We start from the raw sequence: 62,358 nt of genomic DNA, 5'->3' as shown, positions 1-62,358 counted from the left end.
CCCCCGCCGCCGGCGCATGGGGAAGGCACACACTCAGTCACACAAGGACCCTTGGTGTCTCTGGGCAGGCACAGCTTTAGACAGTCAAACTTTCCACTGCCCAGAGAGGGACACTGAGGCCCAGAGAGGGGCGGGAACTGGCCGAAAGGGAAGGGAGGAGACGGGGAGGCGGCCTGTGGTTGCTGGTCCGGTGAGTGGCCCCTGGGATCCTGTCCTGAGCCCGCCCAGAGCCTCCTGAGCAAGGAGGTGGTCCTCCGAAGTCAGGGAGGCAGCCGTTGTGTTTCTGGAAGGGGTGGATGCGGCTCCCAGGTACTCTGGCCATCCCAGCCCCCCTATCCAACTCGTCTTTTTTCCCTCAAAAAGAGGACTGGTCTTCTCTGTGTGAGCTCGAGATGAGACTCAGCTGAGCGCTGACAGGAAGGCGTCACAGACTCTGGCGGTCTTCCCTAGCTTGCCCGCCCTGAAGCTCAGACAAGCTGAGAGGGGGAAGGCTCTGTGGGTGGGCACTTCCTCGGGGCTGAGCCCTGTGCCGGCCACTGACAGCGGCGAACCGGGCCCGGCCTGCCCAATGTCCCGGGAAGAGGCCACCGTCACCCACAGCCCCATGTGACCACTGGGAGCCCAGCTCCGCCTGTGTCCAGAGCCCAGGGCTTTGGCAGCCCGCCTCCCTGTCCCGCGGGGTCCCCTTCCTCCCCTGGTCCGTGCAGCCAGCATGCAGCCGGGCCAGGCCGCGGCCCGCCTCCGGCACGGGCTGACACCACACTGACGAAGGCTCCCACGGGCGAGGGGAGGGTTTCCCCAGAGCCAGAGCGCCAGGTGGGGAGCAGTGCTGAGGTCCGCAAAGGAAACGGAGGGAAGAAAGTCAAGGCAGCAAGGAGCAAAAGAGCAAGCTGCACGGAGAGACCACAGGCTCCACAGGCAGCAGCTGAGGGACGCGGGTCCAAGAAGGGAGAACAGGGGTGAGCCTTGCAGGCCCAGAGCCGCGTGTGCGTGGGGTCTAGAAGGTTCTGCCTGGGGATATGGCTGGGCCCGGATCCCCTTCCAGGCGCAGCAGCACCAGTTCAGCGCCGTCGGCGGAGGACCGGAGACACGGGGCGTCCTGGCCCAGCTGCGGTGCCCGCCTACAAGAAGCTTCCAGGCCAAGGAGAGGGGAGATGCGGGAAAAACAGGGTCTGAGAGGGGAGCTCTTGTTTTCACGGGTGAGGCGGCTTGGGACCTGGAGACGGGAGAGAACACATGACCTTGCAGACAAGGGGAATCGTTGTCTGCTTGTTTGTTTGTCTTTCACCGTTTATTGGCGACCCACTCAAACGTCTCTGGCGGTGGAAGACTCACGGAGCTCCAGCGCCCCGTCCCCGCCGCAGCGGCGCCGCCACCGCACTCTGTGAAAGGAGCGCGTCACAAAAGACGTGGTATGATTCCACGTGAAGCATCCAGAATTGGCAAACCTATAGGGACAGAAGGAGTATGAGAGGTTCCTTAGGGCCGGGGGGTAAGGGTCGGGTGGGGCAGGGATATAAGGTGACAGTTTCCTCTGCCGGCTGAGGAAAGTGCTCTAAAGTTGATAATGGCGATGTTGCACGCTGAACATCCTAAAAACCACTGAATTGTATATTTTATTTTACTTTTCTAAAGATTTTGTTTATTTATTTGTCAGAGAGTGAGAGGGAGTGAGAGCACAAGCAGGGAGAGCTGCAGGCAGAGAGAGAGGGGGAAGCAGGCTCCGTGCTGAGCGGGGAGCCCGATGCGGGGCTCGATCCCAGGACCCTGGGATCATGACCTGAGCCGAAGGCAGCGGCTTTAACCCACTGAGCCACCCAGGAGCCCTGAACAGTACATTTTAAATCAGAGAATTTTATGGTATGTGAATTATATCTTAATAAAGCTCTTTCTAAAAAGGAAGAAAACCCCACCATGTAAGATATGCCCATTGCCCCAAGGAGCCTTTAGCTGCATCTGAGGCCCCACCTAGCCTTGTGCACCTGCCCGTGCTGCCCTCCACTGGCCCTGCAGTGCTCCGGGGGCTGGGACCCCAGGAGCCCACACTCACGTCCTTGGCCTCCAGGAGTCCTGGTGGTGGTTCGAGCTCTCCTGGGAAAAGGCACTCTGGGGGCTCCAGGGCTGAGCTCTGAGCCCTGTGGGGAGGGGGGCACTCTTGTTTCTTGCCTTCCCAGGCCCACACCCAGCACCAGACGTTCAGAAGGGCTTCCTGGAGGAAGTGACTTAAAGTATACAAGAGAAAAAGGAGGGAAGAGGAACGTTGGCAGTGAAAGGACTAGCACACCGTGAGGAGTAGCAGGGAGAGAGTATCACCCCAGTTAGGTGGGGCAGCCTTGTGTCCCCTGCATAGTGCACAGCCCTGGAGGTGTTGGTGTTGGCCAGGCGCGCCCCCGGAGGGAGCTTGGGGGTGACGATGGGGGATGCATCTGGGGCAATATTTCCATAAATACGGCTCTTGTGCCTGGAAGGCTCTCGTGTCTGTGGTTTGCCACTGAGTCACTCGGCCGGCCTGGCCCTCTAATTTGGGGGCCACTCCCAGACCAGCCAGGCAGCACCTCAGTTCCGCAGTCCTTCCCCTTCCTGCTCTCCCCCTGTGAGCCCAGGAACAACGTGAACCCCAGCTGGGAGCAACGCGTCCTTGCGGCCCCTGTGCTCTGGCTTCCCCAGGCTGGGAGGGCATGGAGGGCAAGGCCGGGAAGAAGCGCAGGCATTTCCTGAGGCCCCCAGGCTCTGAGGAGGCCCATGCACAGCTGTCTTAGCCCCGCAAGAACACGTGGTACACGGGGCTGGCCAAGTCACGGGGGTCAGGGGGGCTGTGAGAGGCGGAGCCCAGCCTCGGCCAGCATGAGCTCGTGGGGGACGAGGGCCCTCTCCCAGCATGTCCTGGACCCCCAGGACACCACCAGACAGGCCCCCAAAGCCTGAGTCTGGACACTTTTCTCAAAGGGCTACAGAGGGCTGGCTGAGCCTGCTGGACCCCTGCTCAGAGCATCCGGCCCTCCCCTCACTGTCCCAGCCCACTCCCCAGGAGCCAGCCTAGAGCCCCAGAGTGCAGGGCGGGTGCAGGAAGGTCGCAGGGCGGGGGAGTAGTCAGGAGACCGGAGGGCCAGCAAGAGCAAGGCAAGGGCAAGGCAAGGGCAAGGGTGTTAAGACAATGGGGCGTGTGCTGGAGGGTAAGGAGCTGAGAGGAGCTGGAGGTAGGCTGCTAAGCGGCTGTTGGGGGAGGGGCTCCTGGGGCAGGGCAACCTAAGCCCCTTGCCATCCTGTGTGCCTCTGTGTGAAGGGCCTGGAGTCAGCCGCAGCCTGTCCCCAACAGCTGGCTTGCAGCTGTGTGTGCCCTGCCTTCGAAGTTGGGGAGGGGCGGGAGAGAAGCAAGGCAGGCAGGCTTTGGGTCATGGCCCCCCTTTCAGCAGGAAACCCTGCCTCTGGTGGGGCTCCCAGGAGTGTAGAGTCTGGAAGCCTGGGCCGTGGCCCCCAGGTCAAGGTCCAGCGGCTTGAAAGGGGTCCCTACCAAGGCGACAGCAGTTGAGAGAGCTCCCCCTGAGCTCCAGCCCACCCAGATGCTGGGCCCAATGAACCTCTGGGGCCTGGAAAGAACAGCACAGCCCTGAGCTCCAGGGGCCCTCTGCCAGCCCCCTCCTCTGGCCTTCCTGGCCTCGATGCTGGGCTGTGTCTGCCTCTACACGTCGTCACCCCTCCCGTCTGTTCTTCCTGGTCCCTCACTCCTTCCTCAGATCTCCCATCCGTCTCTCTGTCCCTTCCCTGGGCACTGAGTCGGTCAGTCAGCCCGCCCTTCTCCGGCCCGCGCCGACGCACGTGCTACCAGACCAGAAGCCACAGGGTCAGGCTTCTCCCAGCGCATCCTGGCTTCTGTGCTCAGGGCGGGGCCACAGAACAGGGAGGTGCCCAGCAGGGTCGCAGCTCAGACACGCACGGAAGTCACTTCTTGAGCAAGTGACCCCGCCCAGAACTTAGCCAAGATCTCTGAGAGGGCCCTCTAGGCTCCTGGGCACCGCGGCCCCTGCAGCCAAGCCAGCGTCTCCAAGTTCACGGCCTCACATGTGGGCCTCACTCACAGTCTGCTGGCCTCATCCACTCCCAATCTCCACACCCTCAGTGGCGGGTCAGCGACAGTGGGGGAGCCAGGCCCGTTGTCACCAGGGAGCAGTCCTTCCTACCCAGAGCATCCTTGGAGGCTAGAGTCAAACATTCAGACATTTGGACATTTGGGAGCCCTGAGGTAACATACCTAACTGGGCTCAGGAGACCATCTGGGTTCAGGGGGCTGGGAACCATCCCCGATGAGGCTACCCTTTGGACAGACCCAAGAGGGAGCCGAGCTGCTGCGGAGTGTGCAGAGCCTCCATTCTCTGGAAGCTTCCCAGTGCTGATAGCCAAGGTGTGGCCATGCCACAGCTTTTTTTGACCTTCCCCTGAGGACATAATCACACAGCGGCTCCCTGCCCCAGGCTGCCAGGGCTGTAATTTCAGGGCCCAGAGGGGTCTCCACGGAGGCGGGGCCTGTGTCTAGCTATGTTTAGCGAGGCATGGTCTGGGGTGTGGCTAGATGGGGGAGGCATCTCTGGGCTGTCCGTGAAGCCAGTGAGACTCAGGGAGGCCATGAGGCGCCCTGGCACCCACATGGTCTTCCCCCAGGGGGAGGCCAGCCCCTAGGAGTGTGCCTGCCTCTTCCTGCCGCCTGCTGGGCGAGGAGGCTCTGGTGGGGGCTGTGCGGAAGGACAGGCACAGGGGAGGGGGCTGGCAACCATTGTCTCTTAGGCTGGCCCTGCTTGGCTGCCGTCTTGGCGACTGCTCCAGGGATAGGGGCTGGGGGTGGCAGGGCCTCGGGCACCCCATGTTAGACACAGCCTGGCTCCTTCCTGAGCCCGTTTCTTCTGGATGCGGGGGGCCTCGAACCGAGCTTGCCACCACGTGGGGGTATGAGGCAGGAGGCAGTCCCGGAACCAAATGGGCAGAAAGCTAGGCTGGGAGCCTGGTGAAGGAGCGGGTAGCTAAGCCTAGAAAGGAGTAGGCCGGCTGGAGGAGAATTTGGCAGCTGATGGCCAGGACTCCGGGACTGTGGCTGCGAGGGGTGGGCAGAGATACAAGGTTCTGCTGAGGTCCTGGAAGGAGAGGTCGGTCCAGCTCCAACCGGTACATGTCTTCTTCCTGTCCCCATTCTCTACAGTGGCACTTGTTGGCTTATGTGTCCCTTTCCTGGTCCCCACTGTCCGAGTCCCCTCCCTTCCCTACCTCAGTGCCCCTGTCTCCACCCGAGGGCTGATGAGCGAGCAGCAGGTACAGGGTCAGGGACATGAGTGGAGAAGGGGCGGCTGCAGGGCGCTGGTGGGGTGGTAGTGGTGGAGGGGGGCCTTGGTCCTGCCAGCAGGCATCACACATACTGTGCTCACTGCCCTGGCTGGGGCTCTGACTGGGGATGTCCCACTGGGGCCATGCCAGGCTGCCTGAGCCATCTCCCCTCTAGGACGGAAGGCCCCTGGCCTGCAGCTGCTGACTCCCCCTGCCGTGAGCTCCTGGCCCTCACGAGAGAGTTGTACTCTTCGCATGGCAGTCTCTGTAATGAGCGCCGATGCGGCTTGGCCGGGGCATCCTCAGTCACAGGCCAGCTTCTTCCTGGGCTACTCTCCTCCCCTCCCCGAGGTGGTGTCCCCAAGAGCCTCCCAGTAAACTTCCTGTGAGCTGACCCTTTCCTCTTAGCCCTAGTGGGCTTCTGGGGAGCTTAGTGGCCAACACCCATGGGGGCCTGGCCGCATCTGCCGGCGGATCGTCCAGGGTTGGCTTCTAGGCCTGGGGTCAGCCCACCTGACAGCGCCCCACAGGCCAAGGAGCTTCCAGGCTGCAGTGGAATTTACCACAGTAACACCTGTGGGCTGCCCCTGTCTGTCCCTCTCGTCCTAGCTCAAGGCCAGGTGGCCCTGACAAACTGTGGGCCCTGGGATGTGGCCCTTCTTGTCCCAGGCCCTTGGGCCTCATCTGCTCAGTAGAGGCGAGAGCTGCCAGGCGGAGAGGACGGCAAGGGAGGGGCATCTCCCAGCCGGAACGTCCTGGGCCCGCCAGGCCCTGACCTCTGTGACTGGGGAACCAGGGGACTGGGGGCTGACTGTAGCAGGAGAGCAGGGGACCAGGCCAGGCAGCCAGCTGGGGAGGAGGGGTCATGAGAGCTGGGAAAGCAGCAAGCCCTCCCTCCCACAGGGGCCAGCGCCTTGAGGGCTGCTGACCTCTGACCCAGCCCAAACAGGAAGTGCCATATCTGTGGGCCCTGGAGAAGAAAGAATGCAAGGGTGAGTCCAAAGCAAACACTCCCAAGCTTCCCAGGCCTCTCCCCGCCCCCTGCCTGAGTCTGGCCCTTTCTCTGCTGAGAATTTGGGGGTAGAGCGGGGGTGAGGGTTGGGGGTCGGGGCCTGGCTGTAGGATGCACAAGACTCGCAGTTCCCAGGCCCAGACCCCAGCCCCTGGTGGAGGCCGGGCCAGGACTCTGCGGTGAGTGGTCCCGTTTGCTGCACTCCGCCCACAGCCGGGTAGCCCGGAGAGCTGGGGCTGGTCCTGCTCCCGCTGCGTCCTTGATGCCTGTCACTTAGCTGTCTCTCTGGCCCCCAGACCACCATGAGCCTCCGCCACCTTGGGGGCAGGGGCTAGATCAGCTGCCTCCCCAGCGTCGGGTGCAGGGGCATCATGAGCCGTCAAGACTGACCTGGTGACCCTCTCCTGTTCCTGTGTCCCCACCCAGCTGTCCTGTCCTGTCCTCAGGGCTTGGCAGGGCTGAGCTCTCGCAGCTTACCTGTCTCTGCCCCTGCCACCCCCACCAGGCATACAGGCTGCGACGCTGGCCAGGGGTCAGTCACCCCTGGGTTCCCAGGGCCAGGCCTGGCCTCCCACAGACCACGCCCTCCCCACCCTTCGCCAGCACCAGGTCTCACAAGGGTACATCCGGGTCCCACGTCACTGCATGCCTGCCCCTGCCCCTAAGGCCCTTCAGTGGGGCCCTGGTGACCCACAGAATGGGGTGGGGATATGTATGCACCAAGGTTGGGGGGAACCAGGGTAAGGGTCCTGGGAACTGGATTAGGGGCAGAGGGAGAGGCAAGGCCTCTCCGGCCTTGGTGCCGGTGTGAGCGCGGCGGCTTTAGAACAAAGGGCAGGCACTCCTCCTCCTCCTCACCGTGTCTGTGGGCCCACACCTGATGCAGGGGTGCTTCCTGGAAGAGAGATACTGATGCAGTCTGAACCGCCGAGTGGCTGCAACTTGTGGAGGGTGACTTCAGTACCCTGGCCAGGGCAGGTAAGGGTGGGCGCGCTCTTGGAAAAGCTTCTGGAACCAGGCTGTGTTTACTCCCTGGGGGCTCTTTGCAGAACAAATGCAGCTTAAATCCGGGAGAGACAGGGGCGGGTTGGTGGAGGCTCCTGGCTTGAATGAAATGCATTTACTGTGTTCGAGTCCCAACCACCCCGCTGGGCTGCTGGGCCGTACACTGAGTGAAGGGGCCTCAGCAGTCGAAGGGAAGGGGGAGCATCTGAAGCAGCAGTGTCTTCCAGATCTTTCTCCAAGTAGTGCAAAGATCAAGTACAGCTAGGCTTGCCCCCGCCACCGGTTTTAAAGGAGCAGGGTGCTCCTAGGAACCCTCTGCCGCCCCCTCCCCCTGCTGAGGCCAGAGGACCGCGCTGGGTAGACCCCAATGCAGGAGAAGGGGAGCTTGGGGTCCTGAGCCACTAGAGGGTCATAGATGGAATTCAGGGCCACGTGTCTATAGGGTGGGGACAGCAGAGTCAAGGAAAGGAGAGAAGGCCCCCAAGAGGGAAAGCAGGTATCACACAAGAGGAGAGAAGCAGAGGGTGGCAGGACGACCAAGTCACAGCCCCTGGACCCAGGGTGGTGGGTCAGGCAGGTCCCTGCCGCCACCCAGCAGGCCCTCGCTTGAGGCTCAGCCCTTGTTGCTCTGGGCCAGGCCCTCCCGCCTCCCCCTCGCCATCCCTGCCCAGATTTTTGCTGTCCGCGCCTCTCCCTCTGGGCTACCCTGGGCCCGCCAAGCACCGGGCACAGCCTCCGGTTATGGCAACCGAGATGGAGAGATGGGGATGGTGAAGGGTTCCTCCCAGAGGCACCCCCCGCCTGGGAGGGCCTCCTGGCCTCAGCATGGAGAGCCAGCGGTGGGCTCCACCTGCTCTTGTGGCTCAGGTGCAGCACCCGAGGGCCGGCAGCTGGCTTGTGGTGCAGAGTCAGATGCTGAAGGCCCCCAGGGCACCAGCCACAGGTCAAGGGTCTCCAGCTTGCTGCAGGAGGGCATACAGGCGTGGAGTGAGGGAGGGGAGTCCAGCAGGAACTGGAGCCCACGGCCGAAGCCCCAAATCAAGGCGCCTGGTGCACACCCCAGAAGGGGGTGGGGGGTTGGCTCCTTGACGGCGGTGGCAGAGGCTGCCAGAGCTCCCAGCAGCTGGGAAAGGGCGAGGAGACCAGCTTCGGCCTTACTGTGAGCCCCGCCAAGCCTCGTCTGGCTTCTGCATCCTCCCCTGTCTAAAGAGCCAGGGAAGAGGGGATCTGGGTGGGGTCCTTCCTTGTTCACTGCAAGGCTACTGAGGCCAGTCGTGCCCCCAACTCAGGGACTCGTCGAACGTTCGACAGGACGAAGGAAGCACGGCTCACCCCAGCCTGGTCTCATGGCCCTTGCCTCTTGTCCCTATGCTCTCTTGCTGTCTTCCTGTCTTACCCGGGCTGATAAGCAGGAGAAAGATGGGGAGGGAAAGAACACTAAGGGTCTCCCAGGGGTCAGGGCTGGGGATGCTGAGGGATCAGGGAAGCAGGCAGTAAAGCTTGGGTGGCCGTGAGCCCAGGTCACTCACTCCGTGGCAGGCCATGGATCAGGACCAGGGTCGGGCCAGGAAAACCAGAAACACTGGGTCAGACAGGAAAAGTGCCCCCCCCCACCAGCTTGCTTTGCCAGCAGCCCCCTCTCCTTCCAGCAGCTTGACTGGCCGCCAGCCCCCTGCCCAGGCCTCGTGGTGGGAGTGGACCAGCGGCTGGATGGCCCCACCCTAGGCTGCTGTCTGCTTCCCTTTGCCCCCTTGGCAAGAGGGGGAGAGGAAAAAAGAATAATTAAACCCAAACGTCCTGGTAACTTTTTTGTGGAACAGCAGGGTGCGGGGCAGGAGGCTCTGGTCCTTGGAATGTCAGGTCGGAGTGTCTGTTGACCCCCACCTACCACCACCCCCTGCCCTGCCACACTGGTCGCCAGACCCATGGATTGTACCCCCCAGCTCTCCTGCTGCTTCCCAGACCTCATCCTACTCCACAGGCAGGGCCCATGAGACCTGGTCTCCTCCTGGACCCCTTCGGCTCGCGCCTCCACCCAGCTTTCCAAACCAGATCCTAGAGCCTCGTCCTGGACCCTTCCTGTGGGGGTGAATAGTAACAAACATATCTGCCCAGAACCCGTGAACGCGAACTTATTTGGCAAAAGGGTCTTTGTCGATGTAAGCAAAGGATCTTGAGATGAGCTCATCCTGGATTAGGGAGGACCTCAAATTCAATGACAAGTGTCTTATAAGAGACAGAAGGGGAGAGACCCAGAGGCACACGGAAGAGAAGGCCATGTGACAGCAGAGGCCTGCAGTGATGCGGCCATGAGCCGAGGAACACCTGGGGCCACCAGCAGCTGGAACAGGCAAGGAAGCATTGTCCCCTGCAGATAGAGTGTGACCCTGCTGGCACCTGGATGTTAGACTTCGGGCCTCCAGAGCTGTGGGAGTAGAAATCCCTGTGGGTCCTGAGCTCCCCAGTTTGTTGTATCTGTCTGGTGACCCCGTAGCTAAACTCCGAAGCTGAACCGTTCTCAGCGCCCACGCTGTCCCCTGTCTTGGCCCACGGTGCCGCCCAAGAAAGTTGGCTGGGAGCCTACAGGGCGAATCCAGGTACGGGCAGAGGAAGAGGTTCCTGTGACTTTGGGGATTTTGCTGGGTGGGCGGCACAGGGAAATCCTGAAGGAGTAGGTGGGCGGCTGAGGGCCCGGGTCACCCTGAGCCCTAGGCACGGAGGCCGATGACCCACCTGAGACCCTCCTCCTTACTCTCTGGGTTGTTCTGGCCACCACGTGGCCATCGGGGTAAAGCTTGGACTGTGCCAGGGCAGGTGGCAGCACTCATGGGAGTGCAAGCGTGGGAGGCTAGCTGGTCCTTCCGGAGCTGGTTGTGGCTGAGCCCCGGCACGCTGAGGCTGCAGCCGTGGCTCAGCATGCCCTGGGTCACCTCCTTGATGACACTGGTGCCCACGTGCAGCTTCTAAGGCTGGGGCTGAGGGTGAGGGTGAGGGTCCGCCCACCCGGCCCGACTCCCCGTCCCTCTGTCCCTGGCCCCATCTGTGCGACCCAGGTGTCACCGTCTCTGCTGCTCCTCCAAACCCCACAAGGCACAGCCCCAAGGAGTGCCATCAAGCAAGGGGACCACGTGGCCCAGGGAGGGCCTGAGCCTTGTTCAGGGACACCCGGAAAGTCCCAGACTATCCTCAAAGCCCATCTCCAGGCCTCTGGAAGTTTGGATCAGCCAGAGGAGAGGACCCTGGCCACCAAGGCCTTGCGGGTTTATCTTTGAAACTACCTTCCCGGGCAGCTGTACCTGCTGGCTGCAGGTTGCCTGCAATCTCGGCGCCCCTGGCCTTGGAGTTCACCTGCAGGGAGGCTGGCAGGACGGGACAGGTGGGGTGGGGGACGGTCCTAAGGCGGTTTCGGTCTGGCCTCAGGTAGAGCAGGCTGCGGAGGGGTCGGAAGGGCTCCCTTCCATCTCTACCGTCAGCAGCTGGCTGAGCCCTGCAGGGCAGGCGGGCGGAAGGGCAGTGAGCCCACTGCAGAGCTCCAGAGGCCCCCTGAGGCCAGGGCTGCTTTCCCAGGCCGGTGCTCCCTCCTCTGCACCCCCCCCCCCCAGACCCTTCCCTCAACCACGCCTTCCCTCGGCCTCCCTGGCTCCCCAGGCCCCCTCAGCCCATTCCCCTGGGGCCTGGCCACACCCCGGAGGCTGCTAGGCTGTCGCTGAGCTTGAGCTCCTGCAGGGAGGCGGGCAAGGCTGGCTGGCTCTGAGGGTAGCGAGTTCCCATCCAGGTTCAACCGCTCCAGCCGCGTCAGATTCTGGGGAGCCGTGTGGCAGAGGGGAGAAAAGAAGGCTGGGGACTGAGGTGTCACCAGCCAGGCTAGGCTTTCTGGGCATGGCTTTGGGCCGATCCTGCCCAGGGGACACCTATCTGGCTGCGTTGTGGCTTCCCTGTTCCCACTTGGACCAGGTCCGTGAGGGTTTAGAGAGCCGCTACTCAGTTTCTTACACAACGGACCCTCCCTTGTGGGGCCTGAGGATCTGTGCTGCTCTCCACACCCAGTTCTGGGCCGTGTCATCCCAAATCATTGGGTCCCCGCCATGCTGGGGACTCTGCGCAGCACCCCCTCCAGGCCTTAACCCCCAGGAGAGAAGCAATCGACACCTGGCGCCATCTCAGACCTGCCAGCCCTCCTCCCCAGGCTTGACCCCCTGGTCGCAGTGGGGGTGGGGGTGGGGCTGCTGCACACCAGGAAGGCATAGGGGTGTAGGCCTCGGCATCCAGCTTGTTCTTGCGCTGGGACCTTTGGCAATTTCATTCTCTGTGCAGACATGGGGTGGTTTTATTCCCTTGTCCCCCTCCCCTCTGCCGGGACTTCCCCAACATGAGCCAGAGTAGCTGGCGCTTCTGTTTTTTTCTTTGAGAGCCAGAGAGAGCGAGAGAGCATGAATAGGGGGAGGAGTAAAGGCAGAGGGAGAGGCAGATTCCCCCCGGAGCAGGGAGCCTGATGCGGGGTTCCATCCCAGGACCCCAGGATCCTGACCTGAGCCAAAGGCAGATGCTTCACTGACTGAGCCACCCAGGTGCCCCTGGAGCTGACTCTTCTGACTGTCCCAAGTCGGGGCATCTTCTCACTGCCAACCAGGACCCACAGGAAGGAGGGCCATTTCCAGGGACCACGAGGCAGCAGTCCCCTCCAGGGACCACGAGGCTGAGGGTGTGGCCCTCTCACTCCGGTCACAGGGTGGGTATGGGGGCAGGGGTAGAGCATGGATAGGCCAGGGTCAGCCAGGGCAGGGATGTGTTTCGTCTTGAGATTGTTGCAGGCGACATCTGCCTGCCTGGGTCAGGACGCAGGAGGCGGGCAGAGAGGGCATGGCCCGTTCTGCAGTGCCCAGGTCTGTGAACCTGTGTCTGGGCCCTTGCCGGCTTCTAGGCCTTTTCCCCCCGTGGCCTGTGGTCTCCTTGGTATTGCTGCTACCTTGGCTTTGGCTGTGATCCTTCTTTTGATGCTGGCCCCCTGAGCCGGGGTGCTGGAAGGCCCCTGGAGGACAACAGACACGGCCCCAGGCTGGTCACAGAGCGAGAGGCCTGCCCCCCACCCCCGGGGCCTGCCGGCAGATTGACCAGCCAAACCGCAGCACAGCACAAAAGACAACAGCTCAAATGGGGGCCCTGAAGCTAGGGTAGAGGAGCTGCCTTTGGAGGTTCCTCTCTGGCCTGCCCTGGGGCCGCTTAGGTCGGGCACACAGAGCAGGGTGGGGCCGAGGGGCCAGTGATGCCAGTGTGATTGGTGAGGACCAGACCAAGCCTCAGCCACTGGAGATCAGGCACAGCCCCATCACCCGCTGCGGGCTCCATGTGGGGGTTTCCTGTCCTGGCCAGTTCTCACCTTTGGGAGGCCTCCTGGGCTTTGGGCCCTTTCTCCTGGCTCCCCGACCTCCTGTTTTCCTGCCTTGGCCCTCTTTGGTAGCCACTGCCCCCTCTTGGGCTTAGGGGATCCTGCTGGCCTGCAAGGGCCTGAGCTTGGCAGCCTGGGACCTTGCTTCAGCCCCCATTTTGGCTAGGGCCCGTGGCTGGGACTCCACTCTGCTCCCAGACTGCTGTGGCGACTCCTTCCTCTGAGCTGGCCCTGGCCTGGCGGGAGCCTTCCAGCTGGGTGCTGGGGCCTGGCTGGGGGCTTTGTGGGCTCATTCCTTGAAGGCAGGCTGCACTTGTGGCCAGTCCAGGTGCCCTTCCTCAGGTCTGTCCAGGCCACTGTTGTCAAAGGTGTGCCACACCTGACCTGTAGAAGGGGCTGATAGAGACTGGCAGGAGGTGCTGGCCCCCCACCTGGCTGAGAAGCAGCACTTCCATCCTAAAGGGACGATCAGTCACAGGTTGGCACCCTCCCTCCTCTCTCCGCCCAAGCCTCACTTCTGCTTGTTTCTCCTACCCTCAGGAGCTCTCGGCCTTCTGTCACAGACCCTGGAGGCCACCAAGTATCTCCTGCCTGCCCTTCCACAGCCCCAGAGCAGAGGATCCCAAGCACCAGAGAGAGAGCAGAGTGCAAGGTTACCCTGCCTGCCTCCCCTCTAACACAGGGCAGCCCCAACTTAACAAGCTCTGACCATGGGCATCCCTTGGGGGTCCTGGGCCCAACCACCAGCTCCTCCCATCCCACACCTGGGCCTCGGGGTGGGGCACACAAACATGGTCACACCCTAGCTGGTCTCCTGGGGCCCCTTGTGCTGCCTCTCCCCAGCCCTGAGTCCTGCACTTTCAGCCTCCCACACGTCTCCCGGTCTCTTCAGTAGTTATTAGGGCAGCTGACTCCCCACCCAGCAAACCTGGTTCCATTACTCCAGTCCCCTGGGGGGGCTTCCTTTCCTCCCCTGCCCTCCCCTTGGGCTATGGGCCCCAGGCCTCCCAGAGTCTGTCATGCCCCAATAACAAAGTAGAGGGTCCCCTCCTGTCAGCCTTTTCCTGCTGGTGCCACCTACTCACCCCTGGGGGGTCCAGGCCAGCTGGGCGGCGGCGGCTGTGGGGTCAGCGGGCCCACAGGGGTTGGTGTGGCCATGGGCTCTCTCAGGCTCGGCCCCTGCTTGGCCAGGACCCCTCCAGGGCAGCACCCCACCCAAAGAGCTGGGACTGGGAGCATCAAGCTCTTCATGGCCACTTCGCTTGGGCCAGCAGAGGGGGTGAACGGCTGGGAGAGGCGGAAGTGCAGCCACTGCAGGGCGGGGCGCGAGTGGGACGGTGCGCCACAGTCCTGCTCCCTGACCTCCCGGCCCTGGCTGCGGCGCTAGGAGCCTCCCCCACCTACGGCAGTCCTCCCCCAAGAAGGACCCCCCCCAAAACAAATACCTCCCTAGGCCTTGCCCTGAACTTCCCCCCAACAACCCCTTCTCCCACCTGAAGAGAAAGAGAGATTGATTTTTTTCTTGGACTTGAGTGCTCTTGGTCTTTTGCTCTAAGGCCTGCATTTATTCTCCACTGGACTGGGCCCAGGGTCCCCCATGAATGGGGTTTCTGTCTCTATACACAGCGGACCTGTGAGGCCCACCACAGGCCAAGCCGCCCGCCCCAGGCTGCCAGGTCCTATGGCCACGGCTGGGAAAGGAGAGGGGCTGGGCCTTGCAAGCAGCCTGTGGGCTTCTGCCATGGGCTCCGGGGCCAAGGCCTCCCAATTCCTGAGCAAAGCACACTTCGGCAGAGCTAGGGTGGCAAGCATGGACCCCAGCCCTTAAGGGCCCCAGCGGCCTCTGGGCACAGGCCAGCTCAGGCTGGTCCTTCTACCAGCTCCCTGACTACCTCGCGGCAGCTCCTTTCCCTGGAGAACCCCATTTTGTCCTCTGGAAAAAGCCGGGGGTGGGAAGTTCCACATCCCCCAGCCTCCCCAGCTGCACCCCACCCCCACACTAAACTGTTTGTGAGCCAGGGGCTGCTGGGTCCCAGTGTGACCATCGTCATCGGGCAGCCCCACAACGCCCCCTTGCCTTGGGCATGCCCTCTTGGTCAGAGGGACACCTGCGGATCAGGGCCTGAGGGAAGGCGGTGGCTGACCATTGGCCTCTGGGCCGACCCTCAGAAGGCCCCAGCCCCAGGCCTTGCTGTGGGAGCCGAGGGCGGGCGGGCGGGCCATTGGGGGCTGGCAAAGAGGCCTCGTCTCACCACATGGCTCTTTGGGGCCAGCTTTGAGGAAGCTTTTCCTACAGTTCTGTCCAGCGTTGACTTGTGTTTGGAAGCAATCTGAAGAAATGAGTTAATTGTGGGCAAGGCTTGGGTGGAGGGGAGAGGGGGAAGTTGGGGGAGGGTGCAGGCAGAGGGGAGCAGGCCAGGAAGAGCCATGTGGAAGGAGCTTCCCACTACCATCTGGGGTTCAAGGTCTCCATCCAGGGCCACAGAGGAGTGTGTGAGATGCAGGAGGGGGTGGGGGGCGGTCAGGGAGGGGAGCTTCCAGCAAGATGGTCTTTGCTGGGCTCCTCGACATTTGCACATGGGGGTCTGCGAGCAGGGTGCGATGGCGATGTGGGCATTGCTGCCTTCAAGGAGCCCCCATGCCAGCTGACAGTCCTTTGAGAGCCACACAGGGTCCACTGGCACCCTCTTCCTTGTCCCATCTAGGGCTCTTGTTTGTGGCCTGAATCTGGGACTATGCCACACACAGACCAGAGGCAGAAACTGTCTGGAGAGTGCGCGTGATCAAGTACCTCGGGAGCCAAGGATGAAGCCTCCGATGAGCCCGTGTGGCCCTGGGGCACACAGGGTGTCCTGGGCTAGAGGATTGCTGAAGCTCTGGGAGGGGGAACCTTCAGGCGAGGGAGGCCAGAAATATGCTGGGGAGACACGAGAGGTTCGTCAAGAGCACTCCCAGCCTCCCCAGTACAAAGAAGGAAAGAGAGGGGGTAGGGCGTGCCCAAGTCAAGGCACTGTCTGAGGAGGGGTCCTGAGATGGGCCCTTGGAGTGGGCCTGCGGCTGGAGCCCTTGCTCTGACCCTCCCCCTGCCTGGGGAGGGATTCTGGAATCCTGGCCCCCAACCCATTTCCCTGTTCGTGCCGCTCCCCAGGCGCTGACTAAACATCCTGCCATCTGGTTCCCATTAGCTGGGCTGGGGGCGGGAGGAAGCCTGCTCCCAGGTTTCTCTGGCACGGCAGGCTGGAGGAGGGAGGGACCCCGCTTCTACCCACCTAGGCAGGAAGGGGTGAGGCCTGGGCCCTGTCAGTTTCCCAGCTCCTATGGAGTCCTGTCTTGCTGTGCTTCTCCTGCTGGGGACCCAGTGGCCACCTGGCCACCTGCTATGTCCAGTCTTGCAGCACCTGGACATCGTGGGGACCTCGAGGAAACCCCCAGCCTGCAGGGGTAGAGGGCTCAGCAGAACGAGACACAGCTCACTCGTGGACTTGGGCTGGGGCAGGCAGGGCCCCCGGCCAACACTAACCCTGAGCCTAGTGTCTGGAGCGCAGGGTGGGAGGGGTGTCGGGATTTTCCAGGAACCAGGGATACAGCCTGGGGGTTGCTGGAAAGAGTATTGGGCTCACAGCTCTGCCCTGGACAGACTGGCCACGTGATGTCGGGAGCAAGTCTCCCTGCTCAGGGCCGCGGCCTCTCCATCTTAATGTAGTGGGTGTGCTCTGCTTACCAAGTTCTAGAATCTTCTCCTCCTGCCCTGCCCTGCCACGTGGCCCACTGTCCACACGCTCATGTAGACCCATTCACACACGTACCCATACAAGTCGGGGGCTCTGACTGGCAGTCAGGAGGGGCCAAAGCAACACTTCCGTCCCTCAAGTCTCCTTAGAAACACACAGCTGACAGTTCTCGCATCAAGAGAGGACTGGAAAATGGGTTCTTCGCTCAGGGAATGTTCCTGGGCTCCCTGCTCCGGGTGACACCATGCCGGGCACTGTGTGGGGAGCCACGCCTCCAGCTTCCCTGTGCTTCTCGAGCTGGCTGTGTAGGGGGGAGCACGGGGAACCCCGTCAGAAGGAAAGAGATGGCCACGGTGGCTGGAGGGAGGGCTACTTTTGAGGGGGATTCATATGAGGGCCGTGAGGAAGGGATGTTCGGGGGGACTCTTCCATGGAGCTTTGCCTGCCCCTCAAAAGGGCTGAGGAGTTAGCCAGTAGGCCAGTGTGGTGCAGCAGCCCACGGGAGGGAGGAGGCCGGGGAAGCGCAGCCAGGCTGGCTTCGCAGGGCATTCCGTGGGCGGCAGGCCCGTTTTGCCCATAACCTTGAAGGAAACAGGGAGCCATGGTGGGCTTCAGAGCAGAGGACTCGCACAGTCTGACTTCCATTATAGAAGGATTTCACAGGCGACTTATTAGGGCACAAGTGAGAAGATATGAGCCAGCTGCACCCCCTGGGGAAGAGGGGGGGTGGCTCCGGCAGGGTAGAGGCAGGCTGCAGGTAAGGGAAGTGGGGAGAGTCAGATGCTGAGCGCAGAGTGAGCCTGGGGCGGGCTCAGACAGGTGATCAGACAGCCGAGTGGCGAGTGGCGAGGTCCGGAGGGTATTTCCACGCATGCATCTCCAAAGTTTGAGGCCACGGTCCGGGCTGCTCGTCCTGCCCGCCCACCATCGGTCGCTTGCTCAGTGCATTGAGCCACCACTATGTACCAGGCCCTTCCACAGTGGCTCTGCAGCCAGAGACACACCCTCGGCATGACCACCAGGACGAGGGAGCAGGCCCATTCCTGAGCCTTCGTCATGTGTCCAAGCTACATGGGCGCGGGGCTCTGTCTGTGGGAGGCCGTGGGAGGGCATCTCTAGTATATAAACAAGGGTATGGGGGCCTTTTCCCCCTTCAAGCTTTGAGAAGAAAAGAGCTAAACTTCCGATGCTCTCTTCATGTTGCCTGCAGTTTCTTCCCCAGAGAAAGCCCATCTTGTTGTAATGCCGTTAAAACCTCAGAGGATCTGGTCCCAATTAAACAACTTTTTTTGCAGACGCTTTTGTGAGCACTAAATACATCAGGCCATCCTGAGACCTGGTGTTCCTGAGTGGGGGCGGGGCGTGAGGGAGGGCAAGAGACCAAGAGAGGCAGGGAGACTGAGAAAGGAGAAAGAGGAAAGGGGTACAGGGAACCCCAAGCAGGACGGTGACGGCTGGCGGTGGGGCGGCGCTCGGGGTAGAGGAGGGCTGTGATTGGAATGGGGGCATGTGGGGGCCACTTGCCCATCTCCCTTCCCCTCTGAAATTCGGCCTGTTCCTACCCATAATGTGGGCCCCGCTCCACTCCATGTGGGGGCTAACCTCTGCCCCTCCCGATGGGCATGGGGGGGCGGCTCAGGCAGGAAGCAGAGGCTGGGTGCTGGCTGGGGGTGGGGTTCTGGGAAGCCGAGGCTGAGCAACCCCTCTCCCCCGCCTGGCCCTCCGGAGTGGGCACGTTCGTGTTCCAGTCCTGGCGCCTGCATCTCCAGCTCCAGACGTATGTGACTCAGCCCTGGCGGCTCTGCCAAGCCGTCTAGACCCAAGTGTCTCCCTGTGGAGGGGGCCATCCCGCTGGCCATTTCCTCTTCTGCTGCCCGGGGAGCGCCTGAGCCCCCACACATGTGCAGCTGCCCCCTCTCCCCCTGCTCCTGCCCCTGCCCCCTGCCTTGTGGGCCTCTGCCAGCACAGCGCGGCCACCCCCACCCCTCACCCTGCGGGGCACATTGCGGCCGGGGCCCCTGCCCAAGAGGAACATGAGGGCTTGAGCTGGGACCCCAAAGGCCTCCAGGGGCCCGGCCTGCACCCCTCCCCACCTCAGTTTTGGAGTCTGGGTCAAGAGGGCAAGTGAACAGCTTGACTGTGTCCGCCCTGGCCCCTCCAGCCCTGTGTTCATTGTCACTAACGGATCCATGGGACTCCTGGGGGTCCACGTCCTGGTAGGCATCCTAGCTCTGTCCACACCCCTATAAGACCCTGCATGGTGGGAGGACTTCACAGACCCTCTCAGACCCTAGGGGTGGTCTGCGATCTGATCTGGGTCTTAGGCGTGTGAGATGCACCCTTGCAGGAGACTGTGGCCTGGGAGGGGCTGGCATCCCCTTGGCTCCAAGGACTGCTCAGCAGTAGGAGGTGAGGCCGGGGCCCTGGAACAGGAGGCCCAGGACAGGCCAAGGTTTCCTTAGGTTTCCTGCGGGCAGGGAGCCTGCTGTCCCTGCCTTAGCACAGGGACCAGAAGTGACAGGAGAGGAGGCCAAGGTCCCAGAACAGCCTCTCCATTCTCATGTGCTGGTGGACTCCCGGCGTCCACACGGAGGTCTAGAAAGACAGCATTCTAGAATGCGCTGTCATCAGTCAGCTCCTAGATCGATAGTCTCATCTGTCCTGTGCTTGGGGCAGGCTCCCATCTGTCAGGTCTGTGGTGGCAGCTCCAGAGCCCTCTGGACTTCCAAGACTCCAGGTGTGTGTCCTTGGCCAGAACGGTCCCCAGGGCCTTGAGGTGGGTGAGTAACAGCTCCCCGAAGGTTATGTTGACATCACCTGTGTTCCAGGGGCCCTTTAGGTCTCATGGCCCATGTGGAAGGTTGGGCTTTCACGTACAAAATCCCTTACTTTCCGGTTTTCCGCTCCTCCTCTCATCCGTGGGAACGTGGCTGGTTTTGAGTGGGCTCCTGGCTGGCACAGGTGTCGTGGGCCGGCTGCGAGCCCAGGGCACCAGGGCTGACGGTACCCAACAGCTTGGCACAGTAGCTCAGTCAGGGGCAGAAGAGAGAAGTCGGGGAAGGAGTGGGGAGGGGGGCACAGAAGAGACAGACTTTATCTCGCCAGTGGAGAGTCCTGGCCTCAGACCGTCATCAGCCTGACCTCATTGCCATGTCTCATTCCTCCCCCTATCCAGTGTCAGGACTGGAGAGGCTCCTTGTTCCATAACTGAATCCTTCCTCTAAAATGTCACACGCTCCCCACTTGCCTTTTCTTCAAGTGCCTGCGTGTGGTGCTTACCAGGGCGTGTGGTGACGAGTCCCTTCACTTCCTCTAAACTTGGGGCTGAGGAGAGCGGGAGTTGGAAGGAGCCTCCGTCCCTCAAAGGCTCCCCTCTTTCAGGGGCAGGAGTTTATGGGGAACAAGGCCTTCAGCTTCCATCAGAAGCAGCAGAAGCCAGTCTGCTTCCTCCTCCTCGATGGAGAAGGGAAACCCTTGAACTCCAGCTTCCCTTGATTGGCTGTGTGTGCTGGTGGGGGGCGGGGTGGGTCCCCCCCACCGAACCCTGGGATCTGAGCATTATGGTAGGGAGGCTCTCAGGGCCCCTCCTCCTGCCTGATGCCCTGCACAGCTCCCACCAGCAGCTGCTGGTCCAGGGCTGGGAGGTCTTCACAGACATCCTGGTTGGCTTCTATGCCCACTGCACGAAGTGAGGTGCCTCACGTGGCTGGCTGCCTTGGCCTGCACCGGCTGCCAGGCCATCCCCGGCACAGTGGGGCCGGTGCCTGTCAACTGGCCTCATTTTCCAACCTGTTTTCCAAGTACTGACACATGGCCGAGGCCTTGCTGGGACCCATGGCCAAGTTTCCCCCATGATCAGGAGGCTGGGTCTTGTGGCATGAAGTGCATCTGTCTGCCCAGGGAGCCACACTCTCCACTGACCCCCAGTCCCCACCGAATCTCCTCCTTAGTGGACAAGTCGTTCAGCCTCATTTTTGGCCCCTCACCCACCGCAGCCTCCTTCACAGAACCCAGGGGGCTTTGGGCAGAAAGGCCTCTTAGAGGCCCGTCCTCTCCTTCCTCTCTGTGGTTATCTGCCCTTTCACATCCCTACCCACCTCCCTGGGCTTACACACCTCCCAGGACAGGGAACGTTCTCCCTTTCCAGGCAGCCAGCTGGGGTTTGGGCAGTGTCCTCTGGGAGAGGTGCTTCCCTGTATTGAGCTCGAGTTCAAGTTTCCAGAAGCTTCTATCAGCTGGTTCCTTCTCCCCTCCCACTCCAGTGAGAGGCCCAGCAGTCTCTGTTCCCACCCAGTCTCCAGCCTTTCCAGTGGCGGATGCTTGGGAGGCACCATGATTTAGTGGTGGTGTGCACAGGTCTTTGGCAGCCACCTCCATGAGCTGAGGGCTGGCCAGCACGTCCTCTGTACAGGACCATGGACCTCATGACCTCTGAAGATGGTTTTCTCCCTTCGAGGGCATGCCAATCCCTCCACGTTGCACCCCATGCCATAGACAGAGCTGCTGAGTTGGGGAAAGGCTGCTTAGAGCACTGGCTCCATCAGGCTGGGTGGAGAAGGGGAATTTTCTTCCAGAATACACAGGGGCTTGTTTCTTCCTGATCCTCAGGAGCAGAGGATATGGGAGGGCGGGGGAGGCCACCACACTGCTGTGGTTTCTCCTGCCAAATTCCCCAGTCCTAGGAAAGATCCACAGAAAAACCCACAAGAATTTGAATGTCTGAGCTGGGGCTGTGATTGAAATGAAATTTTTTAAAAAGAAAGAAAGAAAAACAAAAACAAAAAGAGGAAAAAAAAAAGATTTAAAAAAAAACAAAAACAGCCCAAAGCCCCTACAGCCTTCAGCTGCCAGAAGGGCCCAAGGCAGCAGCCATGCTGGACAGGGGAAGGGGCCTTATGGCGCTTTGCATGCCCCTTCAGCTCACTTCCAAGGCTCTGTGTCCTCAGAGCAGCCTGGAATTACAAACCATTCAGTAAGCAATCACATCCTGTCCCACAAGGCCAGGCTCGGGTCTTTTTCTAACTCAGACTCTTGGAGATCCCTTCCTCTGAGGACAGAGCTGAGAGCCCCTTCCTGTCACTCAAATTACTGTAGTTGTGTCCTGCTAGGTCCCTGGGTGTCCCTGTCTCTAGATTTGCCTACTGATCCCTCTTTTCAGAAGGTGGCAGGACAGGGAACAGAGGACGGAGAACTCCCGAGAGGACAGAGCTGGCAGCAGCTGCCTGCCACTGGCTCTGGACTCCCTGGGCACCAACCACCGTTCAGCTCCTTCCCGCCTCCTCAGATCAGCAGGTCCCAGGGATGGGGGCGTTGGCGGTCTGGAGGCAGATGGGTCGTTAGATATTATGCCAGACTCATTAAGTTCAAGGGCTGTGAGAGGTGCAAAGAAATTTGTAAGTGGACAGGGTGGGAAGGAGCCACAGAACCTTCCAGGCAGATGAAAGACAGAGTGGGGGAGGAAGGGGGGTAAGCAGCAGGGTCCAGCACAATAACAGTGAACATCTACATGGCGCTTTGGACGTGCCAGGCATTGTTATAGGAATTATTACCTCATTCCATGTTCATAGCAACCCCGTGAGGCAAGTGCTCTCATTTATTCCCCATTAGGTGAGGGCAAGAAGGCACAGAGAGGTTAGGGAAGCCGGCCAAAGTCATCCAGCTAGTGAGTAATGCGGCGGGACTGGAACCCAGGAACTGCCTTCTATCTACAGCAGTGAGCGTGGGAAACGGGAGATAGAGCCCCGCACAGGGAGCCAGGACGCTCCAGTCCGGGTTGAGTCGCACCCGCAAGGCGCTTCCCCATCCTCTAGAGGAGTAGCCGACCGAGGCAGGAGCGCCCTCTCCTGGGGAAGGCTCTCCTCGACGTCCGCTCGGCCGGGGCCGAAGAGAGTCCCGCCCCGTTCTCCCGCGTCCCGCCCCTTCCGCGAGGCCCGCCTCCTGGGTGGTGCCCAGGCGCGTGTGGAGCTGCGGCCCAATGGGAAGGCGCGGCGGGAGAGGGGCGGGAAGGCCGCCGCGGACCGGAGGGCGGGAGGGGCGCGGGGCTTTGCGTGTGATTGGCAGCCGGGCCGGCCAGTGAGCCCGAGGCGGGGGCGGCCGCGGATCAGAGCGCGAAACATGGCTGGGGTGGGTGGCGGCGTCCGTGGCGGCGGCTACAAGAACGACGGCGATGAGGGCGACGAGGGCGTGCTGCAGGCGGCCGTGCAGGTGTTCGCGAAGCTAAAGGTGCCGCGGATCCGGGCAGCCGGGGGCCGGGCGGCGGGCTGGGCAGGGCCTACCGCGGAAGTAGACAGCGCCACAAGCGCGGCCGCGTCTCTCAGTTACCGGCCGCGGCCCTTTCGGGCGGACCTGCTCCTTGGGCGGCCTTGGGCCTTCGCGCTGGCTGTCTCCGTGGTCCGCGCCTTCTAGTTCCGGCCGACGCCACGCGCGTGCTGCACCTTAGCTTACGGTCCTTGCCGGGCGCCCGAAGCATCTGACGCGGGGATCGCACGGGCCCTGGACTCTGGGAGCTCGCGGGGTCTAGAGGGAGACGGGCAGATCCCGTGCCACCCTGTCGAGTCAGTGTCAGGTGCCCGTGGTGACAATAGTGGGGTCAGATAACCATCCCGGGTGGCGCGCGCACAGCCGCTGCCCTGCCTCACTCGGTCGCCGGCTCCCATCACTTTCCCCTCCTCCCTCCCTGACACTGCACATAGGCGCTATTCTGCCTTCTCCCAGGCCTTTCCCTCTGGTCCCATAGCATGGAGCCTGGCTCAGAATCTCAAGAATCTTGCCAAAGCCTCTAGCTGCCACTAAGTCTAACTGCTGTGCGAGCCTAGAACGGGTGTACTTACAGGAGGTTAGGTTACTTACAGGCCGCTGCAGATGCGCACTGAGAATAAGGAAGACTTAAGGCTAGGCAAGATGGAGGGAGCCCCCCCCCACCCCCCCCCCCCACCCCCGGATGCGAGCTGCAGAGCCTGTGTATGCTAACAAGCCTGGTGTGTGCTTGGGGGTTACTAAATGTGTGTGTGAAGGAAGGAGCATTTCAATCCTTAAGTCATACTCACTTTCTAAAGCTTCCTGGTTTTCCTTGCCTTGCTTAGGATCTCAAGTGCCCGGTCCTTGAGGGTCTTTATATCACAGAACCTACGACCATCCAGGAACTGCTCTGTAGTCCCTCGAAGTACCGCTTGGAAATCCTGGAGTGGATATGTGTTCGGTAACGTCTTCGCTTGTTCCTCCCGGTCCCCAGGGCGCACCAGGCACCACTTAGCTCACCTGGGAAAGCGTGAGCGTTCGATACTCCCACACAGCTCCACACCTCGCTGCAGGCCACTGTGAGAGCAGCGGGCTGGGTAAGAAGTGCCAGCCATGCAAACCATGCTCAGATTTGCCTTGGAAGTGCTGCTCCCCATGCCCCGGCCAGTGCTTTAGCTGGTCTGTTTGCCACCTTGCTCTACTAGTTTCAGAGCTGGCGGGGGCTTCAGTTCTTTTACTCTGTCTGGACTTGTGACCTGTCATGCGTCTGTCCGTTGAGGAGTGACAGGCAGGGCCAAGACCCTGTTTTCCCAGTCCTTCAGGTCAAGAAGTGCCGTGGTGAGTGTGTGTAGCTCTGTGCAAGGGAAGCGAGGGCTACCCAGATGGCAAAGTCTGGGCCCGTTCCTCCTCAGCTTGGCCCTTATACCCTCACAGCTCAGGAAAATGCCTGAACACGAGCCTGCTGGTGGAGCAGTGGGCATGCGGCCTGCCCCCAGCTGGCACACCTACTGTACGGTAGGAGGTCAGCAGGCCTGTCCCTGGACTGGGTGTCCTATGAATGGCTGGGACGGAGTGGAGTCATGTTCATGTCTGAGCCGTTGTACTTCAAGCCGCCTGTCCTGGTGTCCCCCAGGCCCCACCCCAGGGCTCTGCTCAGACAGCTCTCATACCCTTTTGCTTTCTCCCCTGGAAACATTCTCAGGTCTGCGCATAACCTCCAAAGACCCAGCTCACACATCCCAACTCCTTTTGAAAAGTCTCCAGTTCCTGGGCTGAAACCTATCCCTCTTTCCCTCGGACCCCCACAACCTTTCGAGCACACCCGCCCAGAGCCCTCAGCACATTGGTTCTGTCTTGGCCTGCTGTCCTCTCTGGCTCTCCAAAGCACTGGGAGCTGCTAGAGGGCAGATACCAGGCAAGACTTGTGTGTCAGCCCCAGAAATGTGCCCCTTGAAATGTGCTGCAGGCTGTTGGCTGATAAGCAGGTTCACGGACACACGCACACCCATGTATCATTCCGGGCGCCTCAGGAACGGATGGGTGTCCTCAAGGAGTGGGGGCTCTGGTGGCTGAAAAAGGCCCTGGCATGAATCTTGGTGTTGGGCGTACCTCAGCAGTCCGAATGTTATGGATGTTGGCGTGGGGAAGGTGGCACTTGCTGTGGGAGGGGACAGGTAATGGTGGGTGCTTGTTTCAGTAGGAGTGTGGAATCGAGGTGTGGGAGGCAGAGCTGGGCAGCAGTGTCCTGGCCAGCAGCGTGGGGCAGCTCCTGCCTTGCAAGCCACAGGAGGGTCTTTCCCCTTTCTGCTCTGGGCAGGGCAAGCATGGGGCCCGGGACGCAGCATACTAAAGTTGGCATTTCGGCAGGGTGACTCAGGGGTTCTCTGGTGGATGGATTTGGAGGGGAGACAGTGGAGGCGGGGACACTGGTATGGAAACTGTTGCCACAGTCCCAGGCAAAGATGGCAGGAGCCTGGCTCCCATGATGGCCACCGCCAGCCCTGGGACGACCAGTGTGTGGTCCAGCACTCTGGGAGGAGGGGCAGTGGTGGGGATGCCTGGGCCAGTGCAGGGGTCTCGAGTGTTCCCCCCAGGAGGGGGGGTGCAGAGCCATGTCTTGGAGAAGCTCTCATGGGAAGGAGCCCACGTTTGCCTGGCTTAGGCTGAGGCTGGGCAGTGGGTCACCCTGCTGGGTGGGAGGGATGGGTGGTAGTCTCTGGGTACATTCTTCAGATGCTTTTAGTACTTTTATAAATACAAGCAGCTGAATTCTTTGAAAGAATACACAGGGAACGTACAGTTACTTCTTGTGATCCCAAGCTGGCAAAAGGCCATAGGCCTTTTAAGGTCCCAAAAAGAGGATTGGATAGAGTTCAGCTTCTCCCACATTTCAGATCGGCTTTCTCTGCACGTGCCTTCACCCCTTCAGCCCTCGGTCAGGGTCGCCTTGTCCTGCCCGCTCTGGGTGGAATCTGGAAGCTGCAGCCAACATTGGCCTTGGGGCTCGGCATGCTGGCTCTGGGTGGCCCGGGCGCTGAGCAAGCCCTCGGTGTGGGGGCAGGGCAGAGCTGCAGGGCCCCCAGGGTGGCTGAATTCAAGGCACCTGCGTTTCCTTGGCTCCTGAACTGTACTTGCTCTGGAGGCCTTGAGTGCCTGTACTTTCTGCCCCGCTCCCTGCTGCCTCAGGAAGATCCGCTTCAACGGAAGCCCGCCCTCAGTGAGGTCACTTCGGCTTTTGTGGATTTGTTCTTCAGTGTGTGGAAGTGGGCCCCAGCCTGATGGGGTGCTGAGTGCGCTCTGCTCCTTGGCGCCTCGTAAGTGGGAATGTTGCCCAGCGACCAGGCCCCGGACCCAGCCGCTCAGCACTTTCCGTGGTAGGGCCTCTTTCTGCCCCTTCTGCCCCGTCCCTCTTTGGCAGAAGAGCTGGTTGCCTCACTGAGTCACGAAGTCACAGGCAGCGCAGCTGAGGCCCACCCCTCCGCTGTAGCCCCTGTGCGGGGCCCCGGACCTCAGGTCTGGTACAGCCCCGCCTCCTCCCAGGGCCCCAGGACGACCAGGGCAGGTGCGGCCTGGGAGGTGGGCCTTCATCTGGAGGCATGGTCCTGGGGAAGGGGAAGTGAGCCCTCTCCATGGGACAGCTACTGTGCCCTCTTCTGCCGCTAGGTCGGCAGGTCCCTAGCCCTGGCAGGCGTCCACACTGTGATGGCAGAGTAGAGTCTTGGCCCTCACTGTCCTGCGGAAAGAGCCTCTCAGCTTTCTGTAGGGAGAGCCGGCCCTGGCAGCCAGCTCCTGGGGCTCCCCGGCAAATGGGCAGCAGTCTCGGCTGTGTGAGCGAGGCTCCCACGGCCTAGGTGCTGTGCTAGGCCTGGAGCTCATGTGTGGGGCTGTAGTGCTCAGACGGAGCCCTGCTCCCGGTGGAGACGTCCGAGAGGCCTGCCAGGTATCGTAGCCCTTTACTGCCTTTGGATGTGGTCTGTGTGTGGAAACGGTTTTGCCCATCAGCTTGATGTCTCTAGGCAAGGTGCTTAGGAGTGGCCACTGTCCTGTTTATCTGTCTGGTCTCGCCAAGGCTGGGGCCCTGCTGGACCCACGGGAGGCGGCTAGGATTGCTATCTCCCAGTCCAGAGGCTGTAGCTGTGATCCCAGAGCCTGTCACACTGGGAGCCCTCAAACGGTTTGAAGCTGTGACCTGGAGTAGGATAATCTTGCAGTGATTTAAGCTTTTCTAAAAAGAGAAAATGTCCTTATTTTGAAAGAGTGAAGCATGGACGTGTACTAATGGCAAGGTGGCAAGAGGCTGTGGCATTTATTTGTTCACATGCACTGGTTGCCTCGTTTATGCCGGCTGCCGTGGCCTTAGGCCCCAAAAGTATGGAATGGAAGCTTATCGCGTGGCCTCAGCGAGCCTGCCGTCTGGGAGCCCAGTGGGAAGACGGTGCCCAGGTCCTGCTAGGCTGGAGGGGTGCCAGAGGGTCCGTGGGCTTGCCTGGCCCTTCCCCAGCTTCCCTGGGGAGATGGTGTCAGCCGTGGGCTCCTTGGGATGAGGCCGAGCCAGTGCGCTTGGGTCAGGTGGGAAGAAAGTACTCCAGGCCCAGAAGAGCAGACGTACATGTGTGCAGAGAAGTGTGAGCGGAACCCAGGCAGGATGCGCAAGGGTGCCGGAGCGGGCGGGGCCTTGGTGGGCATCCTTCAAATGAGCCTGCGCCATGGTTCCTTCTGAGAAAGAGCTCAGAGCTCCAAGGAATTCAGGATTTTCCTCTTGGGCAGTCATTTTGTGTTTTTATGGTGAGAACTTAAAGATTTTATTTACTTATTTATTTGAGGGAGAGTGTGCACACAAGTGTGAGAGACAGAGCACGAGCAAGGGTAGGGGCAGAAGGAGAGGGAGAAGCAGGCTCTTCGCTGAGCAGGGAGCCTGCCGACAGGGGACTGGGTCCCAGGACCCTGGGATCATGACCTGAGCCGAAGGCAGACGCTTCACCAACTGAGCCACCTGGGAGCCCTATCGTGAGAATTTAAATTTCAGTATTCAGATTCACATTTCTGAGCTATGCTTTCAGGAATATTTTGTGTTTTTTTTCTCTAGACAATTTATGGAATTGAAATTTACATCGCATAAAATTACCATCTTGAAGTGAATATTTCAGTGTAATTTAGCACATGCACAAATAATTCACTTTTCTAGAGCATGTGTAAGGAGAGGTCATGAGGAGACCTCTGCTGCCTGCTCAGGACTGATGAATTTTGCTCTTTCCCTGCAGGGTCTGTCCCTCCTGGCAGGACAAGTTCAGCTCGCTAAAGGGGGCCCCGGTCGAGGTGAAGGTCCAAGGTGGGTCTGTGTTATGGGAGTTGGAGTTGGGTGGTGAATTCTGGATAATTCTGAGCTGATGTGTGGCCTCCTTAGCAAGTTGTACTGAATTTCCTATTGGATGGTGTTTACTTCTGGCTGGTGCGCACCCTGGAGATCTTGCCAGAGCCTTCTAGAATCAGGGTACGCCCTTCCACACACTTAGACACTGTGCCTGGGCAAGGGGGACAGTTCCTCTCGTAGGGGCGTGCGGATGAGACCAAGGATGGTTCCCCTCTGCGGCCCATCCAGCAAGGCACCGGAGGCAGAGACTGGTTCTGGCTGCTGCTTCTGGTGTTTCTGTCCCTGTCTTCCTGCTGTGTGCACGCTGGGCCGCTCTCCTGGGCAACCGTCCGTAGGAGCTTGCTTGTAGCGGCTTCTTTTTGATCCTTTGTGGGCAGAAACTGTCTGTAATCTGGTAACGAACATTAGGTAAAGGGGGTGGGAATTATAGTCCTCACAATGGTGTCTCTAAAAGTCAAGCTTTCTGTGGGCCTGCATTTGGCTCAGCTACTCCAGGGTGGGTGACCTGGACCCTGGAACCCCAGTGCAGGCCCCCGCTGTCACTGCCAAATTAATTACCCAGGGATATTGCCCCCCGAGGCTGAAATGGGCTGACAGAACAGGGTGTTGTGTCTTGGAGCCTGTAGGCCTGGCCTGTGGGCCGGCCTGGGCTGCACAGAAGTGCTCCCCCTCCCCTCCGTGTGTTATGTCTGGCACTTTCCTACTGATGGGACCGTGTCAAGGCCAGGTGAAACTGGCCATCAGACTGCATCGGAATTCTTTAACACGCACCTGCACACGGATGCCAACCCTGCCCTTAGCTCCACCAGAGACTTGACTTGCCATTCCCAGCCTTAGTTTCTTCTTCCGTCAAGCAAGGGTGATAACCTGAGCCTTGCCTGCCTCTGGGGAGTGCGCTGAGTGTCAGAGCAGGCGGCAGATACAAGTGTCTGTCAGAGGGTATAACCCTCCGAGGAGGATCAGGGCGATTCCTAACTCATTTGACCAGTGTTTAGGAGCACCTCCTACGCACCCGGTGTCATTTTGGGAGCAGGTAGTGCTGCTCACGTGGGCCTCGTGTGCAGGCTGAGAAAGACCAGTGATAAATGAAGGCAGGGCTGTTCTGTAAGGGGTGCTGAGAGGTGCCATAAACCACGCCAGGTGAGAGCAAAGCGGTACGTGGGTTGGGTTGGGAGAAGGGTGGCACTGTTGATCTAAGATCATTGGGGAGGCCCTTTCTTTTAAACACACATTTGCAGGAAGAGAGGAAGCGAGCCAGGAAGATATCAGGAAGAGCAGTATTCAGGGCAAAGGAACAGCAGGTGCAAAGGGCCTGAGGTAGGCTTGCATGTGCCTTGCAGCTGTGAGGAGTACCAAGGAGGCCTGGGTGGCTGGTGCAGAGTAGAGGGCAAGGGGAGAGTGGTGAGGGCAGAGAGGCAAGAGGGCCAGCCAGATCAGGCCCTGGAAGGACAACTCTTATTCCAAGGAAAGGTGTGGCCGAACTTCGGATTTAACAGTGTCCCTGAGGCCACGGAGCTGAGTACAGGAAGCCTGGGCAGAGGCCGGGAGACTACTGGAAGGCTTTTGCAGTGATGCAGGCAAGACATGGGAGGGGGCAGTGGAAGTGGGAGTGTTGTTGGCCAGATCCTGGATTTATCATGAGGGGAGGGTTGGCCAGACTCACCAAGACTTGGATACAGGCTAAGTAGGAGAGGAAGTGTGGAAGACAGAGGGTTTGGGGTTCGGGGTTGTGGGCAGGGGGCATGCTTGAGGGTATAACTGGTATTCCTTCCGTGTTTCCAGGGTTACTGATATTTTCACACAGATATCCTGCTTGCTTCTTGTACCAAACCTTCCAGAGCAAATGCCAGAGTTATGCCTATTCCACTACTGAACATGCTGGGGGAGGAGATGGGCCTTGCCTACAAAGGAGTAAAGACGCTGCCATGGAGCTAGGTTGGGGATGCTGAGCTGGCATTGGCCGCAGGCCTTCTAGCTTGGAGTCCTGGCCTTTATGTATCAGCTGGTGGCTGGGCAGTCCCTGTCCCATGCACTGACCCAGTTTTCCAATCTATAAAATGGAGCTGCGGCCCACCTTCTGGAGTTGCCAGCAAGATGAAAGGAGGTGATGTTGATAAAGGCCTGTACAAAATTGACACATGGGAGCCATGGTTCCTTTTGCTTTGGCCTGGCAAGTTCTCTGAAAGGGGGGCATGCAGCAACTTCAGAAGGTTCCCTGGCCTCTCAGCTCCTCATGTGGCCGGCTGGCTTCTGCTAGAAGCCAGATTTCCTTCTGTGGAAGAACATCCAGTGTGACCCCTTATTTCAGTGCAGGAAACTCTTGCCCAGGAGGAGCAAGTCCCATGGCAAGAAGCAGTCCTGGGCATGCTGTCCCCCCGCCTCCCTGTCCATGCAGGCTTTCTGGGCCTAGCCTGGCCTCTTGGGCACTGGCCTGCCAATGCCAGAGCAGAAGCCGTCTCCCCGGAGCAGCACTTGGCACTCTGCTGGGTGCATGGCCTCCTCTCCTGTGCGGGCGGGTGTCTGAAGCAACAGGGTCCTTGTGTTCTGACAGAGATGGTGAAACTTGGCCATGAGCTGATGCTGTGTGGGCTGGATGACCAGGAGCTCGTGAAGGTAAGAGAGGGTCCTCTGTCCCCACAGGCTGGGGGCCTCAGTGAGGCTGGGTCAGGGGTGGGAGGCAGAGCTGTAGTTACGGTGACCGATAGGGCAGAGCACATGCTGTCCTCGGTTGAAGACTTCATACCCACTGGCACTGCGATAAGTACTTCGTATGCCAGTAGTTGTCGCGCTCACCTATGGTACTAGGTCCTTGTCCTAGTCCCATTTCACAGGGGAGGGATCAGACCGCTTGTTCTGCGTCACCTAGTGACAGAGCCTGGCCTCAGTCCCAGGCCGCTGGTCCGAAGCCCCTGCACTTCCCCTTCCTGGCTGTTCCCCTGCAGCTTTCTATACAGAGGTGGCCCAAGCCCCTGCCCGCATCAGTCAGAGAAACCCTGCCCCTGCCCTTAAAGTCTTTTTTTTATTTTAAATTTTAAGTTTTTTATTTATTTGACAGGGAGATAGCACAAGTACAGCGGCAGGCAGAGGCAGAGGGAGAAACAGGCTCCCTGCTGAGCATGGAGCCCAATGCGGGGCTCGATGCCAGGACCCTGGGATCATGACCTGAGCCGAAGGCAGAGGCTTAACCGTTTGAGCCACCCAGGCACCCCTCTGCCCTTAAAGTCTTGTCAGGCTTTTGGAATAATTAGTTTCACATTTTGGGTAGTGCAAATAATGCTATGAATGTCACTGTACACGTTTTTTTTTTTTTTTTTTAAAGATTTTATTTATTTGACAGACAGAGATCACCAGTAGGCAGAGAGGCAGGCGGCATCGGGCGGGGGGGAGCAGGCCTCCCACCGAGCAGAGAGCCTGATTCGGGGCTCAGTCCCAGGACCCTGAGATCATGACCTGAGCTGAAGGCAGAGGCTTTAACCCACTGAGCCACTCAGGCGCCCCGTCACTGTATACGTTTTTGACTGAAGACGTGTTTTCCGTTCTCTTGGGTGTATAGCTAGGAGCAGAATCGATAGGTCAGTGTAATAATCATAGGTTTAGCTTTTTGAGGAACTTGGTGCCAAACTGTTTCCCCAAGTGTCTGCACCATTTTACATTCCCACCAGCAGTGTGCAAGGCTTCTAGTTTCTCTACATCTTTACCCACATCTGCTCGTCTTTTTGATTGCAGCCATTCTGGTGTGTGGGAAGGGCTGTCTCATGGTTTTGATTTGCATTTCCCTGGTGACTAATGATGTTGGGCATTGTTTCATGTACTTGTGTCCATTTGTAGATCTTCTTTAGAGAAATGTCTGTATTCAGTTCTTTTGCCCACTCTTTCATTGGGTTATTTGTCGTTCATTGTTGAGTTGTAAGAATTCTTTATATTTTCTGGATATAAGCGATGTCAGACATTTGATTTATAGATCTTTTCTCCTATTCCCATACCTGATGTGTACTTGGGAGCACAAAACGTTCTAGTTTCGATGTAGCCCATTTTATTTACTTTTTCTTTTGTTGCTTGTGCTTTGGTGTTATGTCTAAGAATCCACTGCCAAATCCTGAGTCATGAAAATTGACACTTGTGCTTTCTTCTGAGTTTTATCGTTTTAGTTCTCACAGTTAGGCCTTTGATCCATTTTGAGTTAGTTTTATGCGCGGTGTATGGTAAGGGGTCCCACTTCGTTCTTTCGCCATGGCTGTTTAGTTTTCCTAGCACCATTTGTTGAAAAGACCATTCTTACCTCATGGAATTGTCTTGGCATCCTTGTTGAAAATCAATTAACTGTAAATGTGTGCGTTTATTTCTGAAATCTCCATTCGGCTTCATTGATCTGTATATCTGTCCTAATGCCATGCTATCTGGATTACTGTAGCTTTGTAGTCAGTTGTAATCTGTGAATCCTTCAACTTTGCTCTTTTTAGTGATTGTTTTGGCTATGGGGAATCCCTTGAATTTCCATATGAATTTTGGAATTAGCTTGTCAATTTCTGCAAAAAGCCAGTTGGAATTTTGGTGGAGATTATGTTGAACCTGTGGATCGTTTGGGGGAGTGTTGCCATCAACTGTATGAAGTTTTCCTATCCATGAACATGGGGTGTCTTTCCATTTATGTAGGTTTTCCTTAATTTCTTTCAAAGCTGTTTTGTAGCTTCTGGTGTACACATCTAAATTTGTTCCTAAGTATTTTATTATTTATGATCTTATAATTGGGCTTGTTTTCTTTTTTGAAAATTTTTATTTGGATTCAATTTAGTTCACACACAGTGTATCATTAGTTTCAGGGGTACAATTTAGTGATTCATCAGTGGCATAGAACACCCGGTGCTCACTGCATCATGTGCTCTCCTTGGTGCCCATCACCCGGTTACCCCCCACCTCCCCTCCAGCCACCCTCAGTTTGCTTCCTAGAGTTCAGCGTCTTTTATGGTTAGCCTCCCTGTCAATTTTCATCTTATTTTATTTTTCCTTCCCTTCTCCCATGTTCATAAACTCCACATAAGAGTGAATTCATATGACATTTGTCCTTCTCTGACTTCGTTCGCTTGGCATAATACCTTCTAGTTCCATCCATGTCTTTGCAAATGGCAAGATTTCATTCTTTTTGATAGCTGAGTAATGTTCCTCTGTGTGTGTGTGTGTGTGTGTGTGTGTGTGTGTGTGTGAGAGAGAGAGAGAGAGAAGGAGAGAGAGAGATACACACTCCACATCTTTATCCATTCGTCTGTTGATGAACGTTTGGCTATCGTGGACATTGCTGCTATGAACATTCGGGTACACGTGTCCCTTCAGATCACTACATTTGTATCTTTGGGATAAAAACCCAGTAGTGCAATTGCTGGGTCATAGGGTAGCTCTATTTCCAACTTCTTGAGGAACCCCCATACTGTTTTCCAGAGTGGCTGCACCAGCTTGCATTCCCACCAACAGTGCAAGAGGGTTCCCTTTTCTCCACATCCTTCTTGAACATCTATCATTTCCTGGCTTGTTAATTTTAGCCATTCTGACTGGTGTGAGGTGGTAGCTCACTGTGGTTTTGATCTGTGTTTCCTGAGTGATGCCAAGTGATGTTGAACATTTTTTCATGTGTCTCTTGGCCATTTGTATGTCTTTGACGAAATGTCTGTTCATGTTTCCTGCCTATTTCTTGATTGGATTATTTGGGTTTTTGGTGTTGAGTTTGATAAGCTCTTTATAGATCTTGGATACCAGCCCTTTATCTGATACGTCATTTGCAAATGTCTTCTCCCATTCCATAGGTTGCCTTTTAGTTTTGCTGATTGTTTCCTCTGCTGTGCAGAAGCTTTTATCCTGATGAAGTCCCAGTACTTCATTTTTGCTTTTGTTTCCTTTGCCTTTGGAGACATGATGTGTCTAGCAGGAAATTGCTGTGGCAAGGGTCAAAGAGGTTGCTGCCTGTGTTCTTCTCTAGGATTTTGATGGATTCCTGTCTCACACTGAGGTCTTTCATCCATTTTGAGTTTATTTTTATGTATGGTGTAAGAAAATAGTTCAGTTTCTTTCTTCTGCGTGTGGCTGTCCAGTTTTCTCCACACCATTTGTTGAAGAGACTGTCTTTTTTCCATTGGACGTTCTTTCCCATTTTGTCAAAGATTAGTTGACCATAGAGTTGAGGGTCCATTTCTGGACTCTGTTCCACGGATCTATGTTTCTGTTTGTGTGCCAGTACTATGCTGTCTGGATAAATTACATTGTTGTAATAGAGCTTGAAATCTGGCATTGCGATGCCTCCAGCTTTGGTTTTCTTTTTCAGCATTCCTCTGGCTATTCAGGGACTTTTCTGGTTCTATACAAATTTTAGGATTTTTTGGTTCCAGCTCTGTGAAAAACACCGGTGGTATTTTGGTAGGGATTGCATTAATGCGTAGATTGCTCTGGGCAGCTTAGACATTTTAACAATATCTGTTCTTCCAACCCATGAGCATGGAATGTTTTTCCATTTCTTTGTGTTGTCCTCAATTTCTTTAATATTCTGTAGTGTCAAGAGTACAGATTTTTTACTTCTTTGGTTAGGTTTATTCCTATATACTTACGGTTTTCGGTGCAATTGTAAATGGGATTGAGTTCTTGATTTCTCTTTCTGCTGCTTCATTGTTAGTGTATAGGAAGGCAACTGACGGGGTGCCTGGGGGGCTCGGTTGGTGAAGCGTCTGCCTTCGGCTCAGGTCATGACCCCTGGGTCCTGGGATCGAGCCCACATCGGGCACCCTGCACAGCAGGGAGCATTCCTCTCCCTCTCTCCTGCCTGCTGCTCCCCCTACTCATTCTGTCTCTCGCTCAAATAAATAAATAAATAAATAAAATTAAAAAAAAAAAAAAAAGAGGGGCACCTGGGTGGCTCAGTGGGTTAAGCCTCTGCCTTCGGCTCAGGTCATGATCTTAGGGTGCTGAGATCGAGCCCCACATCGGGCTCTCTGCTCCGTGGGGAGCCTGCTTCCTCCTCTCTCTCTCTGCCTGCCTCTCTGCCTGCTTGTGATCTCTCCCTCTCAGTCAAATAAATAAATAAAATCTTAAAAAAAAAAAAGAACTGCAACTGACTTCTGTGCATTGATTTTATATCCTGTGACTTTGCTGAATTTCTGTATCGGTTCTAGCAGTTTCTTTTTTGATGGAGTCCTTTGGCTTTTCTACATGGAGTATCATGTCGTCTGCAAAGAGCAAAAGTTTGACTTTGTTGATTTGGATGCCTTTTATTTCTTTTTGTGGTCTGATTGCTGAGGCTAGGACCTCCAGTGCTATGTTGAACAACAGTGGTGAACTCGAGTGGGCACCCCTGTATGTTCCTGACCTTTGGGGAAAGCTCTCAGTGTTTCCCCATGGAGGCTGACCTTCGCTGTGGGTCTTTCATACATGGCCTTTATGGTGTTGAGGTTTATTCCCTCTATCTGTCTATGCTGGAGGTTTTTGATCAAGAAAGGATGCTGTATTTTGTCAGATGCTTTTTCTGCATCTATTGAGAGTATCATATGGTTCTTGTCCTTTTTTTTTTATTATGTCGTGTGTCACACTGATTGATTTGTAGATGTCAAACCACCCTGTAGCCCAGGAATCAATCCCACTTGGTCATGGTGAATAATCCTTTTGATGTACTGTTGGATCCTGTTGGCGAGTGTCTTGGGGAGAATTTTTGCATCCATGTTCATGAGGGTTATTGGTCTCTAGTTCTCCTTTTTAGTGGGATCTTTGGTTTTGGGATCAGGGTAATGCTGGCCTCATAGAATGAGCTTGGAAGTTTTCCTTCCATTTCTATTTTTTGGAGCAGTTTCAGAAGAATAATTCTTCCAATGTTTGCTAGAATTCCCCTGGGAAGCCCTCTGGCCCTGGACTCTTTGTTTGTTGGGAGGTTTTTTTTTTTTTTTAAAGATTTTATTTATTTTACTTGACAGAGAGAGAGATCACAAGTAGGCAGAGAGGCAGGCAGAGAGAGAGAGGAGGAAGCAGGCTCCCTGCTGAGCAGTTAGCCCGATGCGGGGCTCGATCCCAGGACACGGGGATCGTGACCTGAGCCGAAGGCAGCGGCTTAATCCACTGAGCCACCTAGGCGCCCCATGTTGGGAGATTTTTGATGACTGCTTCAATTTCTTTGCTGGTCTGTTTGGATTTTCTATTTCTTCCTGTTGCAGTTTTGGTAGTTTATATGTTTCTAGGAATTTCTCTGTTTCTTCCAGATTGCCGAATTTGTTGGCATATAGTTGCTCATAATATGTTCTTATAATTGCATTTCTTCAGTGTTGGTTGTGATCTCTCCTCTTTGATTCATGATTTTATTTATTTGGGTCCTTTCTCTTTTCTTTTTGATAAGTCTGCCCAGGGGTTTATCAATCTTATTAATTCTTTCAAGAAACCAGCTCCTAGTTTTGTTGATCTGTTCTGGGTTTTTTTTTTGTTTTTTAATTTCTATGTTATTGATTTCTACTCTAATCTTTATTATTTCTCTTCTCCTGCTTGAGTTAGGTTTTATTTACTGTTATTTTTCCAGATCCTTAAGGTGTAAGGTTAGGTTGTATATTTTGAGACTTTTCTTGCCTCTTGAGGAAGGCCTGTATTGCTATATATGTCCCTCTTAGGACCACTGTGCAGCATCCCAAAGGTTCTGAACTGTCGTGTTTTCATTTTCATTTCTTCCATGTATTTTAAAAATTCTTCTTTAATTTCCTGGTTGTCGCATTCATTCTTTCGTGGGTTATTGTTTAACTTCCATGTATTTATGGTCCTTCCAAATTTCTTCTTGTGGATGCCTCAAGTTTCATAGCATTGTGGCAGTCTTAAAATATGCATGATATGATCTCAGTCTTTTTTTTTTTTAAGATTTTATTTATTTATTTGACAGGTAGAGATCACAAGTAGGCAGAGATACAGGCAGAGAGAGAGGAGGAAGCAGGTTCCCCGCTGAGCAGAGAGCCTGATGTGGGGCTCGATCCCAGGACCCTGAGATCATGACCTGAGCCGAAGGCAGAGGATTTAACCACTGAGCCACCCAGGCGCCCGATCTCAGTCTTTTTGTACCGGTTGAGACCTGATTTGTGACCCAGGATGTGATCTGTTCTGGAGAATGTCTCATGTGCACTAGAGAAGAATGTGTGTTCTGCTGCTTTAAGATAAAATACTCTGAATATATCTGTGAAGTCTGTCAGTCCAGCATTTCATTCATAGCCCTTGTTTCCTTGTTGATCTGTTTAGATGATCTGTCCATTGTTATGGATGCAGTGTTAATACTATTATGGTATTATTATCAATGAGTTTCTTTTATTTTGTTAGTAATTGGTTTACATATTTGGCTGCTCCCACGTTACGGGTATCAGTATTTACAGTTGTTAGATCTTCTTCTTGGGCAGACCCCTTTATTATGATATAGTACCCTTCTTCATCTCCTTTTATAGTCTTTGGTTTAGAATCTCGTTGGTCTGATAGAAGGATTGCTACTCCAGCACTCTTTTGATGCCCACTGTTTTTGATGCATGATAGATGGTTCTCCACCCCCTCACTTTCAGTCTGGAGGTGTCTTTGGGTCTAAAATGAGTCTCTTGTAAGCAGCATATCAGTGGGTCTTATTTTATCTATTTTTTGTCCTTTGTGATACCTTATGTCTTTTGATTGGAGCATTTGGTCCATTTACATTCAGAACAGTTATTGAAAGATATGAATTTAGTGCCATCATATTACCTATAAAGTCGTCGTTCTTGGCCATTATATCTGTTCCTTTCTGGGCTTTGTTATTTTGGGGCTCTCTCTCTGCTCATAGGATCCCCTTTAATATTTCTTGCAGGGCTGGTTTAGTTCACTAATTCCTTTAGTTTTTGTTTGTCCTGGAAGCTTGTTTACTTCTCCTTCTGTTCTGAATGACAGCTTTGCTGGATAAAGTATTTGTGGCTACAGATTTTTCCCACTTAGAACATTGAATGTGTCCTACCAGTCCTTTCTGGCCTGCCAGGTCTCTGTGGTAGGTCTGCTGCCAGTCTTATGTGTCTGTCCTTGTAGGTTAAGGACCTCTTGTCCCAAGCTGCTTTCAGGATTTTCTCTTTATCCTTGTAATTTGCAAGCTTCACTGTAATATGTCAAGGTGTTGATCTATTTTTGTTGATTTTGAGGGGTGTTCTCTGTTCCTTCTGGACTGGAACTTCCCAGATTAGGGAAGTTCTCAGCTGTAATTTGTTCAAATAAGCTGCCTGCCTCTTTCTCCTCCTCATCTTCTGGAAATCCTATAATATGGACATTATTTGGCCTTATGGGATCACTGAGTTCCCTCAGTCTACCTTCATGATCTAATAATTTTCTTTCCCTCTTCTTTTCAGCTTCATTATTTTCCATCATTTTATCTTTTAGATCACCGATTCGCTCTTCTCTACTTCATTCATCCTCTTTTTTTAAAAAAAAGATTTTATTTATTTATTTGACAGAGGGGGGGGCAGTGAGAGAGGGAATACAAGCAGGGGGAGCAACAGAGGGAGAAGCAGGCTTCCTGCTGAGCAGGGAGCCTGATGTGGGGCTCGATCCCAGGACACGGGGATCCTGACCTGACCCAAAGGCAGATGCTTAATGACTGAGCCCCCCCCCCCCAGGTGCCCTCATTCATCCTCATTTTTATGACCTCTGCTTGGGACTACATCTTGGTTATAGCATTTTTAATTTTGGCCTGACTAGATTTTAATTCTTTTATCTCTGCAGTAGGGGATTCTCTAGTTTCTTCTATACTTTTTTCAAGCCCAGCTATTATCCTTATAATTGCCTTCAGTTCTCGTTCAGACATTTTACTTGGGTCTGCATTGATTAAATCTCTGGCTATCATTTCTTTCTGTTCTTTCTTTTGGGGTGAATTCCTCCATCTTGTCATTTTGGAGGGAAAAAAATTACAAAAAGAAATAAGAAAAAAGAAAAATGAAAAAAAAAACTTTAAAAATTATGTAAGATAAAATAAAATACATGTAAGAACCTAAATCCTAGGTGTGCTTTGGTCTGCATGTGACGAGAAGTTTCTGTGGGTCATTTTTCTGGTTTGTCGATGTGCGAGATATTCTCCAAGACTTCTGATTGATTTCATGGGTGTTCAGAATGATCCAGTATTTATCTAGCTGTGTTCCAGTCACCCTACTCCTCTGTCATCTTACCGCTCGACCTGGAATTGTTTTCTCAATTTCATTTTTGTGGTACTGTTTGCTAGCGTGTGGAAATACCATTAACATTTGCATATTGCTCTTGTATCCTGCCAGGTTGCTAAACTTGCAAACTAATTCCGGTGATCTTTCTAGTGGATCCCTTAAGGTTTTCTATATATAAGGTTGTGTCATCTGCAAATAGAGATCGTTTTATCCCGGCCTTTTGAATTTGCATGTTTTAAATTTCTTTTTTCTTGCCTAATTGCTCTGGATAACACCTCCAGGGTGGTGTTGAATGGAAGTGGCAAGAGTGGGCATCCTTGTCCTGTTCGTGATTTGAGGGGGAAAGCATTCGATCGCCACTGAGTGTGATGTTACCCCTATATCAGGTGGAGGGTGCTCCCTTCTCATCCTGTTTGTTAGTGTTTGTATCCTGAAAGGCTGTTGACTTTTGTAAATGCTTTCTCTGCATCTGCTGAGCTAATTGTGAGGTTTTGTCCTTTATTCTTCCTTCTTTTGTGATGTTCCAAGTTTCTTTCCGGTATCATTTCACTTCTCTCTGAAGGACGGCCTTTAGCAGTTCTTTTGGAAGTGGTCTGCTGGGTCCAAGTTCTCTCAGCGTTCACTTATTTGAGTATGTCCAGTTCCCCTTTGTTCTTGGTGGATATATTTACTGAATACGGAATTTTGTGTTGACAGTTCTTTCTCCATAGGTTCCGATGAGAAATCTGCAGTCATTTGAATAGTTTTGCCCCTATGGGTCATGCATTAATTCTCTCCTGTTGCTTTAAAACTTTTCTTTGTCATTAGTTTTCAGCAATTTGATTATGTGTTTGTGGAAATATTTCCTCGGGTTTGTCCTATTTGGATTCACTCAGCTTTTCAGATCTGTAAGTTTGTGTCTTTTTCTGAATTTGGGAAGTTTTCAGCCATCATCCCTTCAAATATTTTTTCAGCCCACATGTTTTTCTCCCCTCCTTTTGGGGCTTCTTTGACACACGTGTTCGACCTTTTATTATTGTACCACATGTCCATGAGGCTCTTAATTTTTTTCTGTGTTTTTTTCCTTGCTGTTGCTCACAATGGATAGTTTCTGTTAATCTGTTTTCAAGTTCACTGACTCTCGTCTCTGTCCCTTCCAATCTGCTGTTTGGGCCACAAGTGAGTTTTTTATTTCAGTTATTCGATTTTCCAGCTCTTAAAGATATTTCCTGTTTTTAAAAAAATTTCTTTGCTAACGTTTTCTCTTTTAACTTTTGTTTGAAGAGCGTTCGCGGTGACCTACTGAGCATTTTTGTAATGACCGCTTTAACTTTGTCAGGTAATTCCAGCATCTGCACCGTCTTGTGACGGGTGTCCGATGATTGTCTTTTCTCGTGCAAGTTGAGATTTTCACAGTCTTCTTCATGTGCCAAATAATTGTGGATTGCATCCCGGACATTCCTGACTGTGACTTTGTCTCTGGGCCTTGTTAAATTTTACAGGGAATGTGGGTGTTTGTGTTTCAGCAGGCACGTGACCCGCTTAGGGTTAAGCTGCACGACGTCTGGCCTCCTCCTCTGGCCTGTGGTTCCGGCCAGCGTCAGCTCAGTGTCTGCAGCCTTTGTGCTGCTGCTCGGCCCTGTCCTGCGTGCGCACCACCCGACGGTCGCCCGGGACCTGGGTGTTGGCCTCTCCCCTGTAATCATTCTTTGGGATGTTCATCGGGATCAGATCTACCCCTGCACGTGCGGGGGTGAGCCCGGCATACCGTAAACAGACTGCATTTGCCCTTCCTGTCCTCTCTTTGGTTCTGTCTGGCTTCTGGGGAAAGGGCCGTCCTTTGCCGTCCCCCAGCCGTTAACTAGCCACTCCTGTGACTGTACCACCGTGCTGGGAGGGCAGAGTGGAAGAAGCCGTGAAGGGTTTGCTCCCCCTCCCCCCGTAGCTCCACTGAGTGGAGAGGAAGGCTCCCTGCTCCCAGAGCAGTTTTCTGTTATTTGCTACCTTTGTTGATGCTGCCGCCTTTGCCATGACATTGCCTGGCCTCTGGGGTCGTAGAGCAGAGAGAGAGGCGGCCAGGGATTTCTCTTGTTCTCCCTGAGTGTTAGGGGTTTCCTTTTCTGGAGCTCTCTGTACCATTTTGCTCCCTTCTGGGTTTGACCTAGGCTGAGTGCAGGTTAGAACATGGTAAGTTGTCACCAGTCTTAGTGGTAACCTTGGACTCTGGCGTGCCTCCCTGACGTACCTGCTGATATTGGCCCTTCCAAGACTTTAGACACCCAGTGCACACATTCTGTCCCACTCCTAGGTGTGGGTGCTCATTGGGTGGGGGAAGCTGGTCCCTCGGTCTTACCTGGAACTCTAACCCCTCTCTTTCTTTTTATCTGTAAAGATTTTTTTCATTGTGGTAGATTGCACATAGCATATAATATTTACCCTTTAAAAAAGATTTTAGTTAGAGAGAGATGGAAAGCACAAGCGGGCAGTTGGGGGGAGAGGGAGAAGGAGGTTCCCCAGTGACCCTGATGTGGAGCTCGATGCAAGGGTCCCAGGACCATGACCTGAGCTGAAGGCAGACGCCTGACTGAGCCACCCAAGCACCCTAATATTTACCATTTTGACCATTAAAAAGATTTCCCAGCAGGATCTGAAGGGTTCTTTTTTAAAAACATTGTTTTGTTGTGGTGAAATACACATAACATAAAATTTACCATCTGAACTATTTTTAAGGGTGCAGTCAGTGGCACTGAGTACATCTATCTAGTTTCAGAACATTTTCATCACCCTTAAGGGGATCCCATGCCCATTAGGCCGTCATTCCCATTACCCACAGACCCTGGCCTCCATCACTCTATGGTCTCTGTTTCACGTAAATGGAGTCATATGGCACATGGCCTTTCGTAACGGCTTCTTCACTTAGCATGATATTTGCACATGGATCAGTACTTCATTCCTTTTTATGGAATACAAAATAAAAACAAAAATAATGTATGTCAGCATATTGGAAGCTGGGAGCTGGGGTACGGGTATAAGATCATTAGGTTTGGTCAAAGCCCATAGTCTGGAATTTGAGCTGGGATTATCAGGGTAAGCTTTTAGTGTATTTTAACTCAAAAACAGTGTGTGGATATATATGTATTTCCTTGCTTCTTGGCCTCTTAAAAGGCCAAGAACAACGACACTCCAGTTGCAACACAGGCCTGGGGTGAGAAATGTACCAGTTGTGTCAGGAGCACCTTGTCACATGAGAGAGCAGGGCAGATACCCGAGACTTGTGTTACATGTGAAGGACAGTGATGCAGCAGACTGAGCCCCTTCTGTGAACTCAAATCCGTGAGTTCGTGATATTTTTAAAAAGTCATTTTGATATTGAAAGCACAAGTAAAAAGAAAAAAAATAGATCAGTTAGACTTCACTAAAATGAGCCACTTTGGTGCTTCAAAGGACATCGAGAAAGCGGAGAGAATCCACAGACCAAAAGAGAGTCTTCGTCAGTCATAGAACTGGCAAGGGTCTACCATCCAGAGTGTACAAAGAACTCTCACAACTCTGTGAGAAAAAAACAAGTAGCCCGACTCAAAAATGGGCAGAAGCTCCGAATACATTTCTTCCAAGATCAGCAAATGGCCAAGGAGCATGTTTTCAGGTGCTGCCCTTCATCGGGGGCGCAAACCCAACCGCCATGAAGTCCCGCTGCACAGCCCCGAGCGCGAGCAGACATGGGCAGCGCCGGGCAGTGTAGCCACAGGGGCACGTGGTCCAGTGGCTCCTCCGAGTGGTGAGCCCCACAGGGGCCCTGTGACCCATGCTTCTGCTGTCAGCTGTAGGGCCACACAGAAACTTGTCCCGGAGTGGGAAGTATTGCTTAAGAGCCAAAAAGTAGGGAAAAACCCCAATTCCCCTTAACTGGGGAATGCACAAACCAGCAATAATGAGGGACCTTGAAAACGCGATGCTGAGTGAAGGGGCCGGTCCCCAAAGCCCCCACACGTAAGATTCTGTTTATAGGAAGAGTCCAGAAGAGGCAGATCTGTGGGTGCTGGTGGTGTGGGGGGTGGTGATGTCCCAGACTTAGCAAATGGCAGTGGCTGCACAGCTCTTTGACTGTCCTGATAACCATTGAGCCTTAGAGAGGATCATTTCCTGGTGTGTGCATCTCAGTACAGATACCAGTGGGGCTGAACGAAGAGGGTTGCTGGTGTGATCGGCACCACAGTCCCAGCTCTGCCCCAGGCCGGCCGAGCCCTGAGCACTGGGCTGGGGTGGGGGCAGCTGTCAGAGTCAGGGCTGTGCTGAGGAGGGGGCAGCGGGCAGGATGTCCCAGCTCTGGCCACTGGTCAAGGCTTTGTGGGGTCCTGGGTGATAGCTGCTCTCGCGTTTCTGCCCAGGCTGTCTCCTGTCCAGGTCGTGTCCAGTGCCCTGCACCTCAGCTCTGCTCCAGGGTTGTGTGCGGGTGTGACTCTCGGGCTCTGTCACTGGGGCAGACTGGGAGGACGAGGCTGCAGGAGGCAGTGATTGGTCCAAGGAGCCAGTTTTAGGCTGATGAGCTTCCAGAGTCCCCGCTCTCAACGTGGCCGCGCAGCCGAGGGCCAGGCCACGGGGAAGGCCTCCCAAGGAGCTGCGCTGGAGGATGTGTGCTGGGTCCTGCGCGAGGCTGGGAGCGCTCAGTGACTGCAGTCCCCAAGCCAGTCGCAAACGCCGCCGACCCAAGTGCTCCTTTCCAGCAGCCCCAGCAGGGCAGGGTGTGGGGTGGGGCCCCCGCACGTCCAGCTAGTGAGAGCGCCCGCTCTTCCCTGCCCAGGGTCGGGCCTGCGCCCAGAAGCAGTTGCACCTCCTGGACCAGCTGCTGGATGCCGTCCGGAGCCTGACCGTCGGATACTCCAGCTGCTCCAGGTAAAGGCTCAGGGTGGGCCCTCCGTGGAAGGCTCAGTGGGCGCCCTTGGAGCTTTATGTGGAGCTGGCGAGTCTAGGGGGCCCATGGGGCGCCTAGGCCCAGCAGCAGGTGCATCTCCAGCTGGGGTCTTCACTTCCGCGTGGGCAGCGCAGCTACATGCTGGCCCGGTCGGGGGTGAGTCCACCTCACCTGCCGGGGAAGGTGGGCTCTTGAAGGACCGGGGCCCGGTCCTGGCCACCCAAGCAGGGCAGGGACCAGGGGAGATATCGTCTCCTGGCTCCCCTGCCTGGGCTCCTTTTGCCCTCTGGCCAGGGGTCTCAGCAAGTCTGCGGACAGGCCCCAGAGGCCATGCTCTGGCCAGTGACAGCATGGCCTTGGGGCTGCCTTGGCAGTGTGAAGGAGCACTTAGAGGGTACCAGAGAGAAGAACGAGGCACTGCTGGGGGAGCTCTTCTCCGGCCCCCACCTGCAGACACTCTTGAGCCCAGAGTGTGACCTGTGGCCCCTGGACATGCAGCCCCTCCTTGACCAGCAGAGCACTGACTGGCCGAGGTATGTGTCCCACTTGGTTCCGTCACCTGAGACCAGCCCTTGCACGTGTGGCCTGCGGGTGCTCCGATGCCTGGCATGGCGCCCAGCCGGATGTGTCCTCTCTCTCCCTGCAGGGCCAGCCCCCCTGTGCAGCCGGAGGAGGGGAAGGTGACGGAGCTGGCTGGAAAGTTGCGGGAGAGTGCTGCCAAGCTGCAGATGCTCAGGGCAGAGGTGAGGGGCGCCAGCTCCTGGGGGCTGCGGTGCTTGGGCGGGAGGGCCTGACCGGGCCCTTCGTGGCTCAGGGCAGGGAGTGTTGCTTCCCCAGGCCTGGCTGGCCCGTCTTTACCATGAATGTGTTACAAGGTAGAACTGAGGCAGTATAGGCACAGGGCTCAGTGGGTTCTGGAATGCTGTGGGTGCTCAGCCCATGGGAAGGAGAGAGGCAGGCAAACTTCGGGCAGATGTGGGGAGGCTTTCCGAAGAATGGAAAGGATTGGCCTCCTGCAGGCGATGCACTGGGCCCTGGGGTCTGGGCTTTCACGCGCTTTCTTACAAGTGGCCTTCCCAGCAGCCCTTGTCCGGGCCTCCTCCTGTGGCAGCTTTGCTCAAAACCCACTTGCTCTTTTTTGCCTTTGGTCCTGAGTATCTGGTGCGGGAAGAGACTTGGTAGCCCTGGGGCGGGCAAGGCAGCCTCAAGGGTCCCTCTGCCTCTGGCTTTGCAGTGCTTTGCACAGCACAAGCAGGGGGCTGCTGTGAGTGCGGCTGACCCCAGCACCCTGGACCAGAAGCTGCGCCTGGTCATCTCGGACTTCCACCAGCTCGTCGTGGCTTTTCTTCAAGTCTATGATGACGAGCTGGGTGAGTGCTGCCCGCGCCCGGGCCCCTACCTCCACCCGTGCGGCCCCATCATCCAGGCCGTGTACCAGACTCTGACGTCGTGCAGCCAAGTAAGAATCCCCCTTTCCTCCCGTGCTTCCCTCCCTCCCAGCTGCTGCTGCAGCTTCGGCCACAGCTGGCGGGTGTGCTGGGAGGGGCTTGGTGCAGTTGGGCTCTGGCCTCGGCCTGGGGGCTGGGGCAGGTGGGGAGGTGCATGGAAGGGATGAGGGCTGGCATGGATGTTCCCCTGGGAGTCCGTCGCACTGCGCTTCGGGGTCTGTTAGCTGAGCCAAGACCCTGGGCCTGTCCTGCCTGCACGGGGTCCTAGCTCCTAGCCTCTGTTGCTGTATCAGTGTCACTCGGTCTTCACGTGATGCCCGAATGTATCATGGCTAGTTTGTGTATGACCAAGAACTCTGCCAGACACACAGACAGATGTTTGCCAATCTGTGCTCCTGACCCAGCTCACGATGCTGAGTCAACCACATAAATATTTACTTACTCATTTCTTTGTTCCGCCTTTCAGACCCCTGGAGTCCAAGCTAAACTTCTGATGTTGGCTCAGGGCTTCCGCCACATTTGCTTTGTTTTTTTCCCAATTTTAGTTTAAGTGCTGCTGAAGCAAGCATTGCCTTGGTTTTTTAACACGAAGACTCCCAGACTTCCAAAGCTCTGACCAGCCTGTCCTTTGCAGCTCTGCCAGCAGGGCAAGAGAGGGAACATTCCTTTCTCATCAGGAAGGCCCTCCCCTTTTGTTAATCTTGGGACATTGATTTTTCCCACTGTGCCCGTGGCTTTGCTTGGCTACTGGTGTGGGATAGGACACGTAATTGTGTGGCGTCCCCACTGGGCCTGGAAGAAGGGACTTAGGATGGAGAGCTCTGCTCAGTGACTCTCCAGCTCCTGGCAGTCCTGTCCTCTCCCAGGGCTGTCCTTGGGGGTGAAGGCCCCGTGCTTGAGGGTCTGGGGAAGAGCACATGCTCCGTGCGAACCCGGGGGGTGGGGCAGGAGATAGCGTCTGCACATCAGCCCACCAGCGTTTAATGCCTGCGTGCTTCCCTCTCCCTCCCAGCTGTTGAAAGCGGTCGTGGAGGTCACGGACACCTCCGCCAAAGCCGTGGAGATGGCGAAGCAGCAGCAGGGCGAGCAGATCTGTTGGGGCAGCAGCAACTCTGTCATGAGTCTAGGTATGTGGTTGCCGCTGGCTGGGGCTGGGCCTGCCTGCTCCGTGGTCAGAGGCAGGGCCGTCCCCGTGCGCCTCGGCCTGGTGCCTGCCTCACACGCGGCTGCTGCTTGCTCTACCAGGATTTGGGGAGGATTTGGGGACCGTCCCTCACTTTCTTATTCTTCTGATGCATAAGGTTTTTCTTCCCTGGGGGAAAAATGCTTTCTACAGATTATAAAATAAAACAATTGTGGGAAAATTGGGATGACCCCAAGCTGTGCAGAGGTCTACTAAAAACAGTCCATGACCCGGTGGCCCAGAGATGTTTGATATTCATATTTTGGTCTATTTATCTCTATTTTTTGTCCTTTCATCCTTTATTTCTTTGTGTAAGTGCCATCACAGCACATACACACTTTTGTATTATGTTCTTTTCCTGGGACCACATGATACGCATTTTCCTGGGGCACCTGGCTGGCTTAGTTAGTAGAGCATGTGACTCTTGATCTTGGGGTTGTGAGTTCAAGCCCCACGTTGGATGTAGAGATAACTTAAAAAAAAATGTTATAAGCATTTTCCTGTGTTCTGGAAGTAACGTTTTCAATTGTCAAACACACTTCTTGTTTAGGTATTTGCTATAAGTTGCTTAACATTTTCTATTGTCCAGCCTATAGGTCATTTTCAGTTTTTTGCTATTATATATGATGCTGTTGCAAGACATAATAGCAGAAAGTGGATACAGCCCTCCAGGTTTTCACGTTGGGAGGTGCTTTGGTAAATGATGGTGTATGATTATGGTGGGATAGTGTTTGTTGTTTCCAAGGTTGATTACGGTGACGTAGAGTTGCACGGCATAGAATGTCAAAGGGAAGCTGCAGGCCCATCTCCCCTGTCTAAAGGACAGACAGTGTAGAAGACCCCTGTCGGGAGCGAGCTGGGATGCGGACGCTGCTTCCCTCCGTGTTGTAATCAGAGGCGGTGTTGTTCATTTCTTTTCTCTCTCCTGCTCTGTAGTCTTCAGATATTCCTATTGAACACGGGTAACGCACTCCATCCCCTGGCAAGCTTGCCAAAGGATGCAGGAAACATGTTGACATAAAGTGTGTTCCCATCGTTGACTGTGCCCTGAGGACGGGGCTCCCGGTGTCGTGGTGGTGAGGCCTGTCCCTGTGGGCTAACTGCGGCCTCTGTGCCACATCGAGTCCTTCTGACATTTCTGTTATTGGATGTGGCAGATGGGATCTGCATTTAGTTTCAATTAAAATTTTTTTCTGAGTAAATTTACCATTTTATTATGAAAATATGCATTTAGAAAAGCTCTTTTTTATAAGAAAAATAGTGCTTAGTGAGGAACCTCAATTCAGAGGGAGTAGAATAGGAATGGGAGATAGTCGGTATTTTCCCTGCGCTCTGGCCAACCCCCTTTATTCCGATTCAAGTGATTTTAAAGTGAATACTTGTGTAACCATGGCCCAGGTCAAGAACTAGAACATGCTAGCACCCTAGGAAGCCCCATGTGTCTTTTCCCGTTGACGGCTAGCTGCCGTCCTAACCGGACGGTGGTGACATCTCTGGGAGACTCATGTGCCATGTGTGTCTGTCATTTGTTCATGTTCAGCGCCCCATAGCTGATGTTGGCAAACTCTTAAGGAGCCAGGTAGGAATCTTGTGTTCGGCTTGTGATGTGAACCCAGCTGTGGACCCTGTGGAGACCCTTCCATGGGCCCTCTGCTCCTCTGGGGCTCAAGAACTGATTGGTCTTTGGCTCTGCAGAGTCAGATTCAAATCAGTCTTGGTGCAGATGGCCTTGACTTTCTCCCTTTCGGAGTTCGCTGAGTTTCTCAGATAGGGAGCCTGGCTTCTCATCAGCACTCAGCCAGACAGTTGACAGCTCTTCCTTCTCCTTCACTTCCTGCTTGTTCTGAGCCTCGAGGTCAGCCAGAGGCAATCGTTCAGGTCCTTGTCCGTCCTCTCCTGGGTACTGGCACAGCCCTGGGTTTGCATGTGGCCTTCTAGACTGCTAGGCCTGTGGAATTCCTCAGAGCCCTTGTGGACACCCCACTCCCCACCTGCTCCCAAGCCCTGGCGTTTGCTTGTAAATGTTTACCCGCAGGGCACCCCCAAGAAGTACCTTAAGGTCACAGAGCTCTGAGCCCTCCCTCTGTGTGGACGTGCCAGCCAGCAAGCAGTCAGCCGCCTTGCCGCTCTTGGCATGTGTATACCAGGCACGCGCGGGTCTCTTCTTCCTGATGGACCCGCCACAAGGTCATCCATTTTAAAATTTGTCCTAACATTTATCCTAGTCACCACTGTCACTGTGACTCCCCCCGCCACTGTACATAATTGCTGTTAATAAAATGCCACCGTTACTGGAATGATGGTCCTTAGTGTCTTTCACAGGACTGCTGGAGGGCTAACCGTGACGCCTGAGCTGTGTGAACCCTCTCTCCCCCTCCTTCTGTGGGGTGCCCCACAGGCTCACCCTTGAGATCCTGGCCCTCTCGGTGGGTCTGGAGAGTGGGGAGGGAAAGCACGGCCCCTCCAGATGTTGTTTGACATGAGTTCTTGGGCCACAGACACACCAGGGAAGCAGTCCATGCCGACTCCATGCCAGGGCCAGTCGGAACGGCCTTCCTGCCTTCCCGCCTTCCCTGTGTCCCACCTGACCGAACCCAAGGCCTCGGCCTGTGGCCTCTTCAGGACCTTCAGGACCTGGAGCTGTGGGAGGTCTGCGTGTTGGTGGCCCTTCCCTCCCCAGGACAGGAGGCTGGGCGTCCTCTCTGTGTGTCAGTAGCCAGGCTCTGTTGATAGCACATCCCCACGTCACAGTGGGGGGCTGGGGGTGCCTGCTGGGCCCGTGTCCTGAGCCATGCTGCTGCGTGTGTGGAGAGGGCCTTGGCGGCACAAACTGGGCTGCTCCTCTTATCATCGGTCACCAGTCACCGTCTCTGCTGAGTGGCCCTGAAGCCCCGTCGCCTCTGCGGGGAGTGTGGGAGGGGAGTCAATCGCACCAACTCGGAGAGCTGGAGAAGGCCACAGCCCAGGGGAGAAGAGTGGGGCCTGTCTGGTAGCGGGGCTGCTGTCCCAGGACCGTGTGGCCCGCAGCCCTGGGGGGCAGGGGGAGGGGGCGGTGGGGAGTGGGCCGGAAGCCAGTCTGTACAGAGTGCTGCCCCCAGTGAGACTCTTGCCTGTCCTTTCATAAAGAAATTGACTGAAATAAATGGCTAACCCAGGCTCCTGGCATGGCTTCAGCATCCCAACTGAAGCCCACTTTTTTCTGGTGCAAGTGTCCGTGACATGATGGCCATGTCCATTGCCTTGTCCCCCGACCCCGCCCGCAGAGCCCCTGCTGGGAAACGCTGTGCAGGACGTGGGACGCAGGTGTCTCCACCAGAGCGAGGCGAGACCAGCACAGCAGCTTCCCAGGCCTTCTCTCCCCAGCGTGGCCCAGCACCATGGAACAGAGAAGAAAGACCTGGAAAAGTCATTCAGAAATGAGAGCTTCCCAGCACACTCTAACCTAGAAAACCATGAGAAAACAACAAAGAGGAAAACAAGCAAAGACCCTTAGAAGTTAAAAGTGGTTGCCAGAGTGCTGAAAAAAATCAAGGGCGAGAGCTCTGTGGGGGCAGGACAGCAGGAGCAGGCAAGCAAGTGTGTAGGAATAGAGAGAAAATGCACAGATCAGCAAAATGAGGGCCAATCCCAGTGGCTTTCGGAGCGTGAACTGCAGCCTTGGCTTCTGGCCAAGAGAGCCCAGGACGTGCGAGCTGGTGGGGCACCCAGCGTTGAGGTGGCCCCAGGAGGCACAGTGGGCAGGCCAGGGGTTGTGGCAGAGGTGGAGGACTGCGAAAGGGACCTAGGAAGACCCCACGGGAGGAGGAAGGTGATGGGGACAGGAAGCACAGTCGAATGTGCTCAGCGGGAGCGCTGATGACGAGCGGAGGGTCCCAGAGGGGTGTTGGGGCCAGGCTTGTCCCGCTGAGGCACACCACATGATGCTTGAGCCTCAATGTCCCCCTCTGGACAGGCGGGACCAAATGTCGATTAAAGACCTTGCCGTGGGGCGGGGCAGGGGCCGGGCTGGAGGCAGAGAGGTGAGGAGAGAATGTGTATTTAAGGGAAGGCGCCACTAACCCGGGAACTGAAGGAAAGAGCGCGGAGGCCCCAGGGTGGGAGAGGGGCGTGAGCAGAAGTCCCTGTACTTGGCACCCTGCGCTCATTACCTGCATCGGGACCTCAGTTGCGGCGTGCCGTGCAGCTTGGAAGAGCCCCTGGCTCCTGGGCTCTGTGGTGAGGGTTGTGGTGGGCAGGGATGTGGCCCAGGGAGTAGAACCTGCCCTGGGGCTCAGCCTGGAGCCCCCAGGGCCTTCCATTCTCTGCTCTCAGTCACCGACCTCCTAGCAGCTCCCAGCTCAGCAGCTTCCAGATCTCGGTGGCAGTTGGACCGGCTGCAGGCCCCCCGAGGGTCAGGCGCAGGGAAGCCTGGGGCTGAAGAAGGGCTCGGGGTGGGGGCAGGCAGTGGCCTCTTCCAGGCTGGGAAGCACGAGGCGTCACTTTGCTGTTCGTTTTGTTTTTTTTCTCTGCAGCCACCAAAATGGAAGAACTAACCCAGAAATACAAGATCTTCCGTGACAGTCTGCAGAAAGGCATGGAGTAGGCTGTGAGCAGGAAGCTCCGCGCCGAAGAGCCAGGTGGCGGGGGGCGGGGGGCGCAGGGCGAGCCTCGGGCGGGAGAAGCAGCTCAGGAGGGAAGTCAGGAGGAGGCAGGGGTGAGCTGGAGAGAAAGGAAGGCTCGGGTTCCCCAAGCTGCCTCGCGCCTGCCTCCTCCTGCCGCCTGGCCAGAGCTGAGGGGCCAGGGCACCCCGCTGCTCCGTCGGCTGCTCTTCCCGGGCTGGCACCCTGGATCCCGGGCCGCAGCTGGCCGTGGGCTTCCTGCCCCTCTTCCTTCCCTTCCCCTGCCCAGTTAAACTGATCGATGTCAAGCTCCAGAAGTCTGCATCTCGCCGTTGCACCTGACTGCCCCCTGCTGCATCCATTGTGACTGGCCTTTGGGGTCCCATGTGAGGGCCATGGCCCAGCCCCGGGCACCCGCCCCATCCGGGACCCAGTGGCCAGGCCCTGTGTTTCCCTCCTCCGTCCTCCCCAGGGCTCCCTGCACCGGCCTGGGGAATTCTTGCCGGTAGCCTGACTGGTTGTCCAGGAAGCTGCTCTCTGGACTTCCCAGGGTGACCCAGGATCTCCCTCACCCTGAGCAGTGCGCCTGTCACGGCCACCTCCTTCCCTGCAAGCATGGGAACAGGCATGACTGGTGGGGCCTCTGCCTCCCTCAGACCAGCCACAGGCCAAAGGGGCCTCAAGGAGGGGCCTCCCTCCCAACACTTGGTCCACTGCAGAGGCTGGCCCTGGCTATGGGCCTCATCTGCTTCTGTGCCTTCACCTCGTCAAGCCCCCCCGTGGGTGCTGCAGACAAGGAGACCGCTGGCGGAGGCCCAGGTTCACTGCTGCCCAGCTGCACCCACGGCTTCACCTGCCAAGGGACTGGTGCGGGGACTGGTGCGGGCCCGCAGCGGGCAGGCCGCAGCCAGCCTCTCAGTTGCCTGCCTGTGCCCCTGGCAGGAGGCTGGGTCTGTGGGCACCCACTGCCGAGGGCTGACACGTCTCGCTCTGGAATGAGATCCTCAGGACAATGCTGCCCACTTTCTGGCCAGGGAGGGCCTTCTTGTCCGGGTTCTGAGGGGCTGGCCTTCCCTCCCCCTCCCACGGGGCTAGGGGTGCCGCAGAGGCAGCCTTGTACACGCACCTTTCCCGTTGCTCATCCTTCGTCATTTGGTGGGGCAGGATTGGCTCAGCGGGAGCCCACGTGGCTTGCCAGTTGAGGCCTCACCTCTTCCTCCTTCCTGGCAGCCTCAGCTAAAGGCCTCTTCGATATTATGGGTCATTGTGCCCGTGAAACAGATACCATCTCCCCTTCCTGCTGGCAGGCGAGCCTGTGAGAGCCTGTGGGAGCCAGGCAGCGTGGAAAGTGTTCAAGGTCACTGGGGTGACACCCAGGTCCCATCCCGAGGGCGCCTTTCCCTTTCTTGGCTAAGCACGGCACATGCACACACCTCTTGCCCACTCCCGAGCTCTCTTTAGCCTCATGAGGGCCAGCCTGGTCCCTGTGACACTGGTAGAGCTCTGCTCTGGAGAAAGGGACTTGCCACCTTGCTGGGAGTCGCCCCAGTCAGCTGCTAAGTCCTGGCCCCGGTCAGACTTGGAGGCCAGGCCGGGTGGCTCGTCCTTCCTCCTTGAGCCTGTGATGACACGTTCCTCCAGCCCATGGCCCGGCTTGTGGGGAGGCTGCGTGTGGCCCAGGAATCTGCTTTCCAATTTGTAAACACAGGGCGTGTGTCTAGCAGCCTGTGAGTGAGCGAGGGGGCGGTGAGCCTGCTGCACAGGTCCTGCGGCCTTAGGCCTCCTCGTTGCCCAACAGGCGGCTGGGGGCGGGCCATGGCCACTGATTAAAGGCCGCCTGGAGCAGCCTGTGTGGAGACAGGTGCCCAGCAGCCCAGGAAGCCGGCCAACACCCGCCCCAGGTAAGCCATCGCAGCAGGGTTGGTGAGGACAGCCGCCGGGAGCCCAGAGGCAGGTGGCCCAGTTGGGGAAGGCACCTGGTGTGCCAGGGAGGCCAGAGGAGTCCAAACCAAGGAGGCTTGGCTGCCTGTTTCCCGACAAATGACCCTAGGACTGTAGGCTCCCAGCCAAGGTGTCTCAGTGAAGATACCATCCCGGGCTGGCCCCTCCCTGGGTCCCTAGTGACATGGGCCTGGTGCACTTGGCCTCTCAGGTACCTGGAGGCAGGTGGCAGAGGCCTCCAGGCTGGGATCTGCGCAGACCGGCCCTACCTTTTGCTGTTTACTAGTTGGTAGTAGTGACAGTGGCCAGGGAGGGACTGGGACACAGAATGAGGAGTGTGCCAAGGCCCTGGGAGGCCTCATCCTGGACAAAGGGACTTGGAACATTGGCCCCAGAATCAGCTGTGTGTGGCTGGGCCCAGGCAGCCCCATCACTCTGACCCTCAGGTTTTGTGCCTCTTACCCTGGCAGCTTTAGGCTTTGCTGTCCCCGTGAGCACATCGCCATGTCCGAGGCGCCCCGGGCAGAGACTTTCGTCTTCCTGGATCTGGAAGCCACCGGGCTCCCCAGTGTCAATCCTGAGGTGGCCGAGATATCCCTGTTTGCAGTGCACCGCTCCTCCCTGGAGAACCCAGACCGAGATGAGGCTGGTGCCCCTGTGCTGCCCCGGGTCCTGGACAAGCTCACGCTGTGCATGAGCCCGGAGCGCCCTTTCACGGCCAAGGCCAGTGAGATCACTGGCCTGAGCAGTGCCAGCCTGGCGCGGTGCCGGAAGGCCGGCTTCGACGCCGCCGTGGTGCGGACGCTGCAGGCCTTCCTGAGCCGCCAGGAGGGCCCCGTCTGCCTCGTGGCCCACAACGGCTTTGATTACGACTTCCCGCTGCTGTGCACAGAGCTGCGGCGCCTGGGCGCCCGCCTGCCCGAGGACACCGTCTGCCTGGACACACTGCCCGCGCTGCGGAGCCTGGACCGCGCCCACAGCCATGGCACCAGGGCCCAGGGCTGCAAGGGTTACAGCCTGGGCAGCCTCTTCCGCCGCTACTTCCAGGCGGAGCCCAGCGCAGCCCACTCGGCTGAGGGCGATGTCCACACGCTGCTCCTGGTCTTCCTGCACCGGGCTGCCGAGCTGCTTGGCTGGGCCGACGAGCAGGCCCGAAGCTGGGCCCACATCGAGCCCATGTATGTGCCACCCGATGGCCCAAGCCTTGAAGCCTGAGTGCCAGGGGCTTGGCGAGGCCACCTCCCAGCACCGTGGGTGGCACCGGCTCTGACTGTTGCGTTGGGCTTTGGGGCCTGGAGCTAGCCCCGGACCAGTGCCCTGTTGTCTCTCCCTGTCCTCTTAGCCTGCTAGCCCTGGGTGTGTGCAGGGCCTGCTCCTGGCCCTGGCCTGTGTAGCCCTGTGGCCCAAGAGCTTTCTCCCGGCCCCCCGGACTGTGCTCTAGTGGTTTGCTGCTGCAGGCTCCCGCCCTTCACCTGGTCTCAATAAACATCAACAACCACTCACCAGCGAGTTTCCCGTTGCCCCTCTACGCCCTGCGCAGAGGGGGCAGGTGGGGAGCCAGGCCAGAGCAGAGGCCCCCCCCCCCCCTGCCAGCCGCCCCCTTGTGACCTATGCTTGGCGGTGCGCCTCGTGGGTGGGTGTGCGGGTGAGGATCCCTGGCTCAAAGGCTGGTCCAGGGAGCTGACGGGCAGGGCTGGGGGTCCCCCACCACGGGCCTCCTCCCCTTCTGGTCTGCTGTTGCCTCGCTCCTCACCCACTCCCTGCATTGTCACCCCCAAGGCTCAGGAAATTGGTGGTGGGGGGCCTCAGGATCATCCGCCTTGGCCCCGAATCTGAGCTGGGGACGGAACCGGAGGAGTGCCTCCAGGGAGCCCAGGGTGCTGTGCCCGCAGAGTCCCGTGCCTGCCTAGGCGCACAGCCCAGCTCCAGTTGTTGCCCCTTGTGGATCCTGGGCAGCTCTTTCCTCTCCCGAAGCCTCTGTCCCTGCCCTGCGCGGTGGCAACAGGATGAAAGATGGGCCCGTAGAACAGCCTGACCTGCTCCGGGTGCGGGAGAAATCGGGGGGCGCCCCCTTTTGCACACAGGCCCATACGCGGAAAGGGCCTTACATGTGCAAGTCGGTCTCTAGGAGGGCCCCCTGGTGCGTGTGGGCTGAGGGGCGCCTGACGTGTGCAGGAGAGAAGGTCCGGCCAGTACTGTGACGGCAGCACCTGGGAAGAAGTTTATGGCTTGGTCAGGCTTCTGGGAGCAAGCTAACCTGCCTCTGGGGCCCCACCTGTGTCACAAACAATGGGGCAAGGCAGGGGCGGGATGTCTGTGAGACAGGGAGAGCAGGTGAGGAGGGGTGGGGTGGGTGGGGCGGCCACACCCAAGAGTGACTCGCAGGAGCAAAGCCTTGAGCCAGCCAGGCCCACTGGGGCTACTCTAACTAGGTCAGAGTGACTAGAGGGACAGCAATGTGTGAGGTAGAATGGTGAGGTCAGAACACAGGCAGTGACCACCTGGGGCCATGCCCATTTCCTCAGACAGGGGGGGTCTGGGCTGACCCTGAGGGTAATGGGGAGCCACAGAAAGTTGTAGGCAGGAGAGGGGCAAAATTTTATGTTTTTACAGTGCCTCTCGGGCTGCCCTCTGGAGAATGGACCATAGCAGGCCTCAGGGGGAGGATGGCTACTAGGGGAGAAGAGCAACGGGGTTGGGGCTCGGTTGGAGGGAAACCCCTGGTCTGGCCAAGGACAGGATGGCAGCAGTGGGGGAAGGTATACAGTAAGGGAAGGACCTGTGGGGGCTAGTCAGGGAGTGTGGTCTGTGCACTGTTGGGCTTCCCAGGGAAGGCTGGTTGGCTCCCTGCGCAGGAGAACACCCACCTGGCAGAGGGCCACAGGCCAGGCCAGCGTGGGCCCACGGCCCCAGAGCCTGCACCAGGCCGGGGCTGAGAGAGTAGGGGCACCACCAGGATTGAAGCAGCCAGGAACCCTCAGATTCCCTGGTGCCCAAGCTGGGTTGGGTCTCCATTATCTAGCTGATAATTATCAGCGGATGCCAAGAGGGTCCCTCTCTTACCCAATAGGCATGTCAGGAGGGGCCTGACTGTAGGCCCCGGGCAGCCAGGTTCACAGCCTGATCTGTGGCCACTGCCACTGGCCCAGAGTGGTCTCTGGGCCCACCTTGGGCTCTCCTGGCTTCAGGCACCCTCCCAGGCCAAACCTGATGCCTTCTGTGCTGCACAGACAGGCTGGGTGGGTGACAGCAGCTCTCCAGGAAAGCAAACGCGTGTATCTCTCGGTATGCATGTATGTGTATATATCCACACTCGTGAGTAGTTTCTAGTTTTACTAATACGAAGGATGTAAATACACGAGTATGGTTCCCAAGTAAGTGTTGGTCGCTATTTTCATTTGTGTTAATGAGTAAGAGGAAGTGAAACAAAGATGTGCGTGGGAACTTCCCATGTTCATTGGTGACAAGAGGCACACCTTTGCTGAACTAGAGCATAGTTTTTGATACTGGAAGAGTATCACACACACCCCCCCCTTTTCTGCTAGTCACAATGGAATGACTACAGACTCAAGTTTACACAATCAACCAAGCAATAAAGGATCAAGCCCTGGTTTGTAGCGTATGCCGAGTCCCATGGTGGTGTCAGGCCGTCCACCAGGCCAGTTTCCAGGCACCCGCACCACGTCATGGAACACAAGGCCGGGGAGAGACTCACCGGAGCGCGCTGTGCTGTTGGCTGTGACGGGGGATGGCAGTAAGCTGGTGAAATAGGGCGTGAGGAGTTCCGGGTACCCCCTTTGTTTTAATATAGGTGAACGTTCAGACAGTTTCATTTCTATTAACGGTGGTGTTTCACCATCAGCTCTCAGAATTCCTGAACTTTAACATCTATTAGAATGGCCATGAGATAAAAGTCTGCTGGTGGCAAGTGTCGGTGAGGATGCCAAAGAACCGGTAGAAATGTTGGAGGATACGACCACTGTAGAAGGCAGTCGGGCCGCGTCTTAAAATGGCCAGTATGCACCTGCCACCATGACCTTGTGATTCCACTAGCAGGTACTCACTTAGCCGACAGATGAGTTTATGTGTCCACACACAGACTCACATATGACTGCTCGTGGCGGCTGTATTCATACAAGTCCCAGACTGGACCCAGCCCGCATGTCGCCCAGCAGATGGGACAAAGCACAGCACACCCGTGAGCTTTGGAGGTAGGGGATGCTCACAGTAATTATGCTGTGTTTCTTCAGGGAGGCCACTGGGTGTTAGTGCTTCCTGCGAAGCCTGGCCTTGTGCAGAATTCCCACAGGGCAGACAAATATCTGCAAGAGGGTTTTGCGCGTTGGCATTGTGGGGACCCTGCTTTCTATGCCTCAGCCCATGCACGTGCACCGCACTCACACGTCCCTCCCCATGCACACACCCACCTCCACGCTCATACACCAGTTCATGGGAGTGCAAACACACTCCTCACAGATGCCCCTCCCACACATTTAGCTATACTTCACACACACACACACATGCTTGTGATTCTGCATAAATGGGGTCTCATCAGATGCTGCTCTAAAAAATCATTAGCGCCTCTACGTGTGTCAGGGTCTGTAAAGTCAGTTTCCTCTAAAGGTTCAGGTGTATTGCCACGAGTCTTTCTGTTTCTTCGGCATTTGCAGCAATAGCTCCTTTACCGTTTATACATTCCATTGGTCTTTACAAAGGAAAAACAACCAAGATTTTGATTTTATCTTTATCCTTTTTTTCTTTTTAAATTTTTGGTTTTCTGCTTCATTAACTTCAACTTTTAATCTTATTAATTACATCTGCCTATTTTCTTTGGGTTTAGTTTTTGTTCTTTTCCTCTGATTTCTGAAGAGGAAAACTACGTTCCTTTGTCATTTTCCATCTTGAATAACTGAGGCCAGAGACTAACGTTTCCGAGTGAGATCTCCCTCTTTGCTTTGCATTACGGGTGTTTCTAATTTCGCTTTCACGTCTTCACGGACATTAAGCTTGCAGAGTAGAGCTTATCTGAGTTGTCAAGACTTTGTGGTCATCTCTTACTGTGTATTTCTAATTGTATTGGGTAACGGTCTGAGGATGTGTTGCTTAAGGGTGTTTGGGGACAGTATGAGTTTCCTAGGGCCGCCTTGACCAAGGCCCCCACACCGAGTGGCTCAAACGAACGAAATCCCTTCCCTCACAGACCAGGGGGCCCGAAGTCTGAGATCCAGGTGTGGGCAGGCGTGGCTCCTCCTGGCGGCTCTGAGGGACCGTCGGCTCTGGGCCTCTCCTCTAGTTTCTGGTGGTCACTGGCCATCAGTGGCGTTCCTGGGCTTGGGGAAACCTCACGTCGAGCTCTGTCCCCCTCCTCATGTGGCCTTCCCCTGCGTGCCCATCTCTGTATCCAAATGACCCCCTTTTAGAGGGACCCGGTCCCGTTGGCTCAGGGCCCCACCCTAACGACCTCATATAACTCGATGGCCTCTGGGTAGACCCTGTGTCCAGATAAGGTTACACTCGCACATGCTGGCGGTCAGGACTCTTTTTGTTTGGATGTTGGGGGGAACTGTTCAACCCACAAGGGAAGCCAAATGTATAAATAACTTTGAAAACTTGTTCCACAGACTGGGAAAAACTGCCTCTCCTTTCATGCACTTTCCTGTGTTTCTCCAGAACCTAGTTTGATAATTGTACTGTTTGGTTCCTTCACACTCCGACTCATTTTGTCTACTGCATCGATCCAATTCTGTGACATTATGTGAAACTGTCCCGTGATAACTGCAGTTCATTGGCCTGTCTAGTAGCTGCATGCTCATGATTCCAGGCTTATAACTGTATCAGTTGGGATTCTCCTGAGCAACAGACCAGGAAATGGGCCCACACAGTTTTGGGGGCTGCAGATTCAGGGAAGAGCTGCATTTATGGAGGCCGATCTGCTCGCCTCGGAGTCTACTGATTTTGGTATTAATCTCGCCTAAAAAAAGAAAAAAATCCCTCACGGTGACTCTGACAGTGGTGTTTTACCAAAAACCTAGCCTAGCCAAGTTGACACACAGAATGAACCAGCACTGTGCCTGTTCTCTGGGCTTTCTGCCCCACACAGAGGCAGCACTGCCCAGCTTGCAAGGTGATGGCTGCAGCTGCTGCTCCCCGGGGCCTCTGCCCTGTGTGGTCCAGCAGCTTTTCTTCCACTACGTATAGTTCCTGAACTTCAGCTTCCTGTCCCCTGCTGGGTGAGTGACTGGCTGGGGGAGGGAGTCGCAGGGAGCACCCCCCCCCCCCCCGCCCCCGACCACCAGGCCTGCAGGCACGACTCCAGCTTCTGGCTCCCAGAGCTGCCTGGATAGCGGGCTCACTCGGATTTCCTCCTGCTGTGGCTGATTTCTTTTGTTTGGAAGCTTCTAGGAGGTTCCAGTTATCCTGGGAGTTCAGGAATGTTCACCAGGCACGGCCCAGCTTTGGGGCAATCTGGTTTGGAGCTGAGGGGCCTTTGTCTTCTCAAGGGGGTTTTCTTTAATCGGTTGTTAACGTCTTTCCTTTCTGACCCTTCTCTTTATTTCTTGTATTTTGGCTGGCATTCCAGGCATCTCTCTTTTAATTTTTAAAAGTTTTTAGAATTTTAATTTAATTTTTCTTTCCAGCTTTATTGGGGTCTACATATGATCCATAGGCACGCAGGGGAGTTAGGATACACGGATACAAAGCCGCTCAGTTTCCATCTCCTTTTTAACCACCCTCAGATGCAGCCTCAGCTCTTAGGGTCTCATAAGTGGTGTGAAGTGCGACTGTCTCTAGTCCCAGACAGGCGGGGGGTGGGGGTAGAAGCCAGTTCATCCCTGTGCCCGATCTACGTCCTCTCACTTCGGCCCCTCCCCCGACCTGCCTGTTTTGAGAGAAACTAAAGGTCGTGCCCACCCACAGTCCTCTTCACAAGTGTAGAAAAGAAAGCAAACAATGTGACTATGAAGTGTTAAACGGAGTTGCCCACCAGGCCACGCAGGTACGTCACAGGCAAACTTGCCATGAACCAGGATGGTTCATTACGCCTGGTAATCAGTGTGGCCGTCTGGGCTAGTGAATTACCTTTATCCTAAGGACACTGAAAGCTTTGTCTCTGTGGCAGGCAGGTGGCCAGAGGCTAGAGCGGGAGCCAAGGGGCCTACCTTCCTTGACAGTGCGTTTCAAATAGGTGCCTCTGGGACCCTTGTGAAGAACCTTCCTGGGCTCTGAGGCTGGCAGGAGGCTTATTTCGGTTTCTCATGCAAGTGCTCGGAGAGAGGGCCAAGAGCAAGGTCTCCTTCCGTCAGGGAAAATTCTGCCACATTTGAGCTACAGGCTGGTTCTTCCATGCGGAGCAACGTGGGCGCTGAGGCTGAAGCTCTGTGCTGCTGATTGCAGGCCTGAAGCACGCTTGGTGTCCACGGAACCGCCTAGACTCCCACTAGGACGGATCTCCGCTGGATGCAGGGGGCAGCCCCCCCCCCCCCCCCCCCCGCACACTCAGCTCCCCTACCTGCTGTCTCTGTACCTCTTCTCACTTCCACCAGCCTGGCAGACGCAGGAGTCTTGGAAAGTGCTTGCACAGCTGCCCTGGGCCTGACCCACGGGCATGGAAGAGAAGGCAGGAAGTGCTGGGATGAGGGGGGTGCGGGGTGGCAGGGAGGGGTCTCCCGGTGCCAGGCAGGAGGGCGGTAGGAGGAGGCGGGCTGGCTGTTGACAGCTAGCAATGCCTCTGCTCTCTGACCCCAGCAACTTGGGTGTGCGGAGCAGTTTACCTGGCTGCCGGGGGGTGTTCGGTTGAGAACCTGGAAATCCTGCTTGCGGAGAAAGAGAAGGAGCCGGGAGTCATGGACCTTTCCCACACATGTGCTTCTTCTGTCCTGGGCTCCAGGGGACAGCGAGAAGGAACTCAGCACTGGCTTCCCAGCCACATGGCCTCCGACACACCAAGCATGTTCCTGGGGGCCAAGGGGGCAGCATCTGAATGGTCTGTCCACATTCACACAGCATCCGTGTGAATGTGCCCTTATTGGTTCTCCGTGGCTACAGTTGCATTAAACATCGTGAGATGACATCATCCAGATTTACCTGGGTAGGGCCTCATCGTAACTAGTTAGATCTGTGAAGACCCTATTTATATATAAGGTCACATTCTGAGGTCACTGGGGGCTAGGACTTCAACATGGCTTTTGGGGGGACATAATTCAATCCATAACATCACCCAATTTACATTCCGGCCTCTCCTCTGGGGATAAGACCCCAATTTTGTTCAGGGCATCAGTGGGCTCAGCCTCAGGTGACAGGTCATGACAGTCCTGTCCCCGGTTTTCCCCAGCCTCTTTTCCAGCGCAGGGTGGCCATGTGACCTAGTTCGGGCTGAGACCTAAGTGGAAGTCTGCCGGACAAGTAGCAAAGATCACCTTCACCACGGACGGAGCTGGAGAAGCTGGACACTCGCACGGAAGAAAAGGAAATTGTGAATTCACCTTGTACCACACACAAACATGAAGTCCAAATAGGTCAAAGACCCAAATGTAAGAGCGAAAGCTCCACGGTTCCCGGAGGAAGACGGAGGGCCCAACTGTCGTGACTTGAGTTTTGCAAAGGCTTCTTAACTGTGGCACAGGAAGTACAAGCCATAAAATTAAAAAATCCATTCCCTGGGCTTCTGCAAAATAAAACAACGTCTGTTCTTCAAAAAACACTGTTATGAAAATAGAAAGGCAAGCCTCAATCTGGAAGAAAATATTTGCAAAACATGTGTGCCAAAGGACTTGTATCTAGAACTTTACAACCACATGAAAAGACAAACGAATCAATTATAAATGGGCAAAAGATTTGAGTGCTTTACCAAAGGAGATATGGGTGGCTCAGAGGGACATGAGAGTTCCATGTACCCCCACAAACCCCTGTGCACGAATGACATGGCCCCACGCGGGGCAACACCCCGAAAGTGCATCAGCCAGTGTTCAGGAGGTCTCGTGGTCCACACACCCAGTGGAACGGTGCTTGGCAGTGTGAAGTGAAGGACCGACACACATCAAATGTGGTTGTGGGAATGGGAAGCTGTAGGGGCAGGGAGGCTGCAGTGAGGG

General features: G+C 56.2%; 2 protein-coding genes across 12 annotated transcripts; both read left to right on the top strand.

Moving 5' to 3' along the window:
• The first annotated feature begins 6,913 nt into the window (after positions 1 to 6,913).
• On the top strand, positions 6,914 to 51,343 carry HAUS7 (HAUS augmin like complex subunit 7). 9 transcript variants are annotated; one of them, XM_059156902.1, is made up of 11 exons: positions 6,914 to 7,007; positions 7,209 to 7,300; positions 23,527 to 23,642; positions 27,943 to 28,010; positions 30,604 to 30,665; positions 43,986 to 44,077; positions 44,471 to 44,629; positions 44,743 to 44,839; positions 45,331 to 45,555; positions 46,557 to 46,671; positions 49,991 to 51,259. In XM_059156902.1, exons 1-11 carry the CDS (start codon positions 6,968 to 6,970, stop codon positions 50,218 to 50,220), a joined length of 1,296 nt encoding a protein of 431 aa, XP_059012885.1. In that variant the 5' UTR covers positions 6,914 to 6,967; the 3' UTR covers positions 50,221 to 51,259. The 9 variants fall into 9 exon arrangements, with proteins under 9 accessions (XP_059012885.1, XP_059012884.1, XP_059012886.1 ...); XM_059156901.1 differs by having other exon boundaries at positions 7,000 to 7,062; XM_059156903.1 differs by lacking the exon at positions 49,991 to 51,259 and adding an exon at positions 49,226 to 49,735 and having other exon boundaries at positions 7,000 to 7,062.
• On the top strand, positions 51,242 to 54,768 carry TREX2 (three prime repair exonuclease 2). 3 transcript variants are annotated; one of them, XM_059156912.1, is made up of 2 exons: positions 51,242 to 51,343; positions 53,737 to 54,768. In XM_059156912.1, exon 2 carries the CDS (start codon positions 53,771 to 53,773, stop codon positions 54,479 to 54,481), a length of 711 nt encoding a protein of 236 aa, XP_059012895.1. In that variant the 5' UTR covers positions 51,242 to 51,343; positions 53,737 to 53,770; the 3' UTR covers positions 54,482 to 54,768. The 3 variants fall into 3 exon arrangements, with proteins under 3 accessions (XP_059012895.1, XP_059012894.1, XP_059012893.1); XM_059156911.1 differs by lacking the exon at positions 51,242 to 51,343 and adding an exon at positions 53,088 to 53,226 and having other exon boundaries at positions 53,713 to 54,768; XM_059156910.1 differs by lacking the exon at positions 51,242 to 51,343 and adding an exon at positions 53,100 to 53,226.
• The last annotated feature ends 7,590 nt before the right edge of the window (positions 54,769 to 62,358 follow it).

Source organism: Mustela lutreola, chromosome X, assembly GCF_030435805.1.
Source record: "Mustela lutreola isolate mMusLut2 chromosome X, mMusLut2.pri, whole genome shotgun sequence".
Classification (NCBI taxonomy): Eukaryota; Metazoa; Chordata; class Mammalia; order Carnivora; family Mustelidae; genus Mustela; species Mustela lutreola.
Note: the sequence above shows the minus strand (reverse complement) of the source record. Positions and strands in the feature narration are given on the sequence as shown.

What these genes read in the sequence shown, in the direction of transcription:
- HAUS7 (XM_059156901.1), top strand. Translation starts at nt 7,020, where the DNA reads ATGGGGTGGGGATATGTATGCACCAAGGTTGGGGGGAACCAGG. An exon ending in GGTCGAGGTGAAGGTCCAAG is followed by an intron (nt 28,011 to 30,603) that starts GTGGGTCTGTGT and finishes GTGTTCTGACAG; the next exon opens with AGATGGTGAAACTTGGCCAT. An exon ending in GGATACTCCAGCTGCTCCAG is followed by an intron (nt 44,078 to 44,470) that starts GTAAAGGCTCAG and finishes CTGCCTTGGCAG; the next exon opens with TGTGAAGGAGCACTTAGAGG.
- TREX2 (XM_059156912.1), top strand. Translation starts at nt 53,771, where the DNA reads ATGTCCGAGGCGCCCCGGGCAGAGACTTTCGTCTTCCTGGATCTGGAA.